The sequence below is a fragment of the Rutidosis leptorrhynchoides genome, chromosome 3 (assembly GCF_046630445.1).
Source record: "Rutidosis leptorrhynchoides isolate AG116_Rl617_1_P2 chromosome 3, CSIRO_AGI_Rlap_v1, whole genome shotgun sequence".
In the NCBI taxonomy this organism is placed as follows: domain Eukaryota; kingdom Viridiplantae; phylum Streptophyta; class Magnoliopsida; order Asterales; family Asteraceae; genus Rutidosis; species Rutidosis leptorrhynchoides.
In genome coordinates, this window is record NC_092335.1 from 558452452 (window position 1) to 558524540 (window position 72089).

A 72089-nucleotide genomic window follows, 5' to 3' on the forward strand; every position below is an offset into this window, starting at 1 on the left:
ATACTTTGATCCAATCTTAAAGATATGGATCCCATTTTCTGAACAACGTGAAGCCTTGCGCTAACACGTGTTAAACTGTATACTTTCGTATCGTACCGGTCGGTATACATCAACCATTCATAATACATATACATATATCACATGCATAAAAATGTAATATAAATGCATACAAACATTTCTAGCATCTCTAATGCAACATTTAGCATATAACATACATAATAGCATATATCTCAATTTTCATAAATAACACGGTACTCACATTGATAATTTAATGGTCACGATGACATATTGGTCTCTTTGGTGAGCTTTATAAACTTGTAGTCTTTACTAAAATACTTGTACTCTAACTTCAACTAATAATAATATATGCTTCATATGAACTGATCTCATATTGCTATTAAGAGTAAAAATATTATATGCTTCAAGTGCTCCAACACCAAGCATCCTTTGTTTGTACATTTTCCTTCTAAGCTTGTACTTCTACAATAGAATACATGTACTCGTACTACGCTATCCTTTGATTATTACATGCATAATAAAATTCTCTCTCTCATTTGATCTATGATGTACGTAAATGAAGGAAAAACATTTGAGAAAACATTGATTTCTTATTTATACTTGATCTGGGATATGCTTAGTCACTAAGCTAACTTATTCTCCATATGCCACACATTTAGATATATGTTATTTGTTGGCATTATCTTATGTGATGGAAAGAGTTTACTCATCAACTCTACTACTATAGCCTTATTATTTGGCTTGAAAACTAAAATGCTTCACGTGGGCATTACCTCTTTACATCCTATGAAATTAATTTGATTACTTAAAAATATTACATAATCATCCTTTTTGATCAAACACGTGTATAGAAGTAAACACTAATCAAGTATAAACAATTTGTACTATGTGTACATTTATATGCACTTACTATTTCTAAGAAATGAAAAACATTATTTTTCATATATTTATCTTAACTTGTATCATTTTTTTCGAGTTCACCCATCTAAAATTAGGATGTTACAAATCTATTCTCCTTTAAAAAGTTTCGTCCTCGAAACTCATATTCATTTATAACCCAATATTTTTTTTCATCATGCAAGATTAATTACGTGTACAAATAACTCCATAAAAAATCATATATTATGTGAAACTTTCATTTTATCTCAAATCTTTTCATAAGCTTATGTACTCTTTTTCTTTCTCCTTATATATTGTACACATCTATAAAGTAACGTATACATTAAAGAGTATGTTCAATTTACAATTCACTTCTCGTTACTTCTGTTTTACACATTTTTTTTTTTTTTTTTACGGAATATATCTTTATCACTAGCGTCTTTTCATAATGAGGTTAAACTAAGCTTATAAACATAATAGTTCATGTTCACAATAACGTTGGCCAGGCGTCATCGTCAACGTATTTTACATGCATTTGCTAGTTATCAGCATCATGTATCATAATAATGCACAATTTTCTTTAGTTGTAAATTCTGTAATGCACACAATACTCTATAATAATTCAATCAACTCTGATCGAGATTCTTTTCTTTACAAACTCTTGATATTAAAATCTAAGTTATACAGTTGATTCTTATTCTTTCTGTAATGAGATGCCATGTTTTAGTGAATACATCGAATGGAACTGTAAGTTTCTTTCTTTCGTACCAAGTAATTAGTGTAAATGCACTAATACTTGTAGCATGACTGGTCGGTGCCCCGACATAACCAAGTATATGATAGTGTAAAAACACTTATACTGGTTCTGTAAATCTGAAACTGTAACTGTAAGTCGACGTCTCGACATCTGTAACTGTAACTCGGCGTCCCAATATCCACCGATGTATCACACTAACAGTAGCATCTCTTTTAAAATATACGTTTTAATCATAATTCTCCTTTTATATGGCGTACTAATCACCACTTTCTCATATCATTCTTCTTTAAGTGACAACTAATGAACTTCAAAATTTTAAGTTGTCATTTTTACTTTTGTGTTTGATATACATTATATATCATGAGATCATTTCTATATTTATTCTTTTCTATATTAGCATAAATTGTATAGTCGAAATTTTTGACAACCTTCTTTTCTGTCTTCTTCTATTTTTTTATTATACTAGTGTCAAACTATTATCTTTAATAAATTTAATAATTTTATCTTAGTTTCTTTAACATTACTTTTGCTCTTTTGCTAACTTCAACCAAAACATAAATTACGTAAATTTCACTGTTAAAAGAAGGCATGATCATTAACTCTATGTAAAGCTCTATTGTTCTATATTAACTTTGTACTAGATATCATATCCATCCTGTTTGATATCTTATTATATAGGGTTAAAGCCAAAAATAGGCTACAAACTTACACAAATGTACCGATGTCGCCCATAAACTCATTTTCGTCCTACTGTCGCTTACAAACTTTCAAAAAGTGTACCAATGTAAACAAAAACTTTCAAAAAGTGTACCAGTGTAAACAAAAATGACTTGCTACCGGCTAAACTGGTTAAAATCAACACGTGTCGTTCGTGGATTGGATCTTAATTCTAAAAAAAAAAAAATAATAATTATCAAGTCAAAATTAGTATGTAACAGGTCAAAACTATAAAATGTTGATATTAGCACATTTTTTGAAAGTTTGTAGGCGACAGTAGGACGGAAATGAGTTTGTGGGCGACATCGGTACATTTGTGTAAGTTTGTAGCCTATTTTTCGCTTTAACCCTATTATATACCAACTTTTCATACATATAATACATTATTTACTTTTTACCAATTTACTTCACTTGTATTTTATAGACTAAAAAAAATAAACTTGCATGTGTAAGCCATAAATATAAATTCGAACAAAATTTAACTATTTCAGCAGACAACTTTTTCGACCCAAAATATTGTAGAGACCCGTCCTAATCCATCCGGACGAAGTCCATATCGATTATAAACGATTCACAACAGTTGATTACATCGCGAGGTATTTGACCTCTATATGATACATTTTACAAACATTGCATTCGTTTTTGAAAAGACAATCTTTCATTACATCAAAAGTTGACGACATGCATACCATTTCATAATATATCTTACTATAATTGACTTAATAATAATCTTGATGAACTCAATGACTCGAATGCAACGTCTTTTGAAATATGTCATGAATGACTCCAAGTAATATCTCTAAGATGAGCAAATGCACAGCGGAAGATTTCTTTCGTACCTGAGAATAGACATGCTTTAAAGTGTCAACCAAAAGGTTGGTGAGTTCATTAGTTTAACATAAATAATCATTTTTATCATTTTAATAGACCACAAGATTTCCATTTCTCATAAATATACGTCCCATGCATAGAGACCAAAATATCATTCATATGGATTGAACACCTGGTAACCGACATTCACAATATGCATATAAGAATATCCCCATCATTCCGGGATCCTCCTTCGGACATGATATAAATTTCGAAGTACTAAAGCATCCGGTACTTTGGATGGGGCTTGTTGGGCCCGATAGATCTATCTTTAGAGTTCGCGTCAATTAGGGTGTCTGTTCCCTAATTCTTAGATTACCAGACTTAATAAAAAGGGGCATATTCGACTTCGATAATTCAACCATATAATGTAGTTTCAATTACTTGTGTCCATTTCGTAAAACAGTTATAAAAGCAGCGCATGTATTCTCAGTCCCAAAAATATATATTGCAAAAGCATTTAAAAAGGGAGCAAATGAAACTCACGCATATAAATATTGTAAAACAGTTAATAAAGCATTTGCATGTATTCTCAGTCCAAAAATGTAATGAGTAAAAAGGGAATAATGAACTCACCATACTGTATTTTGTAATAAAAATACATATGACATCATTGAACAAAAGTAGAATTGGCCTCGGATTCACGAACCTATATTATTCATATATGTATTAAAACATATTCTTGTACTCGAATAAATCTATATATTTTTATTACTGATGTAATTGTTATATTTAATAATTTATAACTTTTATTATTTATTTATATATTTTGTACATAATAATATTAATATAGTTAAGTTAAGTATATTAAATATATCTTTATATATAATCTACAATTTTTATAATAATTATCTTAACCAAGTCTTTTAAACTTCTATTTTTATAATTATTATTATTTTAATAATAATAATATAGATATTACAGATAATAATAATAATAATGATCGTTTTTAAGGATTACGAAAAGATAATTTTTGTAAAAATGACATTAATGATAATAACTTTTAATAATAATAATACTAATAATTGAAAATTCATATTAATGATAATATTTATAATAATAATGTTAATACTTATTTTAGTAATAAAACGATAAGGATCAAAATTTAAATGATGATAATATTAATTATAAGTAAATTTATAATACTAAAGTTTATGAACGTTACTAATACTAATATTTATGAAAATAATAATAAATTGTATTGTTTTGAGAATAATTATAATATTAATAAACATAATCATAAAAATGATAATAATACTTAAAATGATAAAATTAATAACAATAATAGTTATATAAATAATACTTTTAGTAATACTAATGATAATAATTCCTATAATACTTATAGGTATAATAAAAATAATAATAATAATAATAATAATAATAATAATAATAATAATAATAATAATAATAATAATAATAATAATAATAATAATAATAATTATAATACAAATAATAACAATAATATTCATAATACTAACAATAATAATTTTAATCATAATAATTAATAATAATAATAATAATAATGGAAATAAAATTAAAAGTGTATACCCTTAAAAGCTTTGTCTAAAAAGAAATGCTCCCGACAGGACTCGAACTCGCGACCTCTCGCCCACTCACAAACACTCAACACCACTTGACCAATTCGACTTTTCTGATTAATCTTGGCCCTATATTTCCTTAACCCGTCGTCGCCATTTCCCTTGACCTGACCCATTCGGCCCAACAGCAGAAGTTCACGGCCCAACCAGTTTCTCTTAACAATAATAAAAAAATTGTTGTAATGCCCTGGGTTCGAACCCAGAACCTCTAGATAATCACAAACACCCCTAACCACTCTTCTGAGATTTCATTTCTGTTATTATTAGGATTTTATTTTCTTTTAACTCATTTTCTGTTTTCACTAACATCACTATCATTAATTCAAACTATCATCATCATCCTAATCATCGCTATTTACAACATCATCTAACATCAATCATCATTACCATCATACGTATCATTATTTAATCAGCATCATCCTCTATCAAAAACTTAACTATCATCATACTTATCATACATAACATCGTATATCATAACTCACTTTTCATCGTGTTTCTTTATCATTACCATTCTATATCATCGCATGGATCATAATCATAACCGTAACCATCTTCACCTTAATTTAATCATCATCATCAATATCAAAATGATCTATACCGTTGCCATTCATTGCTACGTCATCAAATCAATAATTACCCACTTATAGTAATCATATGCTTTACACTATTATATTCAAAGTTACCTTTAAAAGAAAAATAGTGGAACGTCTTTATGGCATCATTTATTCGCATCATCATCATCTTGCTTCATAAGTTTATCACTTTCATCCTCTACTCGTTAAATAGGGATAGAACACAGAGAAGTATTGCACCTGATGCAATAGTAAGCGCGTAACAGACAGGCACAAGGAAAAGATCGAGTTTCGGCCCAATACTATAAACATGTTATCAGTCCAACAGTTAAAACAAGCCCAAAAGCAAGTGACCCATGTTGTAGGAGTTTATTAAACTAGTGAATTATCGGTGGAATTATCTTAAATTGGTAAATGATAGTTTTTATATCCACCGAATCTCTTCTAACAACATCATGTTCCATGGGTCCAAGTTTTTGTTATTATATCATATAGTGCTTCCTCTTGTCTGCCACCAACCATAAATAATTCAAACAGTGCCATTTAAATTCATTGAACCGAGAATAAAAATGATGGATTAAATGACGGTTCGTTAGTTTCGAAGGTTTAAACAGAAGAATCGAAAAAAACAGCTGACGCATGAGCTGAAGGCAGTTCACGTATGAGTTTTGTTGATTGTTTTAAAAGTGAAGGTGATCGGTTTTATTGTGGTTTCACGAAGGATAACAAGAGAATGGGTGTACATATGTATATATATATATATATATATATATATATATATATATATATATATATATATATATATATATATATAAAGTGGATGATGGAGTGATAGTGGTTGATTTGGGTGATTTAGAGTGGCTCACAAGGGTGATATATGAAGGTGGTGTACGTGTTCTATGGTGGTGATTTGGGTCGAACATATTTTAGAAAAAATAAGTAGGCAAGTTCACGTAACAGTAGGTAATCAAATTGTTTTGAAATTTCGGTTTTAACTTGTTTGAAATAGAAAACAATGGTCGGTTTGATGGTCTGTTCAATCTAGATTTAAAACAAAAGCAACAATGTAGCAGAAAGCAAGGATGATGGTGGTTTTCATGGTGTTGAGTTTAAATGGATTTCGTAGGTTGTGATGGTGTCGTTGTTTGTAGGTGTTGGTTTGTTTATGGTGGTGAGCTCATGAAGAAAACAAGAAACGGGGAATAACACAAAATTAGTAATATAAATGATAGCATGAAATTTCACATGGGTTTCCATGTATATGATGATGGTTTGATTAAAGATGACGGTTGAGGTGATGGAGATAGATGGTGGCGGATCATGGTTTTCATGGAAGGTGGTTGCCGGTGAGTAGAAGAATGCAAATGGTTATGTTCTAGTATCAAGTATCTAGTAAATGTATATATGATACATATAACTTTTATGGTGGAAAGAAGAAAAGAAGATAACACAATAATCCTTAAATCACGGGCTAACAAATTGGATGGTGATTTAGACGGGAAACAGAGTTTTGGATTATTCCATTGTTTGATTTGAGATTCGTACGAATTTAGACACATAAGGAATCGAGTAAAAAAAAATGGATTAGATGGGGATGTGAAACAGATTCATATAATTGAATCTGATTTTTATAATTTATATATATATATAATTAATATTAATAATTAATAAATATAAATATAGTATAATAATAATTCTAATAATAATAATAAATAATAATAATACTGATAATATTAATTAATAATAATAACATAATAATTCTGTTAATAATAATTATAATAATAATAATGATAATATATAATAGTAATAATAATAATAATACTAGTAATTTCAATTTACATCTTTAGATCTATATATTATATATTATAATAATTTTAATGATACAAATAATAATATTAATATTAATGTTAATAATAATAATAATAGTAATAATAATAATGAGATTGATATAACATATTATACTTATCAAATCTCATATATTCATATATATATATATTTATTTACAAATTAGTTGTTCGTGAATCGTCGGAAGTAGTCAAAGGTTTACTGAAACAGTTCAAAAATTTTAAGACTCAACATTACAGACTTTGCTTATCGTATCGAAATCATATAAAGATTAAGTTTAAATTGGGTCGAAAATTCCCGGGTCATCACAGTACCTACCCGTTAAAGAAATTTCGTCCCGAAATTTGAGTGAGGTAGTCATGGCTAACAATAGAAATGTTTTCATGATGCATACGAGTTGAGAATTAGAGTTTTATCATCAATGAGTAATATGGATAAAACAATTCGATTATTCGAAGAGTACAAATGAAGCTATCACAAAAGAATGAAATGAGTAAAGTATAGTTTCATCATATCTGTTTTCGTAGACAGGGTTGATCAAGGGATTTAGAAAAAATCTTTGTAATAAGATTTGATTCTTCGGAGATTAAGGAAATTAGGATCCTCTTTGATTAAATGCGATGATCTGTCTCGATTGCTTTGTCTGATATTTCACTATAAATTCACCCTCTTCGTTTCATTTATATTTTAGAATTCCATCCCTTTTGTTTTCTCTTCCCGACTTTAATTCGAGCGAATAATGGTCCAGAATTTGTAGGTATGAAGTTTCGAATGAGCATGATTAATGTTCTAAGAGAAAGATTGTAATAGCACGATTTTGATTGGTTAAATTACCAGAATTCAAGAGAAAAGATAGAGCTATTAAAAAGATATGTTCTCGATATGTTTGGAGATTATGTAGAATGTAAGAGTCGTGTACCATGGCACATGATGACGTTATGGTCTATGAATCATCATGTTTCTTTAGAAACTCAGCATGACTTACTGTAATTTAATCACGTTGATCAAGTGTTATTATATTATACTAACTCATGCATCAATTTACAACACTACTTCAAAATCATTCATAATTCAAACTCGAATTTTAAAGAAATTTAGAAACTAAAATAGTTTCCTTTATGATGTAATATAGATAGTACGAGGAGATAATTAATTTCCGACGAGAATATTTATGAAAATATCTTCAGAAATATCGAAGATATTTATGATGATATTTTGGAATTTCCAAGTTCGAAGGTTGATGAAGAAAGATTTTCCGCAAGATTTTAACATGAGTACGGAGCAAGATATTCGTTGAAGGTTTCATTGGATTCAGAATTACTTGGATTCTTTGAATATATGGTATGGTCCTTTATTTGGCCTTGGTCTCCTTCATGGTTTGCTCAATCTGTTTTTCAGTACCAAATTTTCTATTGAGCGTTCCTAACACTCCCTTCTTTATCATCAAACTTTTGACCATCTACAATTTTTCTGTTTCCTCTGCATTTATTGCTACAATATCTGAATCATTGGTTATCAATCTGAGGTGGTTTCAGGAGAATTGTGTTTTTAGATGATTAAACGCTGATGGTAATATGGTGAAATATAAAAGGTTCCCCGGTAACAATAAAAGAGCACGCAGATATATAAAGATTATTATAAGGCTTATTCGGTTGAAAGTCGAAGTTGATATGCTGGAGCTGTGACAAAATTGACTAATTGGGAAAGGAATTGTACGACTATTTTCGATAATAACAACGCCAAAGGAACTAGCACAGATAAGTGTTAAACGTTTAATCAGGTACAGAGTATTTTCATGTGCATAACTATATGCATAAATCATTCCTTCCGTAGATGAAGTGCGGTTGGTTCATCCTCTCGATTGAGGTGTTTTCAAGAATCATGAAAGGTTTGAACGCGGATTGTAATCGTCAAGATACAAATGAGGTTTAAGATGAAATCAAGTGGTAAACTTGAAGAAATGTTTAGTTTCATATGTTATAATCAATATTTTAATTCATTTTAATTGTCTAATGTCATTAGTCCATAGTTAGGAGTCCACAATTAGTAGTTCAACAATTCATATATAGTTTAATATATAATATTCGAATTAATTAATACTTGTCGTGACCCGTTATATACATGTCACCATTAACAGTTTGTACGAAAGAATTTTTAATTTACAATCTTTATGAAATTATATATACATATATATTTTCTTCAGATGTAATCATAGATTTAATGAGTTAATATGATATTAAACCCATTTGATTTACCGTTAAAATAAAAATATATAATCTCTAAAACATTAGAGATTACATAATCGCCATGAAGAATGAAGATAATTGATGTAGAACGATACTTAGAACGATGACTATACTCGAGGTACAGAATGAGATGTTGAGGCATGGATTGTTGATGGTACTGGTGCTGTTACTGATGGTACTGTTGGTGCCGTTGATGTTGTTGAAGCTGGTAAATTTTGCACCATATTCTCCAAAAATCATTACTCAGGTGCGAAGCTAGTTGACTTCTTCGATTACTCCGGGATGATTGTCGGTAAGAACGAGCGAATGAATAAGGTTTAGAATTTTAGATAAAATATAATCGTGGCGAGATATTCGGGAAATAAGGGTGAAAATGGTGTTTCAAACTGATTCGCCGGTAAGTGTTTCAGGTTCTTCGCCAAGAGGAAAATTTGGTTGGTGGAAAGGAATTGCCTTTTTCTCGTTTCCGTTGATTAAGTTGACTACGAACTCATCAGATGAATTGGGGATGGATGATTGGTTGATTCGATTCCGGTTACACTACTTTCAGAGCTCGAGTGGAAATCCATATCGGAATAGCTGTCGGAAGCCGAGAAATTTGAACGGGTTGCTGCATCCATCTTGTATTGTCGGAGAAATTAATTTTCGATAAGAGATAGATTATAGGATATAGATTAGTACACTGCAATACGTAATTTACATATGCATATATAATACTAAAATCCCATAAGTTACGGAGGAATCTACGGAAGCTGTCAGGCAAAGGTAACAATAACAGATATGCTAAGATATGAATTTATCTATACACTGTCTATGCAATAGAGGCAGTAAGACGTGTCTAGACTTTAAGGATGATAAGCAAATAATTTTCGACACTAAATGATAAGCAAAACTTTTGACATGCAGACACGGTCGAAGTCCAGACCCACTAATGTATCTAAACAACTACCAGTTAGACACACTAATGCAAGACCTGGTTCGCTAAGACCACCGCTCTGATACCAACTGTAGAGACCCGTCCTAATCCATCCGGACGAAGTCCATATCGATTATAAACGATTCACAACAGTTGATTACATCCCGAGGTACTTGACCTCTATATGATACATTTTACAAACATTGCATTCGTTTTTGAAAAGACAATCTTTCATTACATCAAAAGTTGACGACATGCATACCATTTCATAATATATCTTACTATAATTGACTTAATAATAATCTTGATGAACTCAACGACTCGAATGCAACGTCTTTTGAAATATGTCATGAATGACTCCAAGTAATATCTCTAAGATGAGCAAATGCACAGCGGAAGATTTCTTTCGTACCTGAGAATAGACATGCTTTAAAGTATCAACCAAAAGGTTGGTGAGTTCATTAGTTTAACATAAATAATCATTTTTATCATTTTAATAGACCACAAGATTTCCATTTCTCATAAATATACGTCCCATGCATAGAGACAAAAATATCATTCATATGGATTGAACACCTGGTAACCGACATTCACAATATGCATATAAGAATATCCCCATCATTCCGGGATCCTCCTTCGGACATGATATAAATTTCGAAGTACTAAAGCATCCGGTACTTTGGATGGGGCTTGTTGGGCCCGATAGATCTATCTTTAGAGTTCGCGTCAATTAGGGTGTCTGTTCCCTAATTCTTAGATTACCAGACTTAATAAAAAGGGGCATATTCGACTTCGATAATTCAACCATATAATGTAGTTTCAATTACTTGTGTCCATTTCGTAAAACAGTTATAAAAGCAGCGCATGTATTCTCAGTCCCAAAAATATATATTGCAAAAGCATTTAAAAAGGGAGCAAATGAAACTCACGCATATAAATATTGTAAAACAGTTAATAAAGCATTTGCATGTATTCTCAGTCCAAAAATGTAATGAGTAAAAAGGGAATAATGAACTCACCATACTGTATTTTGTAATAAAAATACATATGACATCATTGAACAAAAGTAGGATTGGCCTCGGATTCACGAACCTATATTATTCATATATGTATTAAAACATATTCTTGTACTCGAATAAATCTATATATTTTTATTACTGATGTAATTGTTATATTTAATAATTTATAACTTTTATTATTTATTTATATATTTTGTACATAATAATATTAATATAGTTAAGTTAAGTATATTAAATATATCTTTATATATAATCTACAATTTTTATAATAATTATCTTAACCAAGTCTTTTAAACTTCTATTTTTATAATTATTATTATTTTAATAATAATAATATAGATATTACAGATAATAATAATAATAATGATCGTTTTTAAGGATTACGAAAAGATAATTTTTGTAAAAATGACATTAATGATAATAACTTTTAATAATCATAATACTAATAATTGAAAATTCATATTAATGATAATATTTATAATAATAATGTTAATACTTATTTTAGTAATAAAACGATAAGGATCAAAATTTAAATGATGATAATATTAATTATAAGTAAATTTATAATACTAAAGTTTATGAACGTTACTAATACTAATATTTATGAAAATAATAATAAATTGTATTGTTTTGAGAATAATTATAATATTAATAAACATAATCATAAAAATGATAATAATACTTAAAATGATAAAATTAATAACAATAATAGTTATATAAATAATACTTTTAGTAATACTAATGATAATAATTCCTATAATACTTATAGGTATAATAAAAATAATAATAATAATAATAATAATAATAATAATAATAATAATAATAATAATAATTATTATTATTATTATTATTATTATTATTATTATTATTATTATAATTATAATACAAATAATAACAATAATATTCATAATACTAACAATAATAATTTTAATCATAATAATTAATAATAATAATAATAATAATAATAATAATGGAAATAAAATTAAAAGTGTATACCCTTAAAAGCTTTGTCTAAAAAGAAATGCTCCCGACAGGACTCGAACTCGCGACCTCTCGCCCACTCACAAACACTCAACACCACTTGACCAATTCGACTTTTCTGATTAATCTTGGCCCTATATTTCCTTAACCCATCGTCGCCATTTTCCTTGACCTGACCCATTCGGCCCAACAGCAGAAGTTCACGGCCCAACCAGTTTCTCTTAACAATAATAAAAAAATTGTTGTAATGCCCTGGGTTCGAACCCAGAACCTATAGATAATCACAAACACCCCTAACCACTCTTCTGAGATTTCATTTCTGTTATTATTAGGATTTTATTTTCTTTTAACTCATTTTCTGTTTTCACTAACATCACTATCATTAATTCAAACTATCATCATCATCCTAATCATCGCTATTTACAACATCATCTAACATCGATCATCATTACCATCATACGTATCATTATTTAATCAGCATCATCCTCTATCAAAAACTTAACTATCATCATACTTATCATACATAACATCGTATATCATAACTCACTTTTCATCGTGTTTCTTTATCATTACCATTCTATATCATCGCATGGATCATAATCATAACCGTAACCATCTTCACCTTAATTTAATCATCATCATCAATATAAAAATGATCTATACCGTTGCTATTCATTGCTACGTCATCAAATCAATAATTACCCACTTATAGTAATCATATGCTTTACACTATTATATTCAAAGTTACCTTTAAAAGAAAAATAGTGGAACGTCTTTATGGCATCATCTATTCGCATCATCATCATCTTGCTTCATAAGTTTATCACTTTCATCCTCTACTCGTTAAATAGGGATAGAACACAGAGAAGTATTGCACCTGATGCAATAGTAAGCGCGTAACAGACAGGCACAAGGAAAAGATCGAGTTTCGGCCCAATACTATAAACATGTTATCAGTCCAACAGTTAAAACAAGCCCAAAAGCAAGTGACCCATGTTGTAGGAGTTTATTAAACTAGTGAATTATCGGTGGAATTATCTTAAATTGGTAAATGATAGTTTTTATATCCACCGAATCTCTTCTAACAACATCATGTTCCATGGGTCCAAGTTTTTGTTATTATATCATATAGTGCTTCCTCTTGTCTGCCACCAACCATAAATAATTCAAAGAGTGTCATTTAAATTCATTGAACCGAGAATAAAAATGATGGATTAAATGAAGGTTCGTTAGTTTCGAAGGTTTAAACAGAAGAATCGAAAAAAACAGCTGACGCATGAGCTGAAGGCAGTTTACGTATGAGTTTTGTTGATTGTTTTAAAAGTGAAGGTGATCGGTTTTGTTGTGGTTTCACGAAGGATAACAATAGAATGGGTGTACATATATATATATATATATATATATATATATATATATATATATATATATATATATATATATATATATATACATATATATATATATATATATACATATATATATATATATATATATATACATATATATATATATATATATATATATATATATATATATATATATATATAAAGTGGATGATGGAGTGATAGTGGTTGATTTGGGTGATTTAGAGTGGCTCACAAGGGTGATATATGAAGGTGGTGTGCGTGTTCTATGGTGGTGATTTGGGTCGAACATATTTCAGAAAAAATAAGTAGGCAAGCTCACGTAACAGTAGGTAATCAAATTGTTTTGAAATTTCGGTTTTAACTTGTTTGAAATAGAAAACAATGGTCGGTTTGATGGTCTGTTCAATCTAGATTTAAAACAAAAGCAACATTGTAGCAGAAAGCAAGGATGATGGTGGTTTTCATGGTGTTGAGTTTAAATGGATTTCGTAGGTTGTGATGGTGTCGTTGTTTGTAGGTGTTGGTTTGTTTATGGTGATGAGCTCATGAAGAAAACAAGAAACGGGGAATAACACAAAATTAGTAATATAAATGATAGCATGAAATTTCACATGGGTTTCCATGTATATGATGATGGTTTGATTAAAGATGACGGTTGAGGTGATGGAGATAGATGGTGGCGGATCATGGTTTTCATGGAAGGTGGTTGCCGGTGAGTAGAAGAATGCAAATGGTTATGTTCTAGTATCAAGTATCTAGTAAATGTATATATGATACATATAACTTTTATGGTGGAAAGAAGAAAAGAAGATAACACAATAATCCTTAAATCACGGGCTAACAAATTGGATGGTGATTTAGACGGGAAACAGAGTTTTGGATTATTCCATTGTTTGATTTGAGATTCGTACGAATTTAGACACATAAGGAATCGAGTAAAAAAAAAAATTGGATTAGATGGGGATGTGAAACAGATTCATATAATTGAATCTGATTTTTATAATTTATATATATATATATATATAATTAATATTAATAATTAATAAATATAAATATAGTATAATAATAATTCTAATAATAATAATAAATAATAATAATACTGATAATATTAATTAATAATAATAACATAATAATTCTGTTAATAATAATTATAATAATAATAATGATAATATATAATAGTAATAATAATAATAATAATACTAGTAATTTCAATTTACATCTTTAGATCTATATATTATATATTATAATAATTTTAATGATACAAATAATAATATTAATATTAATGTTAATAATAATAATAATAGTAATAATAATAATGAGATTGATATAACATATTATACTTATCAAATCTCATATATTCATATATATATATATATATATATATATATATATATATATATATATATATATATATATATATATTATTTACAAATTAGTTGTTCGTGAATCGTCGGAAGTAGTCAAAGGTTTACTGAAACAGTTCAAAAATTTTAAGACTCAACATTACAGACTTTGCTTATCGTATCGAAATCATATAAAGATTAAGTTTAAATTGGGTCGAAAATTCCCGGGTCGTCACAAATACGGTCTCAAATACTGAAGCCAATATTAAAAAAAAAAAATTTAGCCCAAATGGAGTCAGCATCTAACGCTGAGAAACAACTACATTTACTGGTAAAAAAATTAGTAACTTCTATAAGGATTAAAAATCGTTTTTGGCCATTTCTCAACCAATTTTATTTTCCTTCGTCAAATAAAATCGAGTTTTGACCTAAAACTTTCATCTATCATTTTGTACTTGCCACGGTATACATTCTTTCATATCGTGAACTAGTGAATCTAGTTTTTATGACATTCATAAGTAGTTAAATAAAATAAATGATAGGTTTCTATATTTGAGGCGTAACACCGATTCAACGTAACTTTTTGCTCTTTATAACATTAATGTATAGTTATGCACTTCTTATATAACTTTTTAATGCTTGACATCAATTTTTCTCTTAAATGCATAACGATATAACTCTTTCTACTACAAATTTGTTTCATCATATATTTAATCTTGCTCTTTCTTGTCAATATGTAGTTTATTTTTGGTTTATTCTCATATCTAACGCATGTTAATTTTTACACAGGCTTTCACAAAACATTATTTTTTAACTACTCTTCTCTAGCTTAAACATAGGGCAATTAGGCATATAACACATGCTCATTTCATTTTTAAGTATGTTACTCAAGTTTAGGACTAGGTTATAACCTAACCTAATTCACCTAAACTATTGCTTGGATACCATTTGTAACGCCCCGTCCTTTCGGGTTCTAGTTTCAAGCGTCTATTTACATCGTTTACAGCGGAAGCACATAAAATTACATTTTTTTAATACAATCATCTCTACAAATATATAATTTCTAAACTCTTCTTTCTTGTCCTTAAAGCATCTCTTCAACTTAAGTCCTCGAACATTTAAACCTGAGATATATGCAATAACTGTAAGCCTAAAGCTTAGTGAGCACGTGAGTTTTGCTATAAAAATATCACATACATAATATCATGACAATACTCTTTTATATAAAAATGTATACTGAAATCTGTGTGTTGATGTATAACCGAACCGTAACTGTTTCTCTATACTTTGATCCAATCTTAAAGATATGGATCCCATTTTCTGAACAACGTGAAGCCTTACGCTAACGCGTGTTAAACTGTATACTTTCGTTTCGTACCGGTCGGTATACATCAACCATTCATAATACATAATACATATACATATATCACATGCATAAAAATGTAATATAAATGCATACAAACATTTCTAGCATCTCTAATGCAACATTTAGCATATAACATACATAATAGCATATATCTCAGTTTTCGTAAATAACACGGTACTCACATTGATAATTTGATGGTCACGATGACATATTGGTCTCTTTGGTGAGCTTTATAAACTTGTAGTCTTTACTAAAATAGTTGTACTCTAACTTCAACTAATAATAATATATGCTTCATGTGAACTGATCTCATATTGCTATTAAGAGTAGAACTATTATATGCTTCAAGTGCTCCAACACCAAGCATCCTTTGTTTGTACATTTTCCTTCTAAGCTTGTACTTCTACAATAGAATACATGTACTCGTACTACACTAATTATTACATGCATAATAAAATTATCTCTCTCATTTGATCTATGATGTACGTAAATGAAGGAAAAACATTTGAGAAAACATTGATTTCTTATTTATACTTGATCTGGGATATGCCTAGTCACTAAGCTAACTTATTCTCCATATACCACACATTTAGATAGATGTTATTTGTTGGCATTATCTTATGTGATGGAAAGAGTTTACTCATCAACTCTACTACTATAGCCTTATTATTTGGCGTAAAAACTAAAATGCTTCACCTGGGCATCACCTCTTTACATCCTATGAAATTAATTTGATGACTTAAAAATATTACATAATCATCCTTTTTGATCAAACACATGTATAGAAATAAACACTAATCAAGTATAAACAATTTGTACTATGTGTACATTTATATGCACTTACTATTTCTAAGAAATGGAAAGCATTATTTTTGGTAAAAAGTGTAGATTGGCAGGGACACCTTAGCCCTGTGTTGCCTTTGACAACCCATACCGTCCACCCCACAAGGACTAAGTATGCCGGGTAAAACTCCTCCCCCCAATACCCAACAGTTGGCGCAGATCAGAATTTAACCTGCACCCCATATTTGGTAAATGTATCCAACAGTGGGCCCGGGGATCAAAGGAGTTGGGTACCAACCAATATTTGGTAAGGGTATCCAACAGTAGGCCCGGGGATCAAAGGAGGTGGGTACCAACCAAGCTACTGCCCAGTTGGTTGGAAAGCATTATTTTTCATATATTTATCTTAACTTGTATCAATTTTTTTCGAGTTCACCCATCTAAAATTAGGATGTTACATCTTTCTTGATTGATAACATTATATTGGGCTCGGGTTCAAGGATAATTTCTTGTAAATGGTTATCGTGGTCCCAAAAAGGTGTGTTTTTATTTGGAGGATATGTTGGAACAAATTACCTACTGGGTATAATATGGCAGCACGAAGTATATATCCGAGTTCAGATACATATCTATTTGTCTTGGTTCATCAGAATGTCAAGATCGCATCTTCACTACATGTCGGTTGGTTACTTCTCTTTGGAGAGGTTTAATAGACTGGTGGAAAATTACTGTCACTACCCTGAATTGTGTGTTGAATGCATTGAGTTATGCCAACTGTAATCGTGGTGCCAAATTATTAAACATGATTTGCCGCCTTCCCACACGTTACATTCTCTTATGGTTGATATGGAAATGGGGAAATAAAGTGGTTCATAGTTTAGTGGATAAAAGACAATCAATCCTCAATGAAGACCTGCTAGCAAGCCTTCAGGCAGTGGAGAATTCACGATGAAAATTCAATGGGATCCCATAAAAACTTTCAAAGCTAATTAGATTCTAAGGGTACCATAGTAGTTGTTTACCCTCAAAAAACCATAAATTTTAAATATATACGGGTTCCTATATTTAAATTTAGTAGTATCATATCCCAATTTTAAAGGTATATTGCATAGGAAATTTTCAAAGGTAGTGACATCATAGGACCCGACACCCTTTGCCTTGAAATCACCTCTGCCTTCATGTTATCTCGCATCTCTGGTTGTCAAACCGATGCTCGAAGATGTCAAAAAAGTGTGAGGAATGGAAAGAAAATATAGATTCTTCAGGTTTTCGCTCTAAAGATTGAACATGTGGGGAGTTTTATTTCCATATTATTTGATGTAATGTAATGGGCTAATGGCTTTGATCTCATTAGTCCTCTTACTAGTGGACTATGGTTTTGAACATCAGTATAAATCTTTTAACGTTTAATAAAATTTTATTTTAAAAAAAAAGAGGCCTTCTGTAAAATTCACGCCCCATAGGACCATTAGTTACGGTAACAAGTCACGCGCGGTACTAAAAGCCACACCCAAAATGATGTTACAGGGCGTGAGTTTGGGCGTGAGTGAGGGCGTGGGGGAGAATCAAACAGGAAGATGAGATAGTGTGGAGAACACATGGCCAGATCCAATTGATTGATTTTGTTATTTATGAATTGTAATATATTATTTTTATTACTCTATATCTTTTACTCATCTATCAATCATAGCATCACAACAGTCTTCATCCACACCTCCAACCCAATCATCGTAATTTCAAATTTTCTAACACACATCATCAAAAAAATTCACACCATCGATCCTCACCCATCACCATAACAAATGGTATATGGGGTAGTCTAAGAATTATCGTATAAAAATACCAGAACGTTAGTGTTTCAAAATTCCCAGAATACAACTTGTTAAGTTACTTACTGTCAAGGTTGAAAAAGACGTGAGACGAGGTCGAGATGGTTGAGACCTTAAAAGGTTGAGACGGGGACCTTAAAAGTCAAAAAACTTTCGTTGACCGATTTGTACCTATAATCGATATTATCGCTAATATAATACAAAAAATAACACTAAACAACGTCAATTTTAATTTATTTAACTGACTTCTGACCTATTTTAACCGCATTTTCGACTTCTTACCTCGTTGACCCGACCTTTCCCTCCTTTGAGCCGAATTTTGACCGTTGACCGACTTATTAGACGTCAAAACGGGTTGAGACGATCTAGTCTCCAAGATGCCGCAACGGCCGTCACAACGAACCCAACAGACGCAGTTGCAACCATGCCTATTGTTGATGAGGTCTTAATCATATGATAAAAAGAAGTGACCCGCAACGACTTTCTATTGCTTAGGTCATTTCGGTACGTCACGGACGACTGTCATTCTTTCATCTATCTTCCATTATTATTTATAAAATCTAATCATCTTCTATTATCTACTATATATTATATACTAGGTTTTGAGCCCGTGCGTTGCACGGCTACTCAAAAACCGTCTAAAAATAATACTTCGTAACATATAGATACATGTTTTTTTTTCTATGAAGAGCTGAAACGGCGAAAGATACGATTTAGTAAGTATGCATTATATACCTACCATCAAAGTAGCATTAACCATTTGAATATATGCAGATGATGTGCATATCTACAAAACATATGCTTATGTCTTGGACTTCAAGAAGAAAGTCCGCATATGTAGTCATGTTCAACTACCATTTCTTCATTGGTTGGTTCGTCATAAAGCTATGTATGTATTGTAAAACTGTAAGAAATCCAATGTAAATATCAATACAGATTAGTAATGCACATATATGAAATATATATGAAGTCTAACATTTAATGTGTAGCCATGGTACAAACTTGCACAAAGACAGCAACCACATTATAAAGTAAGCATAATAAACATAATGTATCTATATAAACACACTGAATGTTAACGAAAGCAAAATAAATTTGAAAATAGACATTTCGAATGATCAAGAAAGCATATAAACAGTGAACTTTGCCTCGATGTAACAGTGGTAGGAAAACTTCCTACCAAGTGATTACGTGACGTATTCAAGTAATTCAAGATATGCATTCATGTAATTTCAGTAGGAATCTCACCATTAAGTTAGTTCCAACTAAGGTCAACATAAGATAATAGTTTACATTGAATATTTCAGGAAGAATTTCCCCTGACAAACTATTATGACTGAAATCTATCTTTGATAATAGTTGTAACTTCCCAATTTAGACTATTTCATATAAGAATAAGAATACATATATTTTCATAGCTTGTACTTTTAAACTATTTCTACATACATGACATACATTTTCCTTTCCACGGTACATTACTTTGCGATCCAAATAATTTTCATGTAATTTAAAAAGCGATTAACTTGCAATGTTGCGTTAAGGTAATGACACTCAAGCGGCAATATCAGGCCATTACAAATAAATACGCTCATAAAAAAGTTTAACTTGAACCTCCAAGAACTACTTAGAACTTAAAAACTACTTGAATATTGTCAAGTAGTCCCAATAATATGAACATGACGATGACCCAAAATACACTTTGACTTGCAACATACACTTGACCCAACATACACTTGCATACACATGACCCATATCGGCAAACAATCCACTATCTTTAAAACTTCGATAGCAACAAGTCAGCAACATAGATTGTTACCAACAGAATTTTATTAAGACAATTTGACTTTAAAATCTAACACAAACACAATTGTCACACTTAGGAATACCATCTCCGACTTTTCTGTTTGACCGTAAGAAGTCAAACATTTGAAGAAAACATAATAACAACAATTATACTCTTTTCAAAATTTGGTTTCCTGATCATAACAATTCCAAGCAGTTTTGCAAATACTCTAATATATTCCATCCACTCCAATTACATAGATTTACATATTAAATAACGTATTACACTGGAAGATATATAGTATAAAATTATCACAATTGCTTTAAAACTTATGACACATAAAAAAGGCCTCATGTAACAGAATCTTGCAGGTCACCTAATGAAGCGTATCGAGTATGAAGTGCTTTCTTTTGCCTCAACCAACTTGATATATCTTAAAGTGCCCAGCCAATTTTTTAAAGCACTTTAAAAATCTTTATATCACTGATTTTAAAACGATTCACCATCAATAAAAATCATAATATTATACATGGAAATAGCACCTTGTAAACTTAGTAGTTCACTGCATTTGTTTGTAGGTATATAAGCTTAGATACACTTTATTATATCAATAACTTGGCATTGTCTATTAAGACTGGTAACAGATTTGAATAGTGGATGAAACCAAATAAACAAAATTCTACATTATAAAGTTAGCAATAACAAAGCATATTGAAACATATTAACATGGACAAAAACTTTTACCGAGCTAACGATCAAATAATTTACACACAACTATTTTTCATCAGTCTATCAAAAAGCTAAAGCATTATATTGATGAGGTACAACTTGTGATAGCTTCAAGCAAGTGAAGCAACATAATTTATTGAATTATAATCTGTTTCAAAAACAATATCATCGAACTGAAAATAAACTTAATGCTATAAACGATTAGAAAAGAACTTAACAATCGATTGATAAACTGATTGACAATCGATTTATTCACATAATAATGAACAACGCTCGATTCGATTTAACCTGTAAACATAAAATTCGTACGTTTTTAATAACTTGAATAGAAGATCAGCAACATTGGATTTATTTTTGCAGACAATCCAATTTGAGTTCGGTTTCATCCTTGGACCGATCATCTTTTTTGGCGATTAGAGTGGCTTCTAGATGTGTCGATCGATTTCATCCTTGTGATTTAAATCGATGGAGGATTTTTTTTCGGGCTGAGTATCCCGTATTTTTTCCATAAAAATTGGGTATTGGTCGTTTACATATGAGGAAAGGACACTTGGAAATTACATATGGCGTAATATGCTAAAATTAAGCCTGTAATGTCAAATCACTGATTCAAAACTCTCTTTTATATAATAAGTAAATATATAGATAGATATAGATTACGATAAAAAAAATGAATATTAGGTGAAAGGTTGTAACTGGTGAAAAATAATACACTAATAATTTACATATTAACTAATACACAAAAGTTATGAATTGTTCCAGGGAAACGCGGATATATTTTTAATACATTTAAATCTCTCACGGATTATACCTTTTAATTCGACTCGAGTTGCGCTTCAACGACGTCATCATTAGCTACAAAATAATTTTACTAAACGCAATAAAATACATTAAAAATCGAACTCCCGGCGCGAAGCGAGGGTTCAATAACTAGTTTAAATCAAATTATAAAACGTATGATATACTTATAAATAGAAGTAACTAGTGTTTGAGCCATCGCTTCGCGGCGGGGGTTCGGTTTTCAATGTATTTTATTGCGTTTAGTTTGTAAAATCATTTTGTGGTTAACGATGATGTCATTGAAGCGCAACTCGAGTCGAACTAAAAGGTATAACCCGTGAAAGATTTAAATGTTATTTTAAATTAACAATATATGTGCATCTCCGCGTTTCGCTATGGAATTGTCGACTTTTAAAAATTTAACGGAGAATTAACGTGTATGAAAAGTACCCCAAATATTTAGCGTTTTTTAAAAAGCGTCCGTTTTGCGTATAGCTAGTGACATTGTGTTCCTAAAATTATTTCGAGTTTAACGATGGTGGCGGAAAAATTTAACTCGTTGCGAGCGCGAAGATATGGCCCGTTGAATATTTGGGTGAAGTTTGTTTAAGATTTTTTATGAGAATGAGTATTTGACACTTTATTCCCCTGTTTGGGGGGTGGGTTTGATTTTTTGGATAAAGTGTGGGGGTTTTGTTGTTCAATTTGAAAAAAAAAATGCGAAAAGTCGAAAGTACCTCTGGATACTATTCATCTACCATATGTGTTTATAATATAATATAATATAATATAATATAATAGATAGGCTGCATAAATCAATTTCGGTTAAATATTATGATTGTCAACTTGGTACAAATTTGTTGGAAACTGTCATCATTCCCTACATTAAATTAAATTGATTTAAATCGAAAACTGATTTTTTTTCAATAAACTAAATATGTTCAAGATTTTCTTGAATATATGAGATTTAATTTCGTTCTATGTCTATCCATCCATGTGAAAGAGTTATTATATGGTTATAATTGTTTTTACACGAAATAAAAACCCGATAAGTTGAGATCGACTTGAGATCGTCTTTCTCACTGTTTCTAGAATTGTTATACATAAAAACTTGAGATCGACTACCAAAGAGCCAATGACTTGGCGGTATCGAGGTCACCGTTACAACTTTGAGGTTAAGGGTTCGAGTCCTGCTTAGGACATTTCGTGATGTATATATTCGTGTTAGTATTAGGTGCGTGTGTGAGTTTGCCTTTAAAAACAAAAACAAAAAAAGTTTAGATCGACTTGATTTATATGTACATATTACATAAAACTTATATAACTTAGACATATCTTCATTGTATTATTCGTTATAGCTTTTGTTATCGTTTAATTCTTATGTCTAAACTAAAAAACATTTCTATAAAGGAACTATTAGCAATACATCATATTATCAAAACATAAAATGTTGATTTGTTTACTACAATCAATTTTACTTAGATCAAGAATAATCAAATTGTGAATCGAGGCAAAAGACTAACGCTGATTGACGCTCCTAACGTGGCGTTTGGGTTGACGGAAAAAATATCAGAGACATGTGGCGGCATTTGATTGGTGGTTGTGGCTTGACTGTTTCAAATGATAATAACTAGAAAAATACCGGCCCGCGCGATGCGGCGGGCCTTTTGAATTTCATATTCATATTTAACATAGCGTTATGTATTTACAGATTTAAAAACACGTTACTATGGATATGTTTGGAAACACGTTGTTGGTACCTAATATACCTAATATACTCTGCGTTTTTAACGCCAGAAAAATCGCACAAATAAGGGAACAGAATCATCGATATGATGCGGTTATTTAGGTTGTTTATTATAAGTGTGCGTATATGTATGAGAAATATCCTGAAATATTTAACGTTTTTTTTAAAACAGTGCGTTTCACGCATAGCTAGTTGCGTTGTGTTCGTAAAATTATTTCAAGTTGAACGGTGGTGACAAAGAAGTTTAACTCGAGGCGAAAAAAAAGATAAGTCCCGTCAAAATATATGGTGGGTTTTGTTTAATAGTTTTTATATTAAATTTAAAAGTTATGTTTAGTACCCCTCATGTAATTGAGTAGTTATAGATTGCACCCCTTGAAGTTACATGTAATACCCCTTGAGTTTGTGCCAAGTTATCATTTGTACCCTTGTGTTTGGGTGTCGTTTTCACCACTTGAACGACAAAATTCTGTTCTTGAAGTTATGTTTAGTACCCCTCATGTAATTGAGTAGTTATAGATTGCACCCCTTGAAGTTACATGTAATACCCCTTGAGTTTGTGCCAAGTTATCATTTGTACCCTTGTGTTTGGGTGTCGTTTTCACCACTTGGACGACAAAATTCTGTTATTGTTTTAGTATATATAGAAATAAGAACCTCGTTAACGGCTACGTTTTGATAGTGTTGGTAAGCTTTAACTTCGAATTTAATTGTTAAGATTCTTGTTCATGTTTAGGGTTTGAGCTTGTTTGTAGTGACCCGAACTTTTCCATGTTTATATATATTAATTGATATTGATATTTACATGATTAAATGTTTCCAACATGTTAAGCAATCAAACTTGTTAAGACTTGATTAATTGAAATATGTTTCATATAGACAATTGACCACCCAAGTTGACCGGTGATTCACGAACGTTAAAACTTGTAAAAACTATATGATGACATATATATGGATATATATATATAGTTAACATGATACTATGATAAGTAAACATATCATTAAGTATATTAACAATGAACTACATATGTAAAAACAAGACTACTAACTTAATGATTTTTAAACGAGACATATATGTAACGATTATCGTTGTAAAGACATTTAATGTATATATATCATATTAAAAGATATTCATACATGATAATATCATGATAATATAATAATTTAAAATCTCATTTGATATTATAAACATTGGGTTAACAACATTTAACAAGATCGTTAACCTAAAGGTTTCAAAACAACACTTACATGTAACGACTAACGATGACTTAACGACTCAGTTAAAATGTATATACATGTAGTGTTTTAATATGTATTTATACACTTTTGAAAGACTTCAATACACTTATCAAAATACTTCTACTTAACAAAATTGCTTACAATTACATCCTCGTTCAGTTTCATCAACAATTCTACTCGTATGCACCCGTATTCGTACTCGTACAATACACAGCTTTTAGATGTATGTACTATTGGTATATACACTCCAATGATCAGCTCTTAGCAGCCCATGTGAGTCACCTAACACATGTGGGAACCATCATTTGGCAACTAGCATGAAATATCTCATAAAATTACAAAAATATGAGTAATCATTCATGACTTATTTACATGAAAACAAAATTACATATCCTTTATATCTAATCCATACACCAACGACCAAAAACACCTACAAACACTTTCATTCTTCAATTTTCTTCATCTAATTGATCTCTCTCAAGTTCTATCTTCAAGTTCTAAGTGTTCTTCATAAATTCCAAAAGTTCTAGTTTCATAAAATCAAGAATACTTTCAAGTTTGCTAGCTCACTTCCAATCTTGTAAGGTGATCATCCAACCTCAAGAAATCTTTGTTTCTTACAGTAGGTTATCATTATAATACAAGGTAATAATCATATTCAAACTTTGGTTCAATTTCTATAACTATAACAATCTTATTTTAAGTGATGATCTTACTTGAACTTGTTTTCGTGTCATGATTCTGCTTCAAGAACTTCGAGCCATCCAAGGATCCATTGAAGCTAGATCCATTTTTCTCTTTTCCAGTAGGTTTATCCAAGGAACTTAAGGTAGTAATGATGTTCATAACATCATTCGATTCATACATATAAGGCTATCTTATTCGAAGGTTTAAACTTGTAATCACTAGAACATAGTTTAGTTAATTCTAAACTTGTTTGCAAACAAAAGTTAATCCTTCTAACTTGACTTTTAAAATAAACTAAACACATGTTCTATATCTATATGATATGCTAACTTAATGATTTAAAACCTGGAAACACGAAAAACACCGTAAAACCGGATTTACGCCGTCGTAGTAACACCGCGGGCTGTTTTGGGTTAGTTAATTAAAAACTATGATAAACTTTGATTTAAAAGTTGTTATTCTGAGAAAATTATTTTTATTATGAACATGAAACTATATCCAAAAATTATGGTTAAACTCAAAGTGGAAGTATGTTTTCTAAAATGGTCATCTAGACGTCGTTCTTTCGACTGAAATGACTACCTTTACAAAAACGACTTGTAACTTATTTTTCCGACTATAAACCTATACTTTTTCTGTTTAGATTCATAAAATAGAGTTCAATATGAAACCATAGCAATTTGATTCACTCAAAACGGATTTAAAATGAAGAAGTTATGGGTAAAACAAGATTGGATAATTTTTCTCATTTTAGCTACGTGAAAATTGGTAACAAATATATTCCAACCATAACTTAATCAACTTGTATTGTATATTATGTAATCTTGAGATACCATAGACACGTATACAATGTTTCGACCTATCATGTCGACACATCTATATATATTTCGGAACAACCATAGACACTCTATATGTGAATGTTGGAGTTAGCTATACAGGGTTGAGGTTGATTCCAAAATATATATAGTTTGAGTTGTGATCAATACTGAGATACGTATACACTGGGTCGTGGATTGATTCAAGATAATATTTATCGATTTATTTCTGTACATCTAACTGTGGACAACTAGTTGTAGGTTACTAACGAGGACAGCTGACTTAATAAACTTAAAACATCAAAATATATTAAAAGTGTTGTAAATATATTTTGAACATACTTTGATATATATGTATATATTGTTATAGGTTCGTGAATCAACCAGTGGCCAAGTCTTACTTCCCGACGAAGTAAAAATCTGTGAAAGTGAGTTATAGTCCCACTTTTAAAATCTAATATTTTTGGGATGAGAATACATGCAGGTTTTATAAATGATTTACAAAATAGACACAAGTACGTGAAACTACATTCTATGGTTGAATTATCGAAATCGAATATGCCCCTTTTTATTAAGTCTGGTAATCTAAGAATTAGGGAACAGACACCCTAATTGACGCGAATCCTAAAGATAGATCTATTGGGCTTAACAAACCCCATCCAAAGTACCGGATGCTTTAGTACTTCGAAATTTATATCATATCCGAAGGGTGTCCCGGAATGATGATGATATTCTTATATATGCATCTTGTTAATGTCGGTTACCAGGTGTTCACCATATGAATGATTTTTATCTCTATGTATGGGATGTGTATTGAAATATGAAATCTTGTGGTCTATTGTTACGATTTGATATATATAGGTTAAACCTATAACTCACCAACATTTTTGTTGACGTTTAAAGCATGTTTATTCTCAGGTGAATATTAAGAGCTTCCGCTGTTGCATACTAAAATAAGGACAAGATTTGGAGTCCATGTTTGTATGATATTGTGTAAAAACTGCATTCAAGAAACTGATTTCGATGTAACATATTTGTATTGTAAACCATTATGTAATGGTCGTGTGTAAACAGGATATTTTAGATTATCATTATTTGATAATCTACGTAAAGCTTTTTAAACCTTTATTTATGAAATAAAGGTTATGGTTTGTTTTAAAAATGAATGCAGTCTTTGAAAAACGTCTCATATAGAGGTCAAAACCTCGCAACAAAATCAATTAATATGGAACGTTTTTAATCAATAAGAACGGGACATTTCAGTTGGTATCAGAGCGTTGGTCTTAGAGAACCAGAATTTTGCATTAGTGTGTCTTATCGAGTTTGTTAGGATGCATTAGTGAGTCTGGACTTCGACCGTGTTTACTTGAAAAATGATTGCTTAACAAATTTTGTTGGAAACTATATATTTTTAACATGTGAATATTATGTGATATATTAATCTCTTAACGCGTTTGATATTATGTGATAGATGTCTACCTCTAGAACAAGTCCCATTGACTCACCTAATAATAATGAAGAGTCAAATGTAAATTGGAATGATTCGTGGACTGATTCACAAGTTCCCGAGGAGGAACCGGAAGAAGAGTCGGAACCGGAAGAAGAATCAGAACCGGAAGAAGAATCGGAACCGGATGAAGAAATAGAACCGGTGGGGGAAATAATAAAACGGTTAAGTAAAAGAAAATCCTCAACCAACCGTCCAAGGTTAATTATGGTCAATGGTGTTTCCGCCAAGGAAGCAAAATATTGGGAGGATTACCAATTCTCCGATGAATCGGATTCCGACGAGAATTCCGATGATGTTATAGAAATTACCCCAACTGAATTTAAAAAGGCAAAAGAAAATAATAAGGGAAAGGGCATAAAATAGAGAAATCTAATTCCAACCCCGATGAACTTTATATGTATCGTCAACCCCCGAAGTCCTTAAGTTGTAACAATGACCCGGGAACCTCTAAACCACCAGGTTTTTCTAAACCAATGTGGAAAATTACGGCTCGTACTAGGGGAACATCATTTATCCCTAGAAACTTGGCAAAACGAACCAAAACCGAAGAAGAAGAAACAAGCGAGTCGGAATAAGATAGTTGTATTCGTGTGGTGTAATATATGTAATATAGTGTGCTTATGCTTTATGATATATGTAAAAATTGCTTGTATTAATAAGTATTTTTTTTATGAATCTAACTCTTGTCTATTTTACAGTATAAAAACACAAAATGGATAGACAACCCAATATTTTAAGAGACCTACCCGGAGACATGATTGATGAAATCTTGTCTAGAGTCGGTCAGAATTCTTCGGCACAACTATTTAAGGCGAGATCAGTTTGTAAGACATTCGAAGAACGTTCCAAGAATGCCTTGGTTTATAAAAGGCTTTCGTTCGAAAGATGGGGGATATCACATTGGAAACCCATAAGTTACGATGTGTTTACTTTGACGCATATATTGCGGGGAACCCAAATGCTATTTTACGCAACGGGTTAAGAAATTATTTTGACTCAATATATCCGAATATTGGACTTCGTGATTTAGAAAAAGCGGCTAACATGCAACATAAAGAAGCATGTTATGCTTACGGATTAGTAATGTTCGCTTCTCACCAAAGTGAGAACAAGAACATCGGGCTACAACTATTAAACAAAACGTTTCCACAAGTGACGGAGTCGGTAATTGGGGTAAGAAATAAGGTTTTTAGATTATTACGGGACTGTTGGACATTACGTAACCCTCGTCCCTTTGACGACGTTACAACACGCTGTCTTATCAACGGCCATAACGGTTATGTTGCACAAGACCAAGGATGGGAAGTAGTCCTAGTAAAACCAGAATGCATGACTTGTTTCTGGACGTATGAATTACGTGTCTTTATTGCATTTGCTGAACGACTTGTGTACTAGCTAGAATTATCTTCACAACTATCTTGTATCAAAGTTATTGTGTGCTATATTTCATGCTTTATGTAAAATAAGCGGTATTGTAAGTTTGTAAAATATTGTATAAAAGTTTGAACGCGAAATATTATTATAATCAGTTTTTCATATAGAATTGTAGTAGTTGAATTGTATATTAGCTACTAAGTATGAACTTAACGGGTAGGTACTACCCGAATTTAAACTTATAAAACGCTAATATGAAGAAAAAGCTTTTATAAATGAGTTCATATTATGCTACGAAATACTATTAACTACTCTTAATATTCTGTATGATTAACTTGTTCCATTTAACTATTTTGAAGGAAATGGCACCGACTACTCGACACACCGTGAATATGAATGAAGAGGAATTCCGTACTTTTCTAGCTTCAAACTTAGCCGCAGTACAGGCTGCGCTACATACCAACAATAACCTTGGATCTAGTAGTACAGGAAATCGTGTAGGATGCACCTACAAAGAATTCACTGCCTGCAAACCTTTGGAATTTGATGGAACCGAAGGACCGATCGGATTGAAACGGTGGACTGAGAAGGTCGAATCGGTGTTTGCCATAAGTAAGTGTACTGAAGAGGACAAAGTAAAGTACGCTACGCATACCTTCACAGGTTCTGCGTTAACATGGTGGAATACCTATCTAGAGCCAGTGGGACAAGATGATGCGTACGCACTACCGTGGTCAGTATTCAAGCACTTGATGAACGAGAAGTACCGTCCCAGAACCGAGGTCAATAAGCTCAAGACAGAACTTAGAGGGTTACGAACCCAAGGATTTGATATTACCACGTACGAAAGACGATTCACAGAATTGTGCCTATTGTGTCCGGGAGCATTCGAAGATGAGGAAGAGAAGATCGACGCGTTTGTGAAAGGATTACCGGAAAGAATCCAAGAAGATATAAGTTCACACGAGCCCGCCTCCATACAACAGGCATGTAGAATGGCTCACAAACTCGTGAACCAAATTGAAGAAAGAATTAAAGAACAGACTGCTGAAGAGGCCAATGTGAAGCAAGTCAAAAGAAAGTGGGAGGAAAACGGTGATAAGAATCACCAATACAACAACAACAACAATTACAACAATAATCGCAACAATTATCCCAACAATCGCAACATCAATCGCAACTACAACAAACGGCCCAACAACAACAACAACAACAGCAACTACAACAATCATCCCAACAATAATAATAACCGCAACAACAACAACAATCAGAAGCAGCTATGCCAAAGGTGTGAAAAGAATCACTCGGGGTTCTTCACCAAAGTTTGCAACAAGTGTAAAAGAAATGGTCATAGCGCGGCGAAGTGTGAGGTCTACGGACCAGGTGTTAATAGAACGAAAGGAACAAATGGTGTCGGAACGAGTAATGGCAGAGCAAGTAGTGTCGGAGCAAGTTATGCCAATGTAGTTTGTTATAAATGTGGAAAACCGGGCCACATTATTAGAAATTGCCCGAACCAGGAGAACACGAATGGACAAGGCCGTGGAAGAGTTTTCAATATTAATGCGGCAGAGGCACAGGAAGACCCGGAGCTTGTTACGGGTACGTTTCTTATTGACAATAAATCTGCTTACGTTTTATTTGATTCGGGTGCGGATAGAAGCTATATGAGTAGAGATTTTTGTGCTAAATTAAGTTGTCCATTGACGCCTTTGGATAGTAAATTTTTACTCGAATTAGCAAATGGTAAATTAATTTCAGCAGATAATATATGTCGGAATCGAGAAATTAAACTGGTTAGCGAAACATTTAAGATTGATTTGATACCAGTAGAGTTAGGGAGTTTTGATGTGATAATCGGTATGGACTGGTTGAAAGAAGTGAAAGCGGAGATCGTTTGTTACAAAAATGCAATTCGCATTATACGAGAAAAAGGAAAACCCTTAATGGTGTACGGAGAAAAGGGCAACACGAAGCTACATCTTATTAGTAATTTGAAGGCACAAAAACTAATAAGAAAAGGTTGCTATGCTGTTCTAGCACACGTCGAGAAAGTACAAACTGAAGAAAAGAGCATCAATGATGTTCCCGTCGCAAAAGAATTTCCTGATGTATTTCCGAAAGAATTATCGGGATTACCCCCACATCGATCCGTTGAATTTCAAATAGATCTTGTACCAGGAGCTGCACCAATAGCTCGTGCTCCTTACAGACTCGCACCCAGCGAGATGAAAGAACTACAAAGCCAATTACAAGAACTTTTAGAGCGTGGTTTCATTCGACCAAGCACATCACCGTGGGGAGCTCCTGTTTTGTTTGTCAAGAAGAAAGATGGTACATTCAGGTTGTGTATCGACTACCGAGAGTTGAACAAACTTACCATCAAGAACCGCTACCCACTACCGAGAATCGATGACTTATTTGATCAACTACAAGGCTCGTCTGTTTATTCAAAGATTGACTTACGTTCCGGGTATCATCAAATGCGGGTGAAAGAAGATGATATTCCAAAGACTGCTTTCAGAACACGTTACGGTCATTACGAGTTTATGGTCATGCCGTTTGGTTTAACTAATGCACCAGCTGTGTTCATGGACCTTATGAACCGAGTGTGTGGACCATACCTTGACAAGTTTGTCATTGTTTTCATTGATGACATACTTATTTACTCAAAGAATGACCAAGAACACGGTGAACATTTGAGAAAGGTGTTAAAAGTATTGAGGAAGGAAGAATTGTACGCTAAGTTTTCAAAGTGTGCATTTTGGTTGGAAGAAGTTCAATTCCTCGGTCACATAGTGAACAAAGAAGGTATTAAGGTGGATCCGGCAAAGATAGAAACTGTTGAAAAGTGGGAAACCCCGAAAACTCCGAAACACATACGCCAGTTTTTAGGACTAGCTGGTTACTACAGAAGGTTCATCCAAGACTTTTCCAGAATAGCAAAACCCTTGACTGCATTAACGCATAAAGGGAAGAAATTTGAATGGAATGATGAACAAGAGAAAGCGTTTCAGTTATTGAAGAAAAAGCTAACTACGGCACCTATATTGTCATTGCCTGAAGGGAATGATGATTTTGTGATTTATTGTGATGCATCAAAGCAAGGTCTCGGTTGTGTATTAATGCAACGAACGAAGGTGATTGCTTATGCGTCTAGACAATTGAAGATTCACGAACAAAATTATACGACGCAAGATTTGGAATTAGGCGCGGTTGTTTTTGCATTAAAGACTTGGAGGCACTACTTATATGGGGTCAAAAGTATTATATATACCGACCACAAAAGTCTTCAACACATATTTAATCAGAAACAACTGAATATGAGGCAGCGTAGGTGGATTGAATTATTGAATGATTACGACTTTGAGATTCGTTACCACCCGGGGAAGGCAAATGTGGTAGCCGATGCCTTGAGCAGGAAGGACAGAGAACCCATTCGTGTAAAATCTATGAATATAATGATTCATAATTACATTACTACTCAAATAAAGGAGGCGCAACAAGGAGTTTTAAAAGAGGGAAATTTAAAGGATGAAATACCCAAAGGATCGGAGAAGCATCTTAATATTCGGGAAGACGGAACCCGGTATAGGGCTGAAAGGATTTGGGTACCAAAATTTGGAGATATGAGAGAAATGGTACTTAGAGAAGCTCATAAAACTAGATACTCAATACATCCTGGAACGGGGAAGATGTACAAGGATCTCAGGAAATATTTTTGGTGGCCGGGTATGAAAGCCGATGTTGCTAAATACGTAGGAGAATGTTTGACGTGTTCTAAGGTCAAAGCTGAGCATCAGAAACCATCAGGTCTACTTCAACAACCCGAAATCCCGGAATGGAAATGGGAAAACATTACCATGGATTTCATCACTAAATTGCCAAGGACTGCAAGTGGTTTTGATACTATTTGGGTAATAGTTGATCGTCTCACCAAATCAGCACACTTCCTGCCAATAAGAGAAGATGACAAGATGGAGAAGTTAGCACGACTGTATTTGAAGGAAGTCGTCTCCAGACATGGAATACCAATCTCTATTATCTCTGATAGGGATGGCAGATTTATTTCAAGATTCTGGCAGACATTACAGCAAGCATTAGGAACTCGTCTAGACATGAGTACTACCTATCATCCACAAACTGATGGGCAGAGTGAAAGGACGATACAAACGCTTGAAGACATGCTACGAGCATGTGTTATTGATCTCGGAAACAGTTGGGATCGACATCTACCGTTAGCAGAATTTTCCTACAACAACAGCTACCATTCAAGCATTGAGATGGCGCCGTTTGAAGCACTTTATGGTAGAAAGTGCAGGTCTCCGATTTGTTGGAGTGAAGTGGGGGATAGACAGATTACGGGTCCGGAGATTATACAAGAAACTACCGAGAAGATCATCCAAATTCAACAACGGTTGAAAACCGCCCAAAGTCGACAAAAGAGCTACGCTGACATTAAAAGAAAAGATATAGAATTTGAAATTGGAGAGATGGTCATGCTTAAAGTTGCACCTTGGAAAGGCGTTGTTCGATTTGGTAAACGAGGGAAATTAAGTCCAAGGTATATTGGACCATTCAAGATTATTGATCGTATCGGACCAGTAGCTTACCGACTAGAGTTACCTCAACAACTCGCAGCTGTACATAACACTTTCCACGTCTCGAATTTAAAGAAATGTTTTGCTAAAGAAAATCTCACTATTCCGTTAGATGAAATCCAAATCAACGAAAAACTTCAATTCATCGAAGAACCCGTCGAAATAATGGATCGTGAGGTTAAAAGACTTAAGCAAAACAAGATACCAATTGTTAAGGTTCGATGGAATGCTCGTAGAGGACCCGAGTTCACCTGGGAGCGTGAAGATCAGATGAAGAAGAAATACCCGCATCTATTTCCAGAAGATTCGTCAACACCTTCAACAGCTTAAAATTTCGGGACGAAATTTATTTAACGGGTAGGTACTGTAGTGACCCGAACTTTTCCATGTTTATATATATTAATTGAGATTGATATTTACATGATTAAATGTTTCCAACATGTTAAGCAATCAAACTTGTTAAGACTTGATTAATTGAAATATGTTTCATATAGACAATTGACCACCCAAGTTGACCGGTGATTCACGAACGTTAAAACTTGTAAAAACTATATGATGACATATATATGGATATATATATATAGTTAACATGATACTATGATAAGTAAACATATCATTAAGTATATTAACAATGAACTACATATGTAAAAACAAGACTACTAACTTAATGATTTTTAAACGAGACATATATGTAACGATTATCGTTGTAAAGACATTTAATGTATATATATCATATTAAAAGATATTCATACATGATAATATCATGATAATATAATAATTTAAAATCTCATTTGATATTATAAACATTGGGTTAACAACATTTAACAAGATCGTTAACCTAAAGGTTTCAAAACAACACTTACATGTAACGACTAACGATGACTTAACGACTCAGTTAAAATGTATATACATGTAGTGTTTTAATATGTATTTATACACTTTTGAAAGACTTCAATACACTTATCAAAATACTTCTACTTAACAAAAATGCTTACAATTACATCCTCGTTCAGTTTCATCAACAATTCTACTCGTATGCACCCGTATTCGTACTCGTACAATACACAGCGTTTAGATGTATGTACTATTGGTATATACACTCCAATGATCAGCTCTTAGCAGCCCATGTGAGTCACCTAACACATGTGGGAACCATCATTTGGCAACTAGCATGAAATATCTCATAAAATTACAAAAATATGAGTAATCATTCATGACTTATTTACATGAAAACAAAATTACATATCCTTTATATCTAATCCATACACCAACGACCAAAAACACCTACAAACACTTTCATTCTTCAATTTTCTTCATCTAATTGATCTCTCTCAAGTTCTATCTTCAAGTTCTAAGTGTTCTTCATAAATTCCAAAAGTTCTAGTTTCATAAAATCAAGAATACTTTCAAGTTTGCTAGCTCACTTCCAATCTTGTAAGGTGATCATCCAACCTCAAGAAATCTTTGTTTCTTACAGTAGGTTATCATTATAATACAAGGTAATAATCATATTCAAACTTTGGTTCAATTTCTATAACTATAACAATCTTATTTTAAGTGATGATCTTACTTGAACTTGTTTTCGTGTCATGATTCTGCTTCAAGAACTTCGAGCCATCCAAGGATCCATTGAAGCTAGATCCATTTTTCACTTTTCCAGTAGGTTTATCCAAGGAACTTAAGGTAGTAATGATGTTCATAACATCATTCGATTCATACATATAAAGCTATCTTATTCGAAGGTTTAAACTTGTAATCACTAGAACATAGTTTAGTTAATTCTAAACTTGTTTGCAAACAAAAGTTAATCCTTCTAACTTGACTTTTAAAATAAACTAAACACATGTTCTATATCTATATGATATGCTAACTTAATGATTTAAAACCTGGAAACACGAAAAACACCGTAAAACCGGATTTACGCCGTCGTAGTAACACCGCGGGCTGTTTTGGGTTAGTTAATTAAAAACTATGATAAACTTTGATTTAAAAGTTGTTATTCTGAGAAAATTATTTTTATTATGAACATGAAACTATATCCAAAAATTATGGTTAAACTCAAAGTGGAAGTATGTTTTCTAAAATGGTCATCTAGACGTCGTTCTTTCGACTGAAATGACTACCTTTACAAAAACGACTTGTAACTTATTTTTCCGACTATAAACCTATACTTTTTCTGTTTAGATTCATAAAATAGAGTTCAATATGAAACCATAGCAATTTGATTCACTCAAAACGGATTTAAAATGAAGAAGTTATGGGTAAAACAAGATTGGATAATTTTTCTCATTTTAGCTACGTGAAAATTGGTAACAAATATATTCCAACCATAACTTAATCAACTTGTATTGTATATTATGTAATCTTGAGATACCATAGACACGTATACAATGTTTCGACCTATCATGTCGACACATCTATATATATTTCGGAACAACCATAGACACTCTATATGTGAATGTTGGAGTTAGCTATACAGGGTTGAGGTTGATTCCAAAATATATATAGTTTGAGTTGTGATCAATACTGAGATACGTATACACTGGGTCGTGGATTGATTCAAGATAATATTTATCGATTTATTTCTGTACATCTAACTGTGGACAACTAGTTGTAGGTTACTAACGAGGACAGCTGACTTAATAAACTTAAAACATCAAAATATATTAAAAGTGTTGTAAATATATTTTGAACATACTTTGATATATATGTATATATTGTTATAGGTTCGTGAATCAACCAGTGGCCAAGTCTTACTTCCCGACGAAGTAAAAATCTGTGAAAGTGAGTTATAGTCCCACTTTTAAAATCTAATATTTTTGGGATGAGAATACATGCAGGTTTTATAAATGATTTACAAAATAGACACAAGTACGTGAAACTACATTCTATGGTTGAATTATCGAAATCGAATATGCCCCTTTTTATTAAGTCTGGTAATCTAAGAATTAGGGAACAGACACCCTAATTGACGCGAATCCTAAAGATAGATCTATTGGGCTTAACAAACCCCATCCAAAGTACCGGATGCTTTAGTACTTCGAAATTTATATCATATCCGAAGGGTGTCCCGGAATGATGGGGATATTCTTATATATGCATCTTGTTAATGTCGGTTACCAGGTGTTCACCATATGAATGATTTTTATCTCTATGTATGGGATGTGTATTGAAATATGAAATCTTGTGGTCTATTGTTACGATTTGATATATATAGGTTAAACCTATAACTCACCAACATTTTTGTTGACGATTAAAGCATGTTTATTCTCAGGTGAATATTAAGAGCTTCCGCTGTTGCATACTAAAATAAGGACAAGATTTGGAGTCCATGTTTGTATGATATTGTGTAAAAACTGCATTCAAGAAACTGATTTCGATGTAACATATTTGTATTGTAAACCATTATGTAATGGTCGTGTGTAAACAGGATATTTTAGATTATCATTATTTGATAATCTACGTAAAGCTTTTTAAACCTTTATTTATGAAATAAAGGTTATGGTTTGTTTTAAAAATGAATGCAGTCTTTGAAAAACGTCTCATATAGAGGTCAAAACCTCGCAACGAAATCAATTAATATGGAACGTTTTTAATCAATAAGAACGGGACATTTCATTGTTGGGGTTCTAAACCCCATTTCTCATGAAATTGGGGGTTTTATTGTATTGCAAGTGTAAGTAAACCCGATTATTGTGGGTTTAGGGTTTGATGACGAATTTGAAAGTATTCGTCATGGTTTGGGTGTTAATTCACTAGATTAAAAGTGTGTTGGTGCTTTAGATGTTCATAAGAAGATGTTTGTTGGTCAAATGAGTGTTAACCTTGATTTGGTGTCAAACTAAGTTATGGGTCATGATTTGATGAATCGGGTATATAAATGTTTGATTTAGGTGTAAATTGGTGTTTTGAAAATATAATCACTAGCCGTTAGTGATTTTGGGTGTTTTTGGGACTTATGTCAAAATGGGTTGACTTTGATTGGGTCGAATTTGGTAATGACACTAATTTGGATTAAATGGATGTTAAACGATTTTGTTAAGTGTTAAATGACGTTTTTGAATGAAGTAACGGTGGATAATGATTTTGGGTTAAATGGTGTCGAGTATAATTTTGGTTAAATTGTACTTGTTTGAATGGGTCGGAATGACCACCCGTAGTGGTAATTGGTGAAGTCCATTTTAGGTGACTAAATGGGCGGGTCGTTGTGTTAGATAGAAACACTCGGTTAAGGGAGTTGGAGTCGAATTCTCTTGTAGGGAATATATGTTGATTGTGTGTATATCTATATGCGTATTATAGGTAAAAGCTTGCTCAATTACGTTTGGAGGCGATTTACATACATGACTTGTGCGGACTTTTCAAGGTGAGTGGAGTAATTATGCATGTATGTATATAGTGTATTTATTTGTATGCTATGGCATGAACCACGGAGCCGGTAGTGCCATAGTATGTGCGACTGTGCTAAGATGTGAACCACGGAGCCGGTAGCATCATGGTACGTGTGTTGTAGTGTGAACCACGGAGCCGGTAGCACTATAGCACGAGTCATTAAAGTGTGAACCACAGAGCCGGTAGCACTATAAAATGAGGTGTGAACCATGGAGCCGGTAACACCAAAGTGTGAACCATGGAGCCGGTAGTACTATAAAAGAGTATGACTCGAGTTGTGATGTGAACCACGGAGCCGGTAGCATCAAAATGTGAACCACGGAGCCGGTAGCACTATAAAATGAGGTGTGAACCATGTAACGACCCGACAAAATCGTCATTGACGGCGTCGTTAACTTAGGTCCCGTTACGTGGTCATAGTCCCTAAATGAGACGCGTTTGACCAAAATTATGTCGCATTCGTTTGAAACGTACAAGATTTACAAAGTCTAGTTTACCAAACGGTTCAACAACAAGTTTAAGTTTACAAAAGTAGTAAAGTATAAATGAAACAACTTGCGACATAATATAAGTTGAAAATCACGGTTTGCTATAAATAGCGTAAGTATGTATGCTTGACTCCAAGCAAGTAATCAGAGTGTATGCATGTATTCTTGACACCAAGCAAGTATGAGTGTATGCGGAAGCATGTATCAAATAGCCATTCATGAACCTGAGAAACATATAGAAAACTGTCAACGAAAAACGTTGGTGAAATCATAGGTGTTTGTAAACGTTGTTTTGAACCACAAGATTTTGTATTTCCATAACGTTGATTATCTGAATCGTTTTCATTCCAAAAGTATGTTCGCGAGCACCCAATCATCAAGACTTAACTGTTTTGTACCCTGTTACGTAGTGTTAGAACATACACTAAACCCGAAAATATATTTCATCCGCTAACGGTAGCGAACCGTCCGAATGAGGCTCGTCAAGCCCATGTGATCAAATAATATAAGTTCTCGCTTACACCCTACAAGTGTAACTAATGATAATTGAATTGAGGCTTTTTGTTCTAACTCGCTGTGGAATGTTTGTTTTCGTACTTGTGTTCAAAGTATAAAGTATGTAGTATAAAACTGTATATGTTTCTCATCCCATGATTTAAAGTATAAAAGTTGTTGAAAGATGGGACTATGATCTCAACTCGAGTGCACGAGTATAAATGTACTTCACAAAGTAAACGTGTGCATGAAAGTTGCTTAGCCTTGACCTAAACAAGTAAGTTGTATCAATTAACCAGTTATGACACAAGGTCGGGCGAAATGTGTCCAATTAGTCCTATGGCTCGTTACGACTCGATTAAATATAGCATGTGAATCACGTTGTCAAGTTTCATGCAAGAATCAAGTTTAAAATAAGATTTGAATGATTGCATAAATGTTTTGTTAAGTTTGACTAAAAGTCAAACTCGGTCAAGTCAAAGTCAACGAAAAAGTCAACACGTTCGGTTCGGGTCCCGAACTATTTTTCTGAGGTTTTTAATCATATATAAGCATGTTAGAACAAGTTACATGTGAATCGGAGGTGCGTAGCATAGCAAACATTTTTCGAAATTTGACAATGTAGGTCAGAAGCCAAACACGGCAAATGCTGTGCCACTGCCCATGGTGTCGCGCCGCGCCAATAGGCGTGGCCTGGTGCCTGGTCTGTTTCAAAAGTTCAAGTCTCAACCAAACCTCAATTTAGCACAAATCACAAACCGTAAACATTTAGAGCACGTATCTTATATCGTTGAAAAGCTCTTTTGACAAGGAACACAACTAACCACTTTTCATCAAGTAAAAACATCATTTACAATAACCAAAATTCGTCAAGTGATCATTAAAGGTTTATTTTCAAAGTTTCAAGTTCACAAAATGCATTTTAAGATTCGGGAATCCAATTCACACATATGATATGCCGTTTTGAAGGTAATGAAACATACATTATAACTAAACACTTACTAATAACATTTCATTGCATTCAAGACATCAAAAGTTCATTTTAAGTCTATCAAACCCTAACCAAAATTCACAAAAATCAATAATCATGTGTTTGAAGTTTTCTTAATCAACCTACGCATCAAAACGAAGCTAGTGATACTAGTAACACAATTAAAACATGAACTTTAACAATTTAACGACATTAACTCATCCAAAATCAAAGATTAAGCACACCCATTTTCAAGTTCATGCTAGTTACTCCAAAACAACAAATTGAGCAAACAAAACATATATTCATGTTATACTTGAGCCATAGACACTAACTAACACCATTTCAAGTATATAAAATGACATTAGAGAAATCTAGTATTTTAAAAATGTTACCCAAACGAGATGAAATTGGTATCAAATTGTAGAGGATGAAGAGAGGATTCCAAATATGTAATTTGTTTTGATGTTGGCCTCCTAGATCGAATTTAGATGATGAATGATTGAATTTGGTGTTTGTGTGTGTTCTTGAGATGGAGAGAAAAAGAGAAGTAAGAAAAAGAAAGAGGAGGTTGAATGAGTGGTGGTGGTGAAGTGGTTGACTAGTTGACCTACTCACCACTTTGCCCACTTGGCAACTTTGGTCCCTCAAGTTTCAAAGCGGGTGCGGGAATTAACCAAACGAATATTTTAAAAATGCTCGAGTAAACGAGTGATGTTATAATTAAATAACGGGAATATTATGAACGTTAGTCAACGAAAGGTACGAATTTAGATAACAGAAGATATTATCTATAAAAAAAAGACGGTGTTAAAATAAATATAACGGAAAAACGCGGGATGTTACATAACCTACACCTTAAAAGAAATGTCGTCCCGAAATTTAGTTGGAAGTAGTAGTGGTTGTTTCTTCTTCGAAACCTCGCGTTGTAAATTCTATGAATAAGTGAAGGTACTTCCTTGGGCATTTCAACGAACTTTGACAGTCGGGGTTTTACGTTGTTTTAGAGTTTGGTTTCATGATTCAAAATTTCAACCGGTTCTCCTAGGAAGGAAAGTTTGTCATCGATAGTAGGCTCGTCAAAGAGGATAACAAGTTCTTGTTTCGCAAGACACTTCTTCAAGTTTGATACACGGAATGTAGGATGAACGAAGCTCAATGGAGTCGGAAGATCGAAACGGTAAGCAACGGGTCCAATACGCCCCAAGATTTCAAAAGGATCAAAATATCGCGGATTTAGCTTTCTACGTTTCTCGAAACGGATTACACCTCCTCAAGGTGCGACTTTTAACGTTACGCGGTTTTCCACTTGGAATTCGAGAGGTTTACGTCTAACATTTGCATGGCTCTTTTGGCGACTACGGGTCGTCTTGGGCCTCTCTTGGATTTGAACAATCTTAACGGTTATTTCATGAACGAGTTCGATTTCGGTGGTTTGATTATTGCCTACGTCGGCCCAACAAATTGTAGAACGATAATTGCGGTCATATAAAGTTTCGAAAAGGTGCGGCGTTAATACACGAAAGAAAATTTTGTAGTAAGAGAATTTGACTAAAGGCAAGTACTTTTCCTCAAGTAAATTTGAAGTCGATAAAACGAACTCGTATTATGGTTTCCAAGGTTTGAATCGTATGTTTGTTTGGTCCTTCGGGATGTGGTTGATGTGTTGTACTCATGTTTAAACGTGGTCCTGAGGCTTTTTGTAAGGCACTCCGAAATTTAGAAGTGAAACGAGGATCTTGATCCGAAACGAGGTACATTTCTTTAAGATATATATTTGAACAAGTTTTCGTTCCTCAAGAATTTTACGTCGCGAAAGATTTATCGGTTTCCGGAAACGTTTGTTAGAGCAAGTTTCTTATCGGTTTCTGAAAATGTTCGTTAGGACTATTCCCCCTCGTGGCGAATACTAGTATAATGTGAAGAGTCTCTCTCTCCATTGAGAATTTAGATAAAGGATTTCCTTATACGGATGTACGAGTGTAATGCGAGAGAAATTTCCACCTCGATGTGAGCATATCAAGCATATTGTAGTTCGTCGATAAAACTGCGCGAAAACTAGATAGTATACACGTATAACATATGGTTGTAGTCGAAAGAATTTGTCATTCATTCGGAAGCATAAATATGGTTTAACAATAATCGACGATTTGTCCCGGGTATGGTTGTTATCAGTATTCTCGGAGTTTTCGGATATCCAACAAGAAAAATGAAGTCATGTACATGGCACATGGTGGTGATTAGGTTGATCGAGTCCAATCACCATCACAAGTCATTAGAACTTTGGTATGACTTACCATAATATAACCACGTTAATCGAGTGTCGTTATATTATGCCAACTCATACCTCCATTCCCACATTACTCCATAGAATCAAGTTCGTGTAATCGTGAAGATTTAAAATGAATAAAGTGTAACGACGTCTCTAACGTGATTCGTATTGAATCGAAAGAATTAGTGCAACTCTAAAGAAGCGTTCCTCGAGGGAAGTGTATAAATGATTGTTCACGTAAATGCGGTTCAAGTCAAACAATAATGTCTCTAGGCATGGAAAGAGTAATGAAGTATGATAACGAGTAGTACGCAACTGTAGTGATAAGTATTGATGACGATACTCATCTAAAGTAGTGGTGGTAACTTTACAACACTTGTGGATAGTAAGCCGGGACGTTGACGAATAACAACCGAGGAGACAGAGTTCCCGAACTAGTGTGACTAATGAAGTCATCGTCATCCTTACGTGTATGAATCTTGAATTTACGTGTGTCACCAAAAAATGGCAGAATACGGACACGTATGATGAAAGTTTGGTACCATTAAGAAGTTTGCCTAAGAATTATTCAAGTATAATGCACAAGTAGTCAAGTAAGTGCTATCTATAGCAAATGTATGTCAGAATGCAATGGCTAACTATCCGGTTGTAGTCTAGATTCACTAATGCGTCCTAACGACTGTGTCAGACACACTAATGCATATCCTAGTTCCCTACAACCAACGCTCTGATACCATCTGTAGCGACAGATGGGGTAGAAACCCACTCAGTGCCTTTCCAGCTAACCGCTTGGTGACCACTGAGCGTATCTCAGACACTGATTTTACGGCCCGCATTTCTACCAAACTGCCAACCCTCCTACAAAGGGACCGCAAGGGGTAAGAGTCAATGCTTCGTCACAGGTTACACTGTGAGAACCCCCTCTACTATTAACCCGCCAAAAAGCATAGTCCGTTCAGGATGCCCGGCATGACAGCCGGACGCGTGACTACCTTTACGGCTAAGGTTAAACCAGCTCTGATACCATCTGTAACGACCCAAAAAAATCGTCATTGATGGCGCCGTTAACTTTGGTCCCGTTACGTGGTCATAGTCCCTAAATGAGACGCGTTTGACCAAAATTATGTCGCATTCATTTGAAACGTACAAGATTTAAAAAGTTTAGTTTACCAAACGGTTCAACAACAAGTTTAAGTTTACAAAAGTAGTAAAGTATAAATGAAACAACTTGCGACATAATATAAGTTGAAAATCACGGTTTGCTATAAATAGCGTAAGTATGTATGCTTGACTCCAAGCAAGTAATCAGAGTGTATGCATGTATGTTTGACCCCAAGCAAGTATGAGTGTACGCGGAAGCATGTATCAAATAGCCATTCATGTACCTGAGAAACATATAGAAAACTGTCAACGAAAAACGTTGGTGAAATCATAGGTGTTTGTAAACGTTGTTTTGAACCACAAGATTTTGTATTTCCATAACGTTGATTATCTGAATCGTTTGCATTCCAAAAGTATGTTCGCGAGCACCCAATCATCAAGACTTAACTATTTTGTATCATGTTACATAGTGTTAAAATATACACTAAACCCGAAAATATATTTCATCCGCTAACGGTAGCGAACCGTCCGAATGAGGCTCGTCAAGCCCATGTGATCACATAATATAAGTTCTCGCTTACACCCTGTAAGTGTAACTAATGATAATTGAATTGAGGCTTTTTGTTCTAACTCGCTGTGGAATGTTTGTTTCCGTACTTGTGTTCAAAGTATAAAGTATGTAGTATAAAACTGTATATGTTTCTCATCCCATGATTTAAAGTATAAAAGTTGTTGAAAGATGGGACTATGATCTCACCTCGAGTGCACGAGTATAAATGTACTTCACAAAGTAAACGTGTGCATGAAAGTTGCTTAGCCTTGACCTAAACAAGTAAGTTGTATCAATTAACCGGTTACGATACAAGGTCGGGCGAAATGTGTCCAATTAGTCATATGCCTCGTTACGACTCGATTAAATATAGCATGTGAATCACGTTGTCAAGTTTCATACAAGAATCAAGTATAAAATAAGATTTGAACGATTGCATAAGTGTTTGGTTAAGTTTAACTAAAAGTCAAACTCGGTCAAGTCAAAGTCAACGAAAAAGTCAACACGTTCGGGTCGGGTCCGAACTATTTTTCTGAGGTTTTTAATCATATATAAGCATGTTAGAACAAGTTATATGTGAATCGGAGGTGCGTAGCATAGCAAACATTTTTCGAAATTTGACAATGTAGGTCATAAGCCAAACACGGTAAATTCCGCGCCGCGGCCCATGGTGTCGCGCCGCGCCAATAAGCGTGGCATGGTGCCTGGTCTGTTTCAAAAGTTCAAGTCTCAACCAAACCTCAATTTAGCACAAATCACAAACCGTAAACATTTAGAACACGTATCTTATATAGTTGAAAAGCTCTTTTGACAAGGAACACAACTAACCACTTTTCATCAAGCAAAAACATCATTTACAATAACCGAAATTCGTCAAGTGATCATTAAAGGTTTATTTTCAAATTTTCAATTCACAAAATGCATTTTAAGATTCGGGAATCCAATTCACACATATGATATGCCGTTTTGAAGGTAATGAAACATACATTACAACTAAACACTTACTAATAACATTTCATGGCATTCAAGACATCAAAAGTTCATTTTAAGTCTATCAAACCCTAACCAAAATTCACAAAAATCAATAATCATGTGTTTGAAGTTTTCTTAATCAACCTACGCATCAAAACGAAGCTAGTGATACTAGTAACATAATTAAAACATGAACTTTAACAATTTAACAACATTAACTCATCCAAAATCAAAGATTAAGCACACCCATTTTCAAGTTCATGCTAGTTACTCTAAAACATCAAATCGAGTAAACAAAACATATATTCATGTTATACTTGAGCCATAGACACTAACTAACACCATTTCAAGTATATAAAATGACATTAGAGAAATCTAGTGTTTTAGAAATGTTACCCAAATGAGATGAAATTGGTATCAAATTGTAGAGGATGAAGAGAGGATTCCAAATATGTAATTTGTTTTGATGTTGGCCTCCTAGATTGAATTTAGATGATGAATGATTGAATTGGGTGTTTGTATGTGTTCTTGAGATGGAGAGAAAAAGAGAAGTAAGAAAAAGAAAGAGGAGGTTGAATGAGTGGTGGTGGTGAAGTGGTTGACTAGTTGACCTAGTCACCACTTGGCAACTTTGGTCCCTCAAGCTTCAAAGCGAGTACGGGAATTAACCAATCGAATATTTTAAAAAAGCTCGAGTAAATGAGTGATGTTATAATTAAATAACGTGAATATTATGAACGTTAGTCAACGAAAGGTACGAATTTAGATAACGGAAGATATTATCTAAAAAAAGACGGTGTTAAAATAAATTTAATGGAAAAACGCGGGATGTTACAAACCACGGAGCCGGTAACACCAAAGTGTGAACCACGGAGCCGGTAGCACTATAAAGGAGTATGACTCAAATGCGTAGTAACGTGAACCACGGAACCGGTAGCGTCATAGCATTACGTATGGTGTGAACCACAGAGCCGGTAGCACCATGACGCGAGTATGGTTAACCATATAGTTTGTGTATGTGTTGTTGTATAGCATAATATATTATTTGGTGAATATGCTATTGGTTATGCTAGTTGCGGTTTTTGGAGGTGATTAGCTTATACTTGGAGTTTGTATGCTAATTGTTATTGCTAGCGATTATACGGTGTGTGTAAGTGTATGCAAGTAGGTATATTATATATGTATGTGTATAACTATTGCATTCACTAAGCTTTATGCTTACCCCTCTCGTTGTTTACCTTTTTACAGGTATTGTGTTATGAAGCTAGCTAGTTGTTAGACTAGATGTGCAGGAGCGCTTGGGCTCGATGGGGGTAGCTATCGGATATTTGGATGCGGATTGGGGATTTGGTAGTCCCCGGGATTATGCTCTTGGTATCGGGTTGGGTTATAGATGTAGTGACCCGAACTTTTCCATATTTATATATATTAATTGAGATTGATATTTACATGATTAAATATTTCCAACATGTTAAGCAATCAAACTTGTTAAGACTTGATTAATTGAAATATGTTTCATATAGACAATTGACCACCCAAGTTGACCGGTGATTCACGAACGTTAAAACTTGTAAAAACTATATGATGACATATATATGGATATATATATATATAGTTAACATGATACTATGATAAGTAAACATATCATTAAGTATATTAACAATGAACTACATATGTAAAAACAAGACTACTAACTTAATGATTTTTAAACGAGACATATATGTAACGATTATCGTTGTAAAGACATTTAATGTATATATATATCATATTAAGAGATATTCATACATGATAATATAATAATTTAAAATCTCATTTGATATTATAAATATTGGGTTAACAACATTTAACAAGATCGTTAACCTAAAGGTTTCAAAACAACACTTTCATGTAACGACTAACGATGACTTAACGACTGAGTTAAAATGTATATACATGTAGTATTTTAATATGTATTTATACACTTTTGAAAGACTTCAATACACTTATCAAAATACTTCTACTTAACAAAAATGCTTACAATTACATCCTCGTTCAGTTTCATCAACAATTCTACTCGTATGCACCCGTATTCGTACTCGTACAATACACAGCTTTTAGATGTATGTACTATTGGTATATACACTCCAATGATCAGCTCTTAGCAGCCCATGTGAGTCACCTAACACATGTGGGAACCATCATTTGGCAACTAGCATGAAATATCTCATAAAATTACAAAAATATGAGTAATCATTCATGACTTATTTACATGAAAACAAAATTACATATCCTTTATATCTAATTCATACACCAACGACCAAAAACACCTACAAACACTTTCATTCTTCAATTTTCTTCATCTAATTGATCTATCTCAAGTTCTATCTTCAAGTTCTAAGTGTTCTTCATATATTCTACAAGTTCTAGTTACATAAAATCAAGAATACTTTCAAGTTTGCTAGCTCACTTCCAATCTTGTAAGGTGATCATCCAACCTCAAAAAATCTTTGTTTCTTACAGTAGGTTATCATTCTATTACAAGGTAATAATCATATTCAAACTTTGGTTCAATTTCTATAACTATAACAATCTTATTTCAAGTGATGATCTTACTTGAACTTGTTTTCGTGTCATGATTCTGCTTCAAGAACTTCGAGCCATCCAAGGATCCGTTGAAGCTAGATCCATTTTTCTTTTTTCCAGTAGGTTTATCCAAGGAACTTAAGGTAGTAATGATGTTCTTAACATCATTCGATTCATATATATAAAGCTATCTTATTCGAAGGTTTAAACTTGTAATCACTAGAACATAGTTTAGTTAATTCTAAACTTGTTCGCAAACAAAAGTTAATCCTTCTAACTTGACTTTTAAAATCAACTAAACACATGTTCTATATCCTTATGATATGCTAACTTAATGATTTAAAACCTGGAAACACGAAAAACACCGTAAAACCGGATTTACGCCGTCGTAGTAACACCGCGGGCTGTTTTGGGTTAGTTAATTAAAAACTATGATAAACTTTGATTTAAAAGTTGTAATTTTGAGAAAATGATTTTTATTATGAACATGAAACTATATCCAAAAATTATGGTTAAACTCAAAGTGGAAGTATGTTTTCTAAAATGGTCATCTAGACGTCGTTCTTTCGACTGAAATGACTACCTTTACAAAAATGACTTGTAACTTATTTTTCCGACTATAAACCTATACTTTTTCTGTTTAGATTCATAAAATAGAGTTCAATATGAAACCATAGCAAATTGATTCACTCAAAACGGATTTAAAATGAAGAAGTTATGGGTAAAACAAGATTGGATAATTTTTCTCATTTTAGCTACGTGAAAATTGGTAACAAATCTATTCCAACCATAACTTAATCAACTTGTATTGTATATTATGTAATCTTGAGATACCATAGACACGTATACAATGTTTCGACCTATCATGTCGACACATCTATATATATTTCGGAACAACCTTAGACACTCTATATGTGAATGTTGGAGTTAGCTATACAGGGTTGAGGTTGATTCCAAAATATATATAGTTTGAGTTGTGATCAATACTGAGATACGTATACACTGGGTCATGGATTGATTCAAGATAATATTTATCGATTTATTTCTGTACATCTAACTGTGGACAACTAGTTGTAGGTTACTAACGAGGACAACTGACTTAATAAACTTAAAACATCAAAATATATTAAAAGTGTTGTAAATATATTTTGAACATACTTTGATATATATGTATATATTGTTATAGGTTCGTGAATCAACCAGTGGCCAAGTCTTACTTCCCGACGAAGTAAAAATCTGTGAAAGTGAGTTATAGTCCCACTTTTAAAATCTAATATTTTTGGGATGAGAATACATGCAGGTTTTATAAATGATTTACAAAATAGACACAAGTACGTGAAACTACATTCTATGGTTGAATTATCGAAATCGAATATGCCCCTTTTTATTAAGTCTGGTAATCTAAGAATTAGGGAACAGACACCCTAATTGACGCGAATCCTAAAGATAGATCTATTGGGCCTAACAAACCTCATCCAAACTACCGGATGCTTTAGTACTTCGAAATTTATATCATATCCGAAGGGTGTCCCGGAATGATGGGGATATTCTTATATATGCATCTTGTTAATGTCGGTTACCAGGTGTTCACCATATGAATGATTTTTATCTCTATGTATGGGATGTGTATTGAAATATGAAATCTTGTGGTCTATTATTATGATTTGATATATATAGGTTAAACCTATAACTCACCAACATTTTTGTTGACGTTTTAAGCATGTTTATTCTCAGGTGATTATTAAGAGCTTCCGCTGTCGCATACTTAAATAAGGACGAGATTTGGAGTCCATGCTTGTATGATATTGTGTAAAAACTGCATTCAAGAAACTTATTTTGTTGTAACATATTTGTATTGTAAACCATTATGTAATGGTCGTGTGTAAACAGGATATTTTAGATTATCATTATTTGATAATCTACGTAAAGCTTTTTAAACCTTTATTGATGAAATAAAGGTTATGGTTTGTTTAAAAATGAATGCAGTCTTTGAAAAACGTCTCATATAGAGGTCAAAACCTCGCAACGAAATCAATTAATATGGAACGTTTTTAATCAATAAGAACGGGACATTTCAGTTGGTATCCGAGCGTTGGTCTTAGAGAACCAGAATTTTGCATTAGTGTGTCTTATCGAGTTTGTTAGGATGAATTAGTGAGTCTGGACTTCGACCGTGTTTACTTGAAAAATGATTGCTTAACAAATTTTGTTGGAAACTATATATTTTTAACATGTGAATATTATGTGATATATTAATCTCTTAACGCGTTTGATATTATGTGATAGATGTCTACCTCTAGAACAAGTCCCATTGACTCACCTAATAATAATGAAGAGTCAAATGCAAATTGGAATGATTCGTGGACTGATTCACAAGTTCCCGAAGAGGAACCGGAAGAAGAGTCGGAACCGGAAGAAGAATCGAAACCGGAAGAAGAATCGGAACCGGATGAAGAAATAGAACCGGTGGGGGAAATAATAAAATGGTTAAGTAAAAGAAAATCCTCAACTAACCGACCAAGGTTAATTATGGTCAATGGTGTTTCCGCCAAGGAAGCAAAATATTGGGAGGATTACCAATTCTCCGATGAATTGGATTCCGACGAGAATTCCGATGATGTTATAGAAATTACCCCAACTGAATTTAAAAAGGCAAAAGAAAATAATAAGGGAAAGGGCATAAAAATAGAGAAATCTTATTCCAACCCCGATGAACTTTATATGTATCCTCAACCCCCGAAGTCCTTAAGTTGTAACAATGACCCGGGAACCTCTAAACCACCAGGTTTTTCTAAACCAATGTGGAAAACGACGGCTCGTATTAGGGGAACATCATATATCCCTAGAAACTTGGCAAAACGAACCAAAACCGAAGAAGAAGAAACAAGCGAGTCGGAATAAGATAGTTGTATTCGTGTGGTGTAATATATGTAATATAGTGTGCTTATGCTTTAAGATATATGTAAAAATTGCTTGTATTAATAAGTATTTTTTTTATGAATCTAACTCTTGTCTATTTTATAGTATAAAAACACAAAATGGATAGACAACCCAATATTTTAAGATACCTACCCGGAGACATGATTGATGAAATCTTGTCTAGAGTCGGTCAGAATTCTTCGGCACAACTATTTAAGGCGAGATCAGTTTGTAAGACATTCGAAGAACGTTCCAAGAATGCCTTGGTTTATAAAAGGCTTTCGTTCGAAAGATGGGGGATATCACATTGGGAAATCCATAAGTTACGATGTGTTTACTTTGACGCATATATTGCGGGAACCCAAATGCTATTTTACGCAATGGGTTAAGAAATTATTTTGAGTCAATATATCCGAATATTGGACTTCGTGATTTAGAAAAAGCGGCTAACATGCAACATAAAGAAGCATGTTATGCTTACGGATTAGTAATGTTCGCTTCTCACCAAAGTGAGAACAAGAACATCGGGCTACAACTATTAAACAAAACGTTCCCACAAGTGACGGAGTCGGTAATTGGGGTAAGAAATGAGGTTTTTAGATTGTTACGGGACTGTTGGACATTACGTAACCCTCGTCCCTTTGACGACGTTACAACACGCTGTCTTATCAACGACCATAACGGTTATGTTCCACAAGACCAAGGATGGGAAGTAATCCTAGTAAAACCAGAATGCATGACTTGTTTCTGGACGTATGAATTACGTGTCTTTATTGCCTTTACTGAACGACTTGTGTACTAGCTAGAATTATCTTCACAACCATCTTGTATCAAATTTATTGTGTGCTATATTTCATGCTATATGTAAAATAAGCGGTATTGTAAGTTTGTAAAATATTGTGTAAAAGTTTGAACGCGAAATATTATTATAATTAGTTTTTCATATAGAATTGTAGTAGTTGAATTGTATATTAGCTACTAAGTATGAACTTAACGGGTAGGTACTACCCGAATTTAAACTTATAAAATGCTAATATGAAGAAAAAGCTTTTATAAATGAGTTCATATTATGCTATGAAATACTATTAACTACTCTTAATATTCTGTATGATTAACTTGTTCCATTTGACTATTTTGAAGGAAATGGCACCGACTACTCGACACACCGTGAATATGAATGAAGAGGAATTCCGTACTTTTCTAGCTTCAAACATAGCCGCAGTACAGGCTGCGCTACATACCAACAATAACCTTGGATCTAGCAGTACAGGAAATCGTGTAGGATGCACCTACAAAGAATTCACTGCCTGCAAACCTTTGGAATTTGATGGAACCGAAGGACCGATCGGATTGAAACGGTGGACCGAGAAGGTCGAATCGGTGTTTGCCATAAGTAAGTGTACTGAAGAGGACAAAGTGAAGTACGCTACGCATACCTTCACAGGTTCTGCGTTAACATGGTGGAATACCTATCTAGAGCAAGTGGGACAAGACGATGCGTACGCACTACCGTGGTCAGCATTCAAGCACTTGATGAACGAGAAGTACCGTCCCAGAACCGAGGTCAATAAGCTCAAGACAGAACTTAGAGGGTTACGAACCCAAGGATTTGATATTACCACGTACGAAAGACGATTCACAGAATTGTGCCTATTATGTCCGGGAGCATTCGAAGATGAGGAAGAGAAGATCGACGCGTTTGTGAAAGGATTACCGGAAAGAATCCAAGAAGATATAAGTTCACACGAGCCCGCCTCCATACAACAGGCATGTAGAATGGCTCACAAACTAGTGAACCAGATTGAAGAAAGAATGAAAGAACAGACTGCTGAAGAGGCCAATGTGAAGCAAGTCAAAAGAAAGTGGGAGGAAAACGGTGATAAGAATCACCAATACAACAACAACAGCAATTACAACAATAATCGCAACAATTATCCCAACAATCGCAACATCAATCGCAACTACAACAAATGGCCCAACAACAACAACAACAATAACAACAACAACAACAACAACAACAACAACAACAACAACAACAACAACAACAACAACAACAACAACAACAACAACAGCAACTACAACAATCATCCCAACAACAATAATAACCGCAACAACAACAACAATCAGAGGCAGCTATGCCAAAGGTGTGAAAAGTATCACTCGGGGTTCTGCACCAAATTTTGCAACAAGTGTAAAAGAAATGGTCATAGCGCGGCGAAGTGTGAGGTCTACGGACCAGGGGTTAATAGAACGAAAGGAACAAATGGTGTCGGAACGAGTAATGGCGGAGCAAGTAGTGTCGGAGCAAGTTATGCCAATGTAGTTTGTTATAAATGTGGAAAACCGGGCCACATTATTAGAAATTGCCCGAACCAGGAGAACACGAATGGACAAGGCCGTGGAAGAGTTTTCAATATTAATGCGGCAGAGGCACAGGAAGACCCAGAGCTTGTTACGGGTACGTTTCTTATTGACAATAAATCTGCTTACGTTTTATTTGATTCGGGTGCGGATAGAAGCTATATGAGTAGAGATTTTTGTGCTAAATTAAGTTGTCCATTGACGCCTTTGGATAGTAAATTTTTACTCGAATTAGCAAATGGTAAATTAATTTCAGCAGATAATATATGTCGGAATCGAGAAATTAAACTGGTTAGCGAAACATTTAAGATTGATTTGATACCAGTAGAGTTAGGGAGTTTTGATGTGATAATCGGTATGGACTGGTTGAAAGAAGTGAAAGCAGAGATCGTTTGTTACAAAAATGTAATTCGCATTATACGAGATAAAGGAAAACCCTTAATGGTGTACGGAGAAAAGGGCAACACGAAGCTACATCTTATTAGTAATTTGAAGGCACAAAAACTAATAAGAACAGGTTTCTATGCTGTTCTAGCACACATCGAGAAAGTACAAACTGAAGAAAAGAGCATCAATGATGTTCCCATTGCAAAAGAATTTCCCGATGTATTTCCGAAAGAATTACCGGGATTACCCCCACATCGATCCGTTGAATTTCAAATAGATCTTGTACCAGGAGCTGCACCAATAGCTCGTGCTCCTTACAGACTCGCACCCAGCGAGATGAAAGAACTGCAAAGCCAATTACAAGAACTTTTAGAGCGTGGTTGTGACAACCCAAAAATTTCCGACCAAATTTAAACTTAATCTTTATATGGTTTCGATACGATAAGAAAAGTCTGTAATGTTGAGTCTCAAAAAGTTTGAACTGTTTTCATATATGCAATTGACCTTCGACTGCTCTCGACGATTCACTAAACAATTAATTGTAAATAGATATGTGTGTATGTATATATATAAATAATAATTCGAAATATAATTTAAAGTATTATAGGTTGTTGTTATCAAAAATGAATAAAATAAAAATAGGATATTATAATAATTATTATTTAAAATATATCTCTATATATAAATAAAGGATATTAAAAATAAGTATTAAATAATTGTAATACTCCTTTGATGTTTCGATTGATATTAAGCAAGTTAAATTCAAACTATTGTAATTTTAAAATAAACGGTGATACGAAAATCAGTTCTATAAATTTTAGGCTTACTAAAATTATATTTAGGACCTAGTTATTAAATTTCAACATTTTTTTTTTCTCCCATAAATGAGAGGGACAGTTGAGGTAATTTTATTTAACAAGTTAATGACCAAACTTTATACCTTAATGACCTAAATAAATAAAGATACTTAATTTAAAATTTTGAGATTTTTAGGAACACTTTTATATTTTAACTGTTTAGCAATGGACACAATATAATATTTCGGGTTAAAAGTGTCGGTAGGGAACATAGTAGTTGAGTCCCGTGATTTAATAAGAGGATTACTGTATTTTAAAGTTTCCTTTTTACATGTTTGATTATGATTTTTGTTATTTTATATGGTACCATCTATCTTATCTCTATCTCATTCTTTATATATATGTATTCTTTATGTATTCATGATATGCAGAGAATTAATCCACCACAAAACCCATTTCTTTCTTTCTTATGCTCCTTTGTGAACTCGACAGCACCACCATCGGCCAAACCCATCACCACCTTCACTCTTCTTCTTCCCTTTCCATCATCGCCAATCACCATGTGAGACCACCACCAATCCTCACCATGGTTCACTAGCTTCGTTGTTACAACTAGAGTCGACTACCATCACCTTGAAACCTTTCTTCGCCACTTCATCACCTTCCTACTACTTGATTAACTACCATTACAACCAAACACGCCACCAAAACCAACACCTAGATCCAAAAACCGTCACCCTCATTGATCACTATTATTATTATTTTTTTCTTCTCTACTAGTGAACACCAAAACCATAACCTACTGCTACGTTATTATTGTTTCTGTTTATAATTCCTGTCCGAAACAGCAGCTCCTGCTGCTGTTACCACCACCTAACTGTCACATGCAACAGTGAATACATTTGAGAAAATGATGAACATTAACATAAAATAACGAGGGTGATGATGAAGATACTATACGGTGCTGCTTCCTCATTTACTAATCTGTTTTCATGGTTTATATTCGAAAAGACTACCATCAACAAGCCTGCTATTGTTTCTGTTTCAAACACAAACTTAAACCGAAACCCACTTATTTTCTTGAGGTAATTATCGTGAGAATGATGATGATAATGGTGATACCGTGGTGATTCACGATGAAGAAGATGATAGTAGATGTTAAACGAGTTAATTGATGATTGATGAAGAAGATGAGATGAATTAAGATGAAGATCGTTTTTTTATTTTTATTTTAAACTCGTGTTTTTATTTAAAAGAAAGGAAGATCGTGATGATGAAGTTGTTTAACGAATTTAGGTTGATGATGACAATATGATCATGTTGATAATGATGTGATGGTCGTAAGGTGATGTTAAATGATCATGATGGTGTAACAATGATGATGAATGAATTGATGTTGGATGCTTGTGTGGTCCCGATCAAACTAAATATAAAGAAAAAAAAACCCACTTGCAAACTTAGGATTGTTTATGAAAATTAGAAAATCAGAAATTTGATTTTCTGTCTTGGGCTTCCTTTAAAAGGACTAATTATTTATTGGGCTTATGAAATTGTTATTGGACCGAAGGAGAATTGGGCCAAGTTATAAGAGGATGCGGTCCATATAGATTAAATTAGGATATACGTCAGAAATGTAACATCAGTGCAATGGTATAAGGGTGTTGTGTGTTAACTAGAGGTCGCGGGTTCGAAACTAGGTGACTGCACATATATTTATATTTTTACAGTGGAAGTTGTCTTGGGTCTGTTGCGCTTGGATAATATATTTTTGGGCCTATTACAGATGGAATTGGATTAGGCTTAAGTTAAGGTTGGGTTGCAAGTATTAAAGCTGTCGGACTAATATTAAGCCCACTTGTTTAAAGGATCGTGAATCCGAGGCCAGCCCTACATTGTGCAGTATTGTCGTATGCATATTTTTACTACAAAATATCGTATGGTGAGTTTCATTTTCTCCCTTTTTAATTGCTTTTGCAATATATATTTTTGGGCTGAGAATACATGCGCTGCTTTTATAAATGTTTACGAAATAGACACAAGTACTTAAAAATATATTCTACGTTGAGTTGTACCACTGGCATACTTCCCTGTAGCTTGGTAACTACTATTTACATGGGTATTGTAAACGCGAATCCTGTTGATAGATCTATCGGGCCTGACAACCCCAACCGGACTGGACGACCAGTATTCAACGGTTGCACAGTACTTTGTTTTGGTGACTACACTTGGTACGTTGTAGTGAGATTTCATAATAAAGGGAATATGCGACGTGATTAAATGTTATGTATGGTTACCAAGTGCTCAACCACTTAGAATGCTTTACATACACTTGCGAGTGTATTATGTTTATGATTATGAAATCTTGTGGTCTATTAAAATATTGAAATGATTGTTATGATAAACCTATGAACTCACCAACCTTTTGGTTGACACTTTTAAGCATGTTTATTCTCAGGTACGAATTAAGTCTTCCGTTGTGCATTAACTCATTTTAAGGACATTACTTGGAGTCGATCATCGCAATGGGACCAAATGTTGATGACTTAGTCCAGGTGGATAAGGAAGGGTCGTCACAGGTGGTATCAGAGCGGTGGTCTTAGAGAACCAGGTCTTGCATTAGTGTGTCTAGCTGATAGTTGTTTAGATGCATTAGCGAGTCTGGACTTCGACCGTGTCTGCATGTCAAAAGTTTTGCTTATCATTTCGTGTCGAAAATTACCTGTTTATCATTCTAAGTCTAGACACGTCCTACTGCCTTTATTGCATAGATAGTGTATCGACAAATTCATATCTTAGTGTATCTGCTAATTCATATCTTAGCGTATCTATTACGATAAACTTTGCCTGATATCTCCCGTAAATTTCTCCGTAATTTAAGGAATCCTGGTACTATATATATCTATGCATATTATGCATTGAGAATACCATCCAACAATCAGTTGCTGTCACTAAACGTTTCATACCAAAAATATTTTTCTGTGATCGCGAAAGATGGCCTCTACGAATCGTCCAAGTTCCTCTGACTCCGAAGACAGTGTGACGGGAGCACACCAACCAATCAACTACCGTGATTACTGGAGAAGATGGGGGTGGGTTCGCGACATACTCACCCTATGGAGAAGGGAAGAAGGTACTCCATATCATGAACCGAATCTACCACCTAACCTTGGAGTACTCGACCCGCTCACCGGCGAACCTGTTCGCAACACCGTTTATACCCTTTTTGCGAGAATTTTTCGTCTTGAGACTACCATTAACGGAACTAGAGAAGATATCCGATCTCTACCTCACACTGATAACCAACCAGGGTTAGTAGAAGAAGTTAAAGAACTTCGAGCTCGAGTGCTAACCTTGGAGAATATGGTTCAAAACTTACAAGCACCAGCAGCATCACCGGCACTAACAGTACCACCAACAACAACATCCGCGTCACCAGCTTCGACATCTCATTCTGTACCTCGAGTATAATCATCGTTCTACATATCATTCTACATCGATTATCTTCGCTCGACATGGCGATTACGTAATTTCTAAAGTTTTAGAGATTATGTAATCTAGTATTAACGATAAATCAAATGAGTTTAATATCTTATTCACTCATTAAATCCATGATTACATCTGAAGAAAATATATATGTATATATGTTTTCATAAAGAATGTAATTAATAATTCTTTTGTACCAACTGTTAATGATGAAAATATTTTAACGGGTAGGTAATACCCGAGGAATATTTAGAATTCACATTAATAAGTTACACTGTACATTCTTTCAAATCTAATTCAACAGTCATTTACTATCCTGTTTACATCTACAGATATACGTATCCATTCACCGCAGAATAATATTTTGATTTATCAAAAATCAAGTGGCTTAATGAAGGAAACATTTGACAAAATAAAATTTGTTAGAAACAAACAAATTAACTATGAGAAATTTTGTTAAGAATCCACGCTAACTGTTCCTAGCTAATTGTTCCCAGCTAACTGATTACACTTTATTTATCGCAATTTAATTATCACAATTTACATTCTCGCAATTTTATTTATTGTCATTTAATTTCTGTTATTTACTTTACGCATTTTATTTATCGTCATTTAATTTCTGTATTTATTTTACGCACTTTAAATATCGGGACACGTATACAAGGTTTTGACATATCATATCGACACATCTATATATATTATTTGGAATCACCATAGACACTCTATATGCAGTAATGATCGAGTTCTCTATACAGGGTTGAGGTTGATTCTATAATAATATATATACTTTGAGTTGTGATCGAGTCTGAGACGTATACGGGTCACGACACGTATTAATTAATTCGAATATAATATAATAAACTATATATGAATTACTGGACTGTTAATTGTGGACTATCGACTGTGGACTAATAACATTGGACAATTAAAATGAATTAAAATATTGATTATAACATATGAAACTAAATAATTCTTCAAGTTTGCCACTTGAATTCATCTTAAACCTCATTTGTATCTCAACAATTACAACTTGCGTTCAAACCTTTCATGATTCTTGAAAACACCTCGATCGAGAAGATGAACCAACCGCACTTCATCTACGGAAGAAAAGATTTATGCATATAGTTATGCACCTGAAAACACTCAGAACCTGAGTAAACGTTTAACACATAGCCGTGCTAATTCCTTAGTATTATTATTACCCAAAATAACATAATAATTCCTTTCAAAGTAGCAAATTTTGTAACAGCTTCAACAAGACAATTTCGACTTTTCATTCGAAACAACCTTATTATACCTTTGATATATATGCGTGCTCTTTTATTGTTACCGGGGAACCTTTCATATTCCACCATATTACCATCAGCGTTTAATCATCTAAAAACACAATTCTCTTGAAATCACCTCGGATTGATAACCGATGATTCAGATACGGCTGCATTAAATGCAGAGGAAACAGTAAAATTATAGATGGCCTAAATGGTCAAGAGTTTGATGATAAAGAATGGAGTGTTGGGAACGCTCGATAGAAAATTTGGTACTGAAAAACGGATTTAGCTAACCATGAAGGAAACAAAGAACAAATACAAGGACCAAACTCTATAAAATCCAGGAAAATCTGGATCCGATGAAATCTTTAGAAAATATTTTGCTCCGTGGCCACGTTAAAATCTTGCGGAAAATTTTTCTTCATCAAGCTTCGAACTTAGAAACTCTAAAATATCATCAAAAATATCTTCGATATTTCAGAGGATATTTTCATAAATATTCTTGTCCGAAATTATCTACCTCTTCGTGTTTTCTGTATTTCATTATATGGGAAACTCTGTAAAATCTAAGTATAAATTATGAATGAATTGTGGAGAAGTGTTGGGAATTGAAGCATGAGTTAGTATAATATAATGACGCTCGGCCAATGTGATTATATTACAGTAAGTCATGCTGAGTTTCTAATGAAACGTGATGATGTTTCACAGTAGATTATACCATCATCATGTGTCATGTTACATAACTCTTTCATTCTACTTAACCTCTGAACATAACAAGAAAAATATATTCTTGATAGTTCCATCCTCAGGGATTCTGGTAATATGATAAATCAAATCGTACTAATACATTCCTTCCTGCTTAGAACATTATAATCATTCGAAATTCTATATCTACGAATTCTGGATCATTATTCGCTTGACTTGAAGTCGGGAAGAGAAAACAAAAGCATAGAGCTTCGAAATATAAGGGAGAATATAAAGCCCGATAACAATGCATAAATTACAAACCGTGTATGTAAATGTTTATCGCAACATAAAGACACGGGAGAATTAAAAACACTATAACCCCAAAGGCGAAGTAGAAGAAAGTAGATTCCTCTAGTGGAAGTTGGAAAAGGAGAATGAATGTTGTGATAGTAAGGATGAGGACAAGGATCAGAACTGGATTAAGCATTTTCTCAATCGTTTGAAAGTATGGATCGAGAAAGAAAGAATTAGAGTGGTGAAAATAATGGAACGGAAGAGTTTAATTTATAATGAAGATATCAGACGTAGCAATCAAGACAGATGACCACATCTAATTAAAAAGACCCTAATTTTCTTAAATTCTGAAGACTCAGATCTTATTTAGATTTCGAAGATTTCCTTAAATCCCTTGAATTCCGGAATTCAACAGTGACTACGTCAAAAGTTAAGACGAAACTTTTCATTTTTTTGTGATAGCTTCACTCGCACGCTTCACATGATCGAATCGTTTTATCTATATTAATCAATAATGATAAAAGCTCTAATTATCAACTCATATTCGTCATGAAAATATTTTTATTGTTAACCATGACGACCTCAAACAAATTTCGGGACGAAATTTCTTTAACGGGTAGGTACTGTGACGACCCGAAAATTTCCGACCAAATTTAAACTTAATCTTTATATGGTTTCGATACGATAAGAAAAGTCTGTAATGTTGAGTCTCAAAAAGTTTGAACTGTTTTCATATATGCAATTGACCTTCGACTGCTCTCGACGATTCACTAAACAATTAATTGTAAATAGATATGTGTGTATGTATATATATAAATAATAATTCGAAATATAATTTAAAGTATTATAGGTTGTTGTTATCAAAAATGAATAAAATAAAAATAGGATATTATAATAATTATTATTTAAAATATATCTCTATATATAAATAAAGGATATTAAAAATAAGTATTAAATAATTGTAATACTCCTTTGATGTTTCGATTGATATTAAGCAAGTTAAATTCAAACTATTGTAATTTTAAAATAAACGGTGATACGAAAATCAGTTCTATAAATTTTAGGCTTACTAAAATTATATTTAGGACCTAGTTATTAAATTTCAACATTTTTTTTTTCTCCCATAAATGAGAGGGACAGTTGAGGTAATTTTATTTAACAAGTTAATGACCAAACTTTATACCTTAATGACCTAAATAAATAAAGATACTTAATTTAAAATTTTGAGATTTTTAGGAACACTTTTATATTTTAACTGTTTAGCAATGGACACAATATAATATTTCGGGTTAAAAGTGTCGGTAGGGAACATAGTAGTTGAGTCCCGTGATTTAATAAGAGGATTACTGTATTTTAAAGTTTCCTTTTTACATGTTTGATTATGATTTTTGTTATTTTATATGGTACCATCTATCTTATCTCTATCTCATTCTTTATATATATGTATTCTTTATGTATTCATGATATGCAGAGAATTAATCCACCACAAAACCCATTTCTTTCTTTCTTATGCTCCTTTGTGAACTCGACAGCACCACCATCGGCCAAACCCATCACCACCTTCACTCTTCTTCTTCCCTTTCCATCATCGCCAATCACCATGTGAGACCACCACCAATCCTCACCATGGTTCACTAGCTTCGTTGTTACAACTAGAGTCGACTACCATCACCTTGAAACCTTTCTTCGCCACTTCATCACCTTCCTACTACTTGATTAACTACCATTACAACCAAACACGCCACCAAAACCAACACCTAGATCCAAAAACCGTCACCCTCATTGATCACTATTATTATTATTTTTTTCTTCTCTACTAGTGAACACCAAAACCATAACCTACTGCTACGTTATTATTGTTTCTGTTTATAATTCCTGTCCGAAACAGCAGCTCCTGCTGCTGTTACCACCACCTAACTGTCACCTGCAACAGTGAATACATTTGAGAAAATGATGAACATTAACATAAAATAACGAGGGTGATGATGAAGATACTATACGGTGCTGCTTCCTCGTTTACTAATCTGTTTTCATGGTTTATATTCGAAAAGACTACCATCAACAAGCCTGCTATTGTTTCTGTTTCAAACACAAACTTAAACCGAAACCCACTTATTTTCTTGAGGTAATTATCGTGAGAATGATGATGATAATGGTGATACCGTGGTGATTCACGATGAAGAAGATGATAGTAGATGTTAAACGAGTTAATTGATGATTGATGAAGAAGATGAGATGAATTAAGATGAAGATCGTTTTTTTTATTTTTATTTTAAACTCGTGTTTTTATTTAAAAGAAAGGAAGATCGTGATGATGAAGTTGTTTAACGAATTTAGGTTAATGATGACAATATGATCATGTTGATGATGATGTGATGGTCGTAAGGTGATGTTAAATGATCATGATGGTGTAACAATGATGATGAATGAATTGATGTTGGATGCTTGTGTGGTCCCGATCAAACTAAATATAAAGAAAAAAAAACCCACTTGCAAACTTAGGATTGTTTATGAAAATTAGAAAATCAGAAATTTGATTTTCTGTCTTGGGCTTCCTTTAAAAGTACTAATTATTTATTGGGCTTATGAAATTGTTATTGGACCGAAGGAGAATTGGGCCAAGTTATAAGAGGATGTGGTCCATATAGATTAAATTAGGATATACGTCAGAAATGTAACATCAGTGCAATGGTATAAGGGTGTTGTGTGTTAACTAGAGGTCGCGGGTTCGAAACTAGGTGACTGCACATATATTTATATTTTTACAGTGGAAGTTGTCCTGGGTCTGTTGCGCTTGGATAATATATTTTTGGGCCTATTACAGATGGAATTGGATTAGGCTTAAGTTAAGGTTGGGTTGCAAGTATTAAAGCTGTTGGACTAATATTAAGCCCACTTGTTTAAAGGATCGTGAATCCGAGGCCAGCCCTACATTGTGTGCAGTATTGTCGTATGCATATTTTTACTACAAAATATCGTATGGTGAGTTTCATTTGCTCCCTTTTTAATTGCTTTTGCAATATATATTTTTGGGCTGAGAATACATGCGCTGCTTTTATAAATGTTTACGAAATAGACACAAGTACTTAAAAATATATTCTACGTTGAGTTGTACCACTGGCATACTTCCCTGTAGCTTGGTAACTACTATTTACATGGGTATTGTAAATGCGAATCCTGTTGATAGATCTATCGGGCCTGACAACCCCAACCGGACTGGACGACCAGTATTCAACGGTTGCACAGTACTTCGTTTCGGTGACTACACTTGGTACGGTGTAGTGAGATTTCATAATAAAGGGAATATGCGACGTGATTAAATGTTATGTATGGTTACCAAGTGCTCAACCACTTAGAATGCTTTACATACACTTGCGAGTGTATTATGTTTATGATTATGAAATCTTGTGGTCTATTAAAATATTGAAATGATTGTTATGATAAACCTATGAACTCACCAACCTTTTGGTTGACACTTTTAAGCATGTTTATTCTCAGGTACGAATTAAGTCTTCCGCTGTGCATTAACTCATTTTAAGGACATTACTTAGAGTCGATCATCGCAATGGGACCAAATGTTGATGACTTCGTCCAGGTGGATAAGGGCGGGTCGTCATAGTGGTTTAATTCGACCAAGCACATCACCGTGGGGAGCTCCTGTTTTGTTTGTCAAGAAGAAAGATGGTACATTCAGGTTGTGTATCGACTACCGAGAGTTGAACAAACTTACCATCAAGAACCGCTACCCACTACCGAGAATCGACGACTTATTTGATCAACTACAAGGCTCGTCTGTTTATTCAAAGATTGACTTACGTTCCGGGTATCATCAAATGCTGGTGAAAGAAGATGATATTCCAAAGACTGCTTTCAGAACACGTTACGGTCATTACGAGTTTATGGTCATGCCGTTTGGTTTAACTAATGCACCAGCTGTGTTCATGGACCTTATGAACCGAGTGTGTGGACCATACTGAAATGTCCCGTTCTTATTGATTAAAAACGTTCCATATTAATTGATTTCGTTGCGAGGTTTTGACCTCTATATGAGACGTTTTTCAAAGACTGCATTCATTTTTAAAACAAACCATAACCTTTATTTCATAAATAAAGGTTTAAAAAGCTTTACGTAGATTATTAAATAATGATAATCTAAAATATCCTGTTTACACACGACCATTACATAATGGTTTACAATACAAATATGTTACATCGAAATCAGTTTCTTGAATGCAGTTTTTACACAATATCATACAAACATGGACTCCAAATCTTGTCCTTATTTTAGTATGCAACAGCGGAAGCTCTTAATATTCACCTGAGAATAAACATGCTTTAAACGTCAACAAAAAATGTTGGTGAGTTATAGGTTTAACCTATATATATCAAATCGTAACAATAGACCACAAGATTTCATATTTCAATACACATCCCATACATAGAGATAAAAATCATTCATATGGTGAACACCTGGTAACCGACAATAACAAGATGCATATATAAGAATATCCCCATCATTCCGGGACACCCTTCGGATATGATATAAATTTCGAAGTACTAAAGCATCCGGTACTTTGGATGGGGTTTGTTAGGCCCAATAGATCTATCTTTAGGATTCGCGTCAATTAGGGTGTCTGTTCCCTAATTCTTAGATTACCAGACTTAATAAAAAGGGGCATATTCGATTTCGATAATTCAACCATAGAATGTAGTTTCACGTACTTGTGTCTATTTTGTAAATCATTTATAAAACCTGCATGTATTCTCATCCCAAAAATATTAGATTTTAAAAGTGGGACTATAACTCACTTTCACAGATTTTTACTTCGTCGGGAAGTAAGACTTGGCCACTGGTTGATTCACGAACCTATAACAATATATACATATATATCAAAGTATGTTCAAAATATATTTACAACACTTTTAATATATTTTGATGTTTTAAGTTTATTAAGTCAGCTGTCCTCGTTAGTAACCTACAACTAGTTGTCCACAGTTAGATGTACAGAAATAAATCGATAAATATTATCTTGAATCAATCCACGACCCAGTGTATACGTATCTCAGTATTGATCACAACTCAAACTATATATATTTTGGAATCAACCTCAACCCTGTATAGCTAACTCCAACATTCACATATAGAGTGTCTATGGTTGTTCCGAAATATATATAGATGTGTCGACATGATAGGTCGAAACATTGTATACGTGTCTATGGTATCTCAAGATTACATAATATATAATACAAGTTGATTAAGTTATGGTTGGAATAGATTTGTTACCAATTTTCACGTAGCTAAAATGAGAAAAATTATCCAATCTTGTTTTACCCATAACTTCTTCATTTTAAATCCGTTTTGAGTGAATCAAATTGCTATGGTTTCATATTGAACTCTATTTTATGAATCTAAACAAAAAAAGTATAGGTTTCTAGTCGGAAAAATAAGTTACAAGTCGTTTTTGTAAAGGTAGTCATTTCAGTCGAAAGAACGACGTCTAGATGACCATTTTAGAAAACTTACTTCCACTTTGAGTTTAACCATAATTTTTGGATATAGTTTCATGTTCATAATAAAAATCATTTTATCAGAATAACAACTTTTAAATCAAAGTTTATCATAGTTTTTAATTAACTAACCCAAAACAGCCCGCGGTGTTACTACGACGGCGTAAATCCGGTTTTAAAGTGTTTTTCGTGTTTCCAGGTTTTAAATCATTAAGTTAGCATATCATATAGATATAGAACATGTGTTTAGTTGATTTTAAAAGTCAAGTTAGAAGGATTAACTTTTGTTTGCGAACAAGTTTAGAATTAACTAAACTATGTTCTAGTGATTACAAGTTTAAACCTTCGAATAAGATAGCTTTATATGTATGAATTGAATGATGTTATGAACATCATTACTACCTTAATTTCCTTGGATAAACCTACTGGAAAAGAGAAAAATGAATCTAGCTTCAATGGATCCTTGGATGGCTCGAAGTTCTTGAAGCAGAATCATGACACGAAAACAAGTTCAAGTAAGATCATCACTTGAAATAAGATTGTTATAGTTATAGAAATTGAACCAAAGTTTGAATATGATTATTACCTTGTATTAGAATGATAACCTACTGTAAGAAACAAAGATTTCTTGAGGTTGGATGATCACCTTACAAGATTGGAAGTGAGCTAGCAAACTTGAAAGTATTCTTGATTTTATGAAACTAGAACTTTTGGAATTTATGAAGAACACTTAGAACTTGAAGATAGAACTTGAGAGAGATCAATTAGATGAAGAAAATTGAAGAATGAAAGTGTTTGTAGGTGTTTTTGGTCGTTGGTGTATGGATTAGATATAAAGGATATGTAATTTTGTTTTCATGTAAATAAGTCATGAATGATTACTCATATTTTTGTAATTTTATGAGATATTTCATGCTAGTTGCCAAATGATGGTTCCCACATGTGTTAGGTGACTCACATGGGCTGCTAAGAGCTGATCATTGGAGTGTATATACCAATAGTACATACATCTAAAAGCTGTGTATTGTACGAGTACGAATACGGGTGCATACGAGTAGAATTGTTGATGAAACTGAACGAGGATGTAATTGTAAGCATTTTTGTTAAGTAGAAGTATTTTGATAAGTGTATTGAAGTCTTTCAAAAGTGTATAAATACATATTAAAACACTACATGTATATACATTTTAACTGAGTCGTTAAGTCATCGTTAGTCGTTACATGTAAGTGTTGTTTTGAAACCTTTAGGTTAACGATCTTGTTAAATGTTGTTAACCCAATGTTTATAATATCAAATGAGATTTTAAATTATTATATTATCATGATATTATCATGTATGAATATCTCTTAATATGATATATATACATTAAATGTCTTTACAACGATAATCGTTACATATATGTCTCGTTTAAAAATCATTAAGTTAGTAGTCTTGTTTTTACATATGTAGTTCATTGTTAATATACTTTATGATATGTTTTCTTATCATAGTATCATGTTAACTATATATATATATCCATATATATGTCATCATATAGTTTTTACAAGTTTTAACGTTCGTGAATCACCGATCAACTTGGGTGGTCAATTGTCTATATGAAACATATTTCAATTAATCAAGTCTTAACAAGTTTGATTGCTTAACATGTTGGAAACATTTAATCATGTAAATATCAATCTCAATTAATATATATAAACATGGAAAAGTTCGGGTCACTACAGTACCTACCCGTTAAATAAATTTCGTCCCGAAATTTTAAGCTGTTGAAGGTGTTGACGAATCTTCTGGAAATAGATGCGGGTATTTCTTCTTCATCTGATCTTCACGCTCCCAGGTGAACTCGGGTCCTCTACGAGCATTCCATCGAACCTTAACAATTGGTATCTTGTTTTGCTTAAGTCTTTTAACCTCACGATCCATTATTTCGACGGGTTCTTCGATGAATTGAAGTTTTTCGTTGATTTGGATTTCATCTAACGGAATAGTGAGATCTTCTTTAGCAAAACATTTCTTTAAATTCGAGACGTGGAAAGTGTTATGTACAGCCGCGAGTTGTTGAGGTAACTCAAGTCGGTAAGCTACTGGTCCGACACGATCAATAATCTTGAATGGTCCAATATACCTTGGATTTAATTTCCCTCGTTTACCAAATCGAACAACGCCTTTCCAAGGTGCAACTTTAAGCATGACCATCTCTCCAATTTCAAATTCTATATCTTTTCTTTTAATGTCAGCGTAGCTCTTTTGTCGACTTTGGGCGGTTTTCAACCGTTGTTGAATTTGGATGATCTTCTCGGTAGTTTCTTGTATAATCTCTGGACCCGTAATCTGTCTATCCCCCACTTCACTCCAACAAATCGGAGACCTGCACTTTCTACCATAAAGTGCTTCAAACGGCGCCATCTCAATGCTTGAATGGTAGCTGTTGTTGTAGGAAAATTCTGCTAACGGTAGATGTCGATCCCAACTGTTTCCGAAATCAATAACACATGCTCGTAGCATGTCTTCAAGCGTTTGTATCGTCCTTTCGCTCTGCCCATCAGTTTGTGGATGATAGGCAGTACTCATGTCTAGACAAGTTCCTAATGCTTGCTGTAATGTCTGCCAGAATCTTGAAATAAATCTGCCATCCCTATCAGAGATAATAGAGATTGGTATTCCATGTCTGGAGACGACTTCCTTCAAATACAGTCGTGCTAACTTCTCCATCTTGTCATCTTCTCTTATTGGTAGGAAGTGTGCTGATTTGGTGAGACGATCAACTATTACCCAAATAGTATCAAAACCACTTGCAGTCCTTGGCAATTTAGTGATGAAATCCATGGTAATGTTTTCCCATTTCCATTCCGGGATTTCGGGTTGTTGAAGTAGACCTGATGGTTTCTGATGCTCAGCTTTGACCTTAGAACACGTCAAACATTCTCCTACGTATTTAGCAACATCGGCTTTCATACCCGGCCACCAAAAATGTTTCTTGAGATCCTTGTACATCTTCCCCGTTCCAGGATGTATTGAGTATCTGGTTTTATGAGCTTCTCTAAGTACCATTTCTCTCATATCTCCAAATTTTGGTACCCAAATCCTTTCAGCCCTATACCGGGTTCCGTCTTCCCGAATATTAAGATGCTTCTCCGATCCTTTGGGTATTTCATCCTTTAAATTTCCCTCTTTTAAAACTCCTTGTTGCGCCTCCTTTATTTGAGTAGTAATGTTATTATGAATCATTATATTCATAGATTTTACTCGAATGGGTTCTCTATCCTTCCTGCTCAAGGCATCGGCTACCACATTTGCCTTCCCCGGGTGGTAACGAATCTCAAAATCGTAATCATTCAATAATTCAATCCACCTACGCTGCCTCATATTCAGTTGTTTCTGATTAAATATGTGTTGAAGACTTTTGTGGTCGGTATATATAATACTTTTGACCCCATATAAGTAGTGCCTCCAAGTCTTTAATGCAAAAACAACCGCGCCTAATTCCAAATCATGCGTCGTATAATTTTGTTCGTGAATCTTCAATTGTCTAGACGCATAAGCAATCACCTTCGTTCGTTGCATTAATACACAACCGAGACCTTGCTTTGATGCGTCACAATAAATCACAAAATCATCATTCCCTTCAGGCAATGACAATATAGGTGCCGTAGTTAGCTTTTTCTTCAATAACTGAAACGCTTTCTCTTGTTCATCATTCCATTCAAATTTCTTCCCTTTATGCGTTAATGCAGTCAAGGGTTTTGCTATTCTGGAAAAGTCTTGGATGAACCTTCTGTAGTAACCAGCTAGTCCTAAAAACTGGCGTATGTGTTTCGGAGTTTTTGGGGTTTCCCACTTTTCAACAGTTTCTATCTTTGCCGGATCCACCTTAATACCTTCTTTGTTCACTATGTGACCGAGGAATTGAACTTCTTCCAACCAAAATGCACACTTTGAAAACTTAGCGTACAATTCTTCCTTCCTCAATACTTCTAACACCTTTCTCAAATGTTCACCGTGTTCTTGGTCATTCTTTGAGTAAATAAGTATGTCATCAATGAAAACAATGACAAACTTGTCAAGGTATGGTCCACACACTCGGTTCATAAGGTCCATGAACACAGCTGGTGCATTAGTTAAACCAAACGGCATGACCATAAACTCGTAATGACCGTAACGTGTTCTGAAAGCAGTCTTTGGAATATCATCTTCTTTCACCCGCATTTGATGATACCCGGAACGTAAGTCAATCTTTGAATAAACAGACGAGCCTTGTAGTTGATCAAATAAGTCGTCGATTCTCGGTAGTGGGTAGCGGTTCTTGATGGTAAGTTTGTTCAACTCTCGGTAGTCGATACACAACCTGAATGTACCATCTTTCTTCTTGACAAACAAAACAGGAGCTCCCCACGGTGATGTGCTTGGTCGAATGAAACCACGCTCTAAAAGTTCTTGTAATTGGCTTTGCAGTTCTTTCATCTCGCTGGGTGCGAGTCTGTAAGGAGCACGAGCTATTGGTGCAGCTCCTGGTACAAGATCTATTTGAAATTCAACGGATCGATGTGGGGGTAATCCCGGTAATTCTTTCGGAAATACATCGGGAAATTCTTTTGCAATGGGAACATCATTGATGCTCTTTTCTTCAGTTTGTACTTTCTCGACGTGTGCTAGAACAGCATAGCAACCTTTTCTTATTAGTTTTTGTGCGTTCAAATTACTAATAAGATGTAGCTTCGTGTTGCCCTTTTCTCCGTACACCATTAAGGGTTTTCCTTTTTCTCGTATAATGCGAATTGCATTTTTGTAACAAACGATCTCCGCTTTCACTTCTTTCAACCAGTCCATACCGATTATCACATCAAAACTCCCTAACTCTACTGGTATCAAATCAATCTTAAATGTTTCGCTAACCAGTTTAATTTCTCGATTCCGACATATATTATCTGCTGAAATTAATTTACCATTTGCTAATTCGAGTAAAAATTTACTATCCAAAGGCGTCAATGGACAACTTAATTTAGCACAAAAATCTCTACTCATATAGCTTCTATCCGCACCCGAATCAAATAAAACGTAAGCAGATTTATTGTCAATAAGAAACGTACCCGTAACAAGCTCCGGGTCTTCCTGTGCCTCTGCCGCATTAATATTGAAAACTCTTCCGCGGCCTTGTTCATTCGTGTTCTCCTGGTTTGGGCAATTTCTAATAATGTGGCCTGGTTTTCCACATTTATAACAAACTACATTGGCATAACTTGCTCCGACACTACTTGCTCCGCCATTACTCGTTCCGACACCATTTGTTCCTTTCGTTCTATTAACCCCTGGTCCGTAGACCTCACACTTCACCGCGCTATGACCATTTCTTTTACACTTGTTGCAAAATTTGGTGCAGAACCCCGAGTGATTCTTTTCACACCTTTGGCATAGCTGCTTCTGATTGTTGTTGTTGTTGCGGTTATTATTGTTGTTGGGATAATTGTTGTAGTTGCTGTTGTTGTTGTTGTTGTTGTTGTTGTTGTTGGGCCGTTTGTTGTAGTTGCGATTGATGTTGCGATTGTTGGGATAATTGTTGCGATTATTGTTGTAATTGCTGCTGTTGTTGTATTGGTGCTTCTTATCACCGTTTTCCTCCCACTTTCTTTTGACTTGCTTCACATTGGCCTCTTCAGCAGTCTGTTCTTTAATTCTTTCTTCAATCTGGTTCACTAGTTTGTGAGCCATTCTACATGCCTGTTGTATGGAGGCGGGCTCGTGTGAACTTATATCTTCTTGGATTCTTTCCGGTAATCCTTTCACAAACGCGTCGATCTTCTCTTCCTCATCTTCGAATGCTCCCGGACACAATAGGCACAATTCTGTGAATCGTCTTTCGTACGTGGTAATATCAAATCCTTGGGTTCGTAACCCTCTAAGTTCTGTCTTGAGCTTATTGACCTCGGTTCTGGGACGGTACTTCTCGTTCATCAAGTGCTTGAATGCTGACCACGGTAGTGCGTACGCATCATCTTGTCCCACTTGCTCTAGATAGGTATTCCACCATGTTAACGCAGAACCTGTGAAGGTATGCGTAGCGTACTTCACTTTGTCCTCTTCAGTACACTTACTTATGGCAAACACCGATTCAACCTTCTCGGTCCACCGTTTCAATCCGATCGGTCCTTCGGTTCCATCAAATTCCAAAGGTTTGCAGGCAGTGAATTCTTTGTAGGTGCATCCTACACGATTTCCTG